We start from the raw sequence: 72089 nt of genomic DNA, 5'->3' as shown, positions 1-72089 counted from the left end.
CTCAGCTTTCAAAAGAACTTTCCTGAACCATACTTAATTATGAGACCAGTCTTAAAAACCCACTCACAAGTAAAATATTAAGGATGCCCTCCAGCTTACCTGTAGTATGAAGACAAAAGATCCATATCCACATTAATTATAGCATATATTGTACACAGATTATACATAAATAATATTAGACTCTCAGTGAGGTTAATTTTCTCACTGAGATTATAGATAAATACTGGATAATGTCAGAAGATTTGGGGACCAAACAATATCAAAATTCTGCCCCAGGGCACAGAAAGATCTTCCTGTCAGTACTATTAAAACAAAACAACAGACCCCCAAATGAGTCACTGATGATAAGCCCCAGGTCACCAAACTGAAACATAATTACAGCTTCAGCTCTCTCAGAAATGGCATCTTCAACCAGTCAATTGGGAATCACCTGATCATCACTAGAGGGATCATCTGCCTTAAAGACTCCTGCCAACCCCTAAAGGAAAGTAACTTTGCACTAACGTTTTTGCCTTGAATAATTTCCTTGTTCTTCCTTCCTTTCTCCTGTTAAAAGTTACTCATTTTGTATACCTTCTCCAGGCTCCTTTCTCTCTACTAGATTGGAAGCTGCCCAATTTGAATTTTTCTTTGCTCTAAAAAACTTTTAAAACTTTTAAAATGCCTCAGTTCATATTTTAACACTACAATGCAACATAATGTTTCTATTAAATGTATATATATATTTGCTACAAACTCCAGTGAAGAACTCTAGTAAACTGGACATTATAAGTGACTTTTTGCATCTGTCAACCAATATTTCATGGTCTCCACTACAGCGAATTCTTTCCACATAGTCTTTCGTTATGTTGCACGACAACATTGTGAATTAGGTGTTATTAGACAATGGCACCCCACTCCAGTACTTTTGCCTGGAAAATCCCATGGACAGAGGAGCCTGGTAGGCCACAGTCCATGGGGTCGCACAGAGTCAGACACGACTGGAGCGACTTAGCAGCAGCAGCAACACTTCACCAGGCTTCCCAGGTGGCTCCGTGGTAAAGAATTCACCTGTCAATGTAGGAGACGCAGGTCTGATCCCTGAGCTGGGGAGATCCCCTGGAAAAAGAAATGGCAACCCACTCTAGTATTCTTGTCTGGAAAATCCCATGGACAGGGGAGCCTGGTGGGCTACAGTCTATGGGGTCACAAAAGAATCAGAGGAGCCTTAATGACTAAACAATGACAACATTTTACCACTAATGCAACAGTATTTCAGAGAGGTAAACCAGCTTGCTTACGATCACCAGCATGTAAGCTATAGAGTTGGAATCCCAAACCCAATCCGTAGAATCCTTCTCTATTGTATTATTATTTTTGCTAGATTAGGGCACCCTGGAGATTTGAAGAGACTCATCAGAGCCTGAATGGGTGGGTCACAGATGTTCCAACTTCTTCCCCACAGTCCTTGCCACCTGGTGCCACCTGGCCCTATGGTTCATTGCCAGGTGGAAAGGCCACCTCATTCCATAACCATCAGAGCTTGGAATGAAAGCAATGAAGTAGACAGCTGTCCTTTCCTGTGTTCTGTTTTCATTGCATTTGCTGCTGAGATAATCAGATGTTCCTTCCAAGTGATAATTTTTTGTTTGTTTACCCTGGAAATTTGATGCCTAAGCTAGGTTGTTCCTGGCAAGAAGAGAATTCAGCAGGGTAGTTGGTGACATCTGAGACTGGGGAGGAAAAATTGGCACCAAGAGGTGCATTCACAGCCAGCAATGAGCAGCAGGTAAGGTGCAGATTTTTCTAATACTCAAGAGTAGAAAAGTCCCAGATCTCAGACATTTACTCTGAAAATTTCAAGTTCTATTACCAAGAGCAGAGGAACCACCAGGCATAGACTCAGAAGATCTGTGAGCACCTCTCTTACCTTCTCTTGGTCTTCTCTCCTTCACCTGTAAAAGAGAAGGCTAACATAAATAATGATTCTATAAGCATTAAATTGAAAATGCATTTGTTTAAAACATAGATATTTATTAAATGTTTCTGTGTATCAGGCATTGGACTAGTTGCATCAGAGACAGTGGAGAATAATGGTAACTCTTCACCTAGAGGTTATAGTCTTCTGAACATCACAGTAATGGACAATTAATATTTGTATTATAATGTGATAGTAGAGATACTATTAGAATTCTTCTTGAAACTCATTGCATTCTGCTTTTAGGAGGCTATAATCTCCTCATTTTCTCCTAATTCACTGATCTCATCATATTTTCCAAACACAAAATATCTTTAAAATGGCCTAAAAGTTTGTAAAAGTTCTGGTCCTATTATCTGTTATTATTCTCTTCTTCACTGAGTCCACTATGATCACATGATCAAATAATGCTAAACATGCTCTCCTGTTTAGCATTCTTGTCTTCTACTAGAAATGCTCTTACTCTCAGAATCTGCATGGGATATCTTTGCACCTCAGCTTTGTGTTCTAATTTCACTTTATCAGCATGTCCTTCCCCAACAACACTACTTTAAAAATGCAGCTCTCTTCCCACCATTATCACCCACCCCTTGCATTACTTTTCCCTGATTCAATAGGCACCGCATAAGATACTTCCCTGGTGGCACAGCTGTTAAAGAATCTGCCTGCAATGCAGGAGACTGGGGTTCGATCCCTGGGTCAGGAAGATCCTCTGGAGAAGGAAATGGCAATCCACTCCAGTATTCTTGCCAGGGAAACCCCATGGACAGACAAGCCTGGCAGATTACAGCCCAAAGGGTTGTAAAATAGAACAATTTGGAAACTAAATCACAAGACACTTTATGTAACATAATAACAATCCTATAGTCAACTAATAACTACAAATTCTTGCTCAATAAGGAGAGGGGTCTTCACCTGATTCCATTTAGAGATGTATCTCCAAATACTGGTATAGGTATTGGCATATAGTAGGTGTTTGATAAATACCAAATGCAGATGGTATAGGGATGGATGGATGAATGAAAGAATGAGTATAGGGTTTTAACAGGAGGCCCACATTTTGTCCTAGGTTATTAGGAACTATAAGGTTTTTGTTTAGCTATCAGAAAAGTTATATAGCTTTATAGTGTTTTAATAACCTCAATTATAATTTAATTATTATTACCATTATTAGAGTTAGTAGGTTGATGTGGAGTCTGCTTTAAGTAAGTAGATTGAGTCGATTTCATACAGACTGCATTTCCCACCTCCCCCGACAATCATAGTATAAATCATTCATTGTGATAAAATGAATTTCCTTCAGTGGAGAAAAATACCTTTTCCTCTCCTATGTATATTATGCACCACCAAATGGGGCTCTTAAATACATTTGATAGAACAACAGAAATATGCAGCATCTTAATACAAGCTAGCAAAAGTTTATTAACATTTGCATATATTATAGATTCTCTCTTGCGCATTTTGAAAAAGACGTGTTATGCATTTGATCAGACTCAGAAAAGCCACACAACAGAGGTTAATCCTGTTTTGCATCCTTCCCATTCACTCTAAGGACAGCTCCAAAACATATTACATGCATTTAATAAGCTGGACAATGTTCTTGTGATCTGGGCACAGACCTTAACATTACTGCACAAGGAAAGACAGTGGTTTGCTATGGAAACGAAATGGCCATGTTGGGAATGAAACTGAGGCCCATAATTGTCATGGAAGCATTGTTGTATACCTCCTGGAAATTCTGCTCTCATTTTCAAAAATGCACAAATCAGTTGGAGGGGTGATGGGTTCCTCTTTGTGAGGAAGATGGTTGTGTACACAGTTGTGTCTCACTGATGCCCTTTAAATTAGCCTGAGACACTGACTTGGTGTGACTGCCAAATAAATAGTGTGACTTGTTACTGGGGCATCAGTATCGGAGAAATGATTCATAGATTTTACTTTGTTTCTGTATTACAGCCAAAATCTTCAGAATGATCCATTGTAACCTCCTCAGTCTACATCTCTAGGCATTCAAAAGGAAAAGCAAACAAACAACAACAAAAAGCTCAGTTAAATATTACTATTGAAGAGAAACCTCACTTAGAATACACAGTCCTTCAGTCTTCAAATTTTTCTGTTGAAATCTATTAGTCTGACTCACCAGGTGATGATGGACAATTCTCGTTTTCTTTTGTTTTCTCTTTTTATTGAAGTATTGACCTATAACATCATGTTAGTTCCAGGTACACTATACAGTGATTCTATATTTCTATATCTTGCAAAATGATCACCATGCCAAGTCTAGGTACCATCTGTCACCATACAAAGTTATTACAATATTACTGACTTTATTCTCCATGATTTGCATTTCATCCACATGACTCATTTATAACTGGAAGTTTGTACCTCTTAATCCCCCTCACCTATTTTATGTTTTAGTTCCAATAGTTTTTGGGGGATGTCTTTAGAATTTTCTATATATAGTATTATGACCCATGCAAATTTACCCCTTCCTTTGCAATTTAGATTATTTTTGTTTCTTTCCCTTGCTTAATTAATTTGTCTAGAATATCCAGTCCTGCTGCTGCTGCTGCTGCTAAGTCACTTTAGTCATGTCCAACTCTGTGCAACCCCATAGATGGCAGCCCACCAGGCTCCTCAGTCCCTGGGATTCTCCGGGCAAGAACACTGGAGTGGATTGCCATTTCCTTCTCCAATGCATGAAAGTGAAAGTTGAGAGTGAAGTCGCTCAGTCGTGTCTGACTCTTCACGACCCCATGGACTGCAGCCTACCAGGCTCCTCTGTCCATGGGATTTTCCAGGCAAGAGTACTGAGTGGGTTGCCATTGCCTTCTCCGGGAATATCCAATACTGTGTTGAAATAAAGTGGCAAGAGTAGGCATCTTTGTTTCATTTCTGCTCTTAAAGGAAATGTTGTTAGTTTTTCACCACTCTCAGGTGGCCCTAATGGTAAAGAATCTGCCTGCCAATGCAGGAGATATAAGAGATGGAGTTCAATCCCTGGTCCAGGAAGAAGATCCCGTGGAGGAGGGCATGGAAACCCACTCCAGTATTCTTGCTTGGGAAATCTCATGGACAGAGGAGCTTAGGGCTACAGTCCATGGGGTCACAAAGAGTCAGACATGACTGAGTGACTTTCACTTTTACACTACTGTATCTATGGCACTTTATAGCTCACCAAAATACATCCCATATACCATCTTGCCTAACATAAGAACTAAGTGTTTCTTTTGTTCTTATTAGCAACAGAAAATTCCCATGAATACTTGTAGGAAAGAGAAAAAAAGTTGCCACAAAAATGTAAGCATATATATAATAAAATTAGTGCCCACATTTTGGTCTCTAATATAGTCCACCAACTAACAAAAGACAAGCAAAACAAACAAGACTCTTGGAAAAGAGGATGATTCTTTGGCTAAGGCAGGATGTATACAAGATGAGCCTGGAGGATCTTGTGATGGTAGAAAGTGAAAAAGTGCTCAAGTGAAAAAACACTCCAAAAACAAAAAACTCTGATGAGAGTACAGCCATACCTCAGTATCCACAGATTTTTTCCAGGAACTCCTGCGAGGACCAAAATCCATAGATGCTCAAATTCTTTATATAAAACAGCAGAACATTTACATCTACCTATGCGCCGAAGAATTGATGTTTTTGAACTGTGGTGTTGGAGAAGACTCTTGAGAGTCCCTTGGACTGCAAGGAGATCCAACCAGTCCATTCTGAAGGAGATCAGCCCTGGGATTTCTTTGGAGGGAATGATGCTGAAGCTGAAACTCCAGTACTTTGGCCACCTCATGCGAAGAGTTGACTCATTGAAAAAGACTCTGATGCTGGGATGGACTGGGGGCAGGAGGAGAAGGGGACGACAGAGGATGAGATGGCTGGATGGCATCACTGACTCGATGGACGTGAGTCTGAGTGAACTCTGGGAGTTGGTGATGGACAGGGAGGCCTGGCGTACTGCAATTCATGGGGTCACCAAGAGTTGGACATGACTGAGTGACTGAACTGAACTGAACTGATATACATTATTTGGTATACTTTAAATGAAGTTTTAGTTTTGGGAAATTTCTTGAGGTTTTTTTAAATTTTTCATATATTTTCGATCAGCAGTTGGTTGGATACAAGATACAGAGGGGTGACTATTTCAAAGGGACACAAGAGCCAACTGCAAGGACTCTCACTGTTTAAAGCTGGAAAATATTTAGCAACAAAATAAACAAAGTCATATTGGATCATAACTCAAAGTGAAAAATAAACATTCATTGGTCAATAGTGATACAAATAAAGATTGAATAAATGGATTAATGGGAGAAAAAAATAAATAAAGCAAGGCTTCCATGCAGAAGAATGTTAAATAGTTTATGTAGATGCTCCATCATCACAGCTTCTCCAGCATCAAGTGTGGGCTGCACATAGCAACTTCCTTGGAAAAGGAACAACTGGGACATGCCAGGGGAGAGACGTGGCAAACAACCTCAGCTGGTTGATCAAAATCAACATCAACAATAGTAATTCATGTTGATAGCGTGTCCCTTTAATAAGTTATAATTAAAATGTCACTTGACCTCTGTGGTCTTGTTCTCCAAACATACAACCCCATCTAATCATGAGAAGAACATTAAAGAAATCCAAACTTAGAGGCATCCTACAAAATCCCTGATGGGACCTCCTCAAGACTGCCAAGGTCACTGTCCCAGCTTTGATTGCCATAACAAAAACATGAGTGGCTTAACCAACAGATAATTGTTTTCTCACTGTTCTATAGGCTGTAATTCTGAGATCAGGGTACCAACATGGTAGAGTTCTGGGGAGATTTTCCTTTTGGCTTGCAGGCAGCTGTCTTCTCACTGTATCCTCATGAAGGCAGGGTGGGGGGTGGCGAGAAAGACAGAGTACAAACTCTCTGGCATCACTTCTTTTGAGAATACTGATTCTACTATGAGAGCCCCACATTCTTGACCCCATCTAAACCTGCTGCTGCTGCTGCTGCTAAGTCGCTTCAGTTGTATCCAACTCTGTGCAACTCCATAGACGGCAGCCCACCAGGCTCCCCCGTCCCTGGGATTCTCCAGGCAAGAACACTGGAGTGGGTTGCCATTTCCTTCTCCAATGCATGAAAGTGAGACGTGAAAGTGAAGTCGCTCAGTCGTGTCCGACTCTTAGCGACCCCAGGGACTGCAGCCTACCAGGCTCCTCTGTCCGTGGGATTCTCCAGGCAAGAGCACTGGAGTGGGGTGCCATTGCCTTCTCCGCATCTAAACCTAATACCTCCCAAAGGCCCCATCTCCAAATACCTGCACACCGGGAGCTAGGGCTTCAACATACACATTTTGAGAGGGACAAAAGCAATTCAATTTATAGCCGTTATGGTAAAGAAGAAAAACTGTCATAGCCAAGAGGAACCTAAAGAGGTAAGCTGACTAAATGTACTGTAGTACCCTGGATAGGATTCTGGAACAGAAAAACTGAAGTTTAGTAAAAACTAAGAAAATCTGAATAAAGTATGGATGGTAATTGATAATACAGAGTGAAAGTAACGGGGTGGAAAACAGATATTCCTTGCAAACGGAAATCAAAAGAAAGCTGAAGTAGCAATACTCACAACAGACAAAATATACTTTAAAATAAAGACTGTTACAAGAGACAATGACGGACACCACATAATGATCAAGGGATCAATTCAAGAAGAAGACATAATAAATATAAATATCTATGTACCCAACATATCAGCACCTCAATGCATAAGGCAAATACTAACAGACACAAAAAACTAGACAGTAATATAGTAATAGTGGAGGACTTTCAACATCCCACTTACAACAATGGACAGGTCATCCAGTCAGAAAATTAACAAGAAAGCACACACTTTAAGTGACACATTAGACCAGATAGACTCAACTGATATTTATAGGTTATTTCATCTGAAAGCAGGAGAATACACTTTCTCCTCAAGTGCACATGGAATATTCTCCAGGATGGACCACATCTTGGGTCACAAATCAAGCCTCAGTAAATTTCAGAAAATTGAAATTGCATGAAGCGTCTTTTCTGACCACAACACTGTAAGATTAGAAATCAATTACAGGAGGAAAAAGCCATGATAAAATATAAACACACGGAGGTTAAACATATGCTACTAAATACACAAAGATCACTGAAGAAATCAAAGTGCAAATTAAAAAATGTATAGAAGTAAATGACAATGATAATAATATATAAATACATTCATCAATTATTACAAGTATACCATACTAATGAAAAAGGTTAATAGGAGAAACTGTCTGTCGGGCATGTGAGTATTCTGGGAACTCACTTTGTAATTTTTCTGTAATTCTAAAACTCTTCTAAAAAATAAAGCTTATCTTTTAAGTACAAAATTAGAAGGTCATTTAAAAAGCCCAAACCAGGATATGCTAGTTAACTGCAGATCCTTTTCTCATTACAAGCCATAATCCCTTTTAAATATCCTATCTAATCTATCTGCTTTGAGACCATCGGGTGGCAGAGGTCTCTACAGGTTAATTAAGTTGTTGTCATGTGTGTTTTTTAGTATGTGCATTTGCATACAGTGCCCTCTTCCTAATTTTTAAAAATTCTTTTTGGCCATTTCAACCTTTGCCCCCGATTTTACCATTACAAAGCGTTGGTTAAGTGGGAAAAGCCCACCTGGCCCTTTCTACAGCCTTTATTATTAGGTAGACCTGGGACTGTACAATCCTTATCACTATGCAGCCATCAGCTAATTACTCTGTATAGTACTCTTCTGATGAGACTATTCTATTCACTTTTTTCACAGCATAGAAAACTAACAGCTAAGTGACTTTTCCAACCCTGGTCTATAAGTTCATTAGAATGTTAACTAAAATCTTAATCCAAAATTTCTAACATAGGCAAAAATGGATGTTGGACTTAATGCGTAGTATCTCACTTGTGTCTGACTCTTTGCGACCACATAAGTTGTAGCCCGCCAGCCTCCCCTGTCCATGAGATTTCCCAGGCAAGAATACCGGAGCGAGTTGTCATTTCCTTCTCCAGGGGAATCTGCCCAACCCAGGGATTGAACTGGCATCTCCTGCATTAGCAGTGGCTTCTTTACCTTCTGAGCCACCAGGGAAGCCCCTCTTAAAGAAATTCTAGGTCATGCCATTCAAACACTTACAATTTTTCCCTCAGAGTATCTGATAGGTCATTCCAGGCATCTTGGAATATTTCCAGTGCTGAAGAACTCACTGTCTCATAATGAAGCTCAAGACAGAGATCACGAAAAATGGTAAATAGTTACGGAAATAGAGTTTGCTGCCTCTGTCATTATTGCTGTTTTAGGCAGTACTTGGCAATGACCTGAAACATGCTTCCCTGTTTCTTCAGTTCTGTGGATCTAGGTGTGCCACTTAGAGCAATACAAACTAAGTCATTTTATTTTTTAATTAAATGTTTTATTTGTATTGGAGTATAGCAGATTAATGGGTTCCCATGGTAGTTCAGATGATAAAGAATCCACCTGCAATGCAGGAGACCTGGGTTCAATCCCTGGGTTGGGAAGATTCCCTGGAGAAGGAAATGGCAAGCCACTCTAGTATTATTGCCTGGAGAATTCCATGGACAGAGGAGCCTGGCAGGATACAGTCCATGGGCTTGCAAAGAGTCGGACATGAATGAGCAGATTCCACTTACAGCTGATTAACAATGCTGCAATAGTTTCAGATGAACAGTGACAGGACTCAGCCATATATTCACATGCATCCATTCTCCCCCAAACTCCTCTATCTTCCAGGCTGCCACATGAGCAGAACTCCCCGTGCTATACAGTAAGTCCTTGTTGGCTATCTACTTTAAATACAGCAGTGTGTGCATATCGATCCCAAACTCCCTAACTACCCCTTCCTCAAGCAATGAGAAGTTTGGGCTCTACGTCTATCAGTCTGTTTCTGTTTTGTAAATAATTTCATTTGTATCGTGTCTTTTTAGATTCGCATATAAGGGGTGTCATAATGATGTTTCTACTTCTCTGACTCAAAGTAAGTGAAAGGTTGTTGCTGAACCACGAAAGATGCTGCGATTCTTGGCCTCCAGAGGAGAATTCAATCTGGGGCCAGAAATGAGGCTTGATTGCTCAGAGCTTTTGTGTAATGGAGTTTTATTAAGGTATAAAAGAGATAGAGAAAGCTTCTGACATGGACATCAGAAGGGGGCAGAAAGAGTGTCCCCTCGCTAGTGTTAGTAATAGAGTTATATACTTTTTAATTACTTATTACAGTGAATCAAAAGAATGTCTGGAGGTTGTAAAGACCTTACTAAACCCACTCCCATAATTTACATTTTAAGATAACAGGATTAGCCAGAAGGTTTTTTCCAGAGACTGTCCTCAAGCAGGATACATTATTGTTATATAATCCTAAAGAATGTAGAGGGGAAAAAAGTCTGTCCTTTCTTCCTCCTTGAGAATTCCAGACCCCTCTCTCCTTGGGGACCCCTGGATTTCTTATTAACCTGCCTAGCAATTGACTCTCTCATGAGTCACTTTTGAGGTGGCTGGAGGTTGCAAAAGACCTCTGTCCATGGGGTTTCCTAAGCAAGGTAACTGGAGTGGGTTGCCACTTCCTTCTCCAGGGGATCTTCTCTACCCAGAGATCAAACCTGGGTCACCTGCATTGGCAGGCAGATTATTTTACCACTGAGCCACCATGGAAGCTTGCAAAAGGACAGTGGTCTATAAAGAAGACAGTGTGAGAGTCTAACTTCACTTTTAAAACAATCAGAAGATAGGGATTACTTGGTAGCTCAGTGGTAAAAAAAAAAATGTGCCTGCCAATGCAGGAGACATAGGTTCAGTCCTTGATCGGGAAGATTCCATATGCCATGGAGCACTAAGCCCATGTACGAGCACTGAGTCTGTGCTCTAGAGACTGTGCTCCACAACAAGAACTGCAAGGAGAAGCCCGTGCATCACAACCAGAGAAAATCCTGAGCAGCAATGAAGGCTCAGCACGACCCAAGTCAAAATTAATAGATACAGTTTTTAAAAAAGAAGATAAAGATGATTTACCAAAAAAAAAAAAAGAGAGAGAGAGAGAATTTAAACCACTGATTAAAGAACAAAACCAGGAACTAATAATACAAAATAATCATTAGACATATGCTTTTAAAATACTGAATTTGAAGATATTCACTGTAGTGGTGTTTGTAACACCAGTGGATCAGAGGTAATCAGGCTTTATTTCAATAGAAAAGTAGTTGAATAAATTATGCATTTCCCTAGACTTTATCAGGACTGACACACTCAAGACAGGTAACCATGACTTGATTGCCTCCTTCTAGAGAACGGAAGGAAATCATCAAGGACAGATGAAAAGAGACTTGAGTTTTGTGGTAGACCCTTTGTTCTCATTACATTTCACACTTTTCGTGCCTTAAATATTTAAAAATTTCTTAACCAATTCAAATTTTAACTGGGAATTTATACAATATAAAGACCATAGGCAAATATCTGAAAACATACACAATTATGAAGAGAAAAATACCCTTCACTGTTGCATGGCTTAAAATCTAGGCTATTGGTGCTATGTTGATAATTTCCATCTAAGTCTTCTGGATGTGTTTTAAGTAACTTATGTCTTGATATATATATTAATTTACCTAATTTATTGGCTTTGCATACATCTTACATACACACACATTTTCCATTTCATTGTAAAGCCATTATAAATATTTTAATGGTTACATATGACCTAAGTCAAATCCCTTATGATTATACAGTGGAAGTGAGAAATAGATGTAAGGGATCTGATAGACAGAGTGCCTGATGAGCTATGGAATGAGGTTCATGACATTGTACAGGAGACAGGGATTAAGACCATCCCCATGGAAAAGAAATGCAAAAAAGCAAAATGGCTGTCTGGGGAGGCCTTACAAATAGCTGTGAAAAAAAGAGAAGCAAAAAGCAAAGGAGAAAAGGAAAGATATAAGCATCTGAATGCAGAGTTCCAAAGAATAGCAAGAAGAGATAAGAAAGCCTTCCTCAGTGATCAATGGAAAGAAATAGAGGAAAATAACAGAATGGGAAAGACAAGAGATCTCTTCAAGAAAATTAGAGATACCAAGGGGACATTTCATGCAAAGATGGGCACAATAAAGGACAGAAATGTGAAGGACCTAACAGAAGCAGAAGATATTAAGAAGAGGTGGCAAGAATACACAGAAGAACTATACAAAAAGGATCTTCATGACCAAGATAATCACGATGGTGTGATCACTCACCTAGAGCCAGACATCCTGGAATATGAAGTCAAGTGGGCCTTAGAGAGCATCACTACGAACAAAGCTAGTGGAGGTGATGGAATTCCAGTTGAGCTATTCCAAATCCTGAAAGATGATGCTGTGAAAGTGCTGTACTCAAGATGCCAGCAAATTTGGAAAACTCAGTAGTGGCCACAGGACTGGAAAAGGTGAGTTTTCATTCCAATCCCAAAGAAAGGCAATGCCAAAAAAATGCTCAAACTACTGCACAATTGGACTCATCTCAAACACTAGTAAAGTGACATCTCAAAAGCTAGTAAAGGCTTCAGCAATACGTAAACTGTGAACTTCCAGAGATTCAAGGTGGTTTTAGAAAAGGCAGAGGAACCAAAGACCAAATTGCTAACATTCTCTGGATCACAAAAAAGCAAAAGAGTTCCAGAAAAACATCTATTTTTCTTTACTGAGTATGCCAAAGTCTTTGAATATGTGGATCACAGTAAACTGTGGAAAATTCTGAAAGAGATGGGAATACCAGACCACCTGACCTGCCTCTTGAGAAACCTATATGCAGGTCAGGAAGCAACAGTTAGAACTGGACATGGAACAACAGACTGGTTCCAAATAGGAAAAGGAGTATGTCAAGGCTGTATATTTTCACCCTGCTTATTTAACTTATATGCAGAGTACATCATGAGAAACACTGAGCTGGAAGAAGCACAAGCTGGAATCAAGACTGCCGGGAGAAATATCAATAACCTCAGACATGCAGATGACACCACCCTTATGGCAGAAAGTGAAGAGGAACTGAAAAGCCTCTTGATGAAAGTGAAGGAGGAGAGTGAAAAAGTTGGCTTAAAGCTCAACATTCAGAAAACTAAGATCATGGCATTCGGTCACATCACTTCATGGCAAATAGATGGGGAAACAGTAGAAACAGTGTCAGACTTTATTTTGGGGGGCTCCAAAATCACTGCATATGGTGATTGCAGCCATGAAATTAAAAGATGCTTACTCCTTGGAAGAAAAGTTATGACCAACCTAGCATATTGAAAAGCAGAGACATTACTTTGCCAACAAAGTTCCATCTAGTCAAGGCTATGGTTTTTCCAGTGGTCATGTATGGTGTGAGAGTTGGATGGTGAAGAAAGCTGAGCACCAAAGAATTAATGCTTTTGAACTGTGGTGTTGGAGAAGACTCTTGAGAGTCCCTTGGACTGCAAGAAGATCCAACCAGTCCATCCTAAAGGATATCAGTTCTGGGTGTTCATCGGAAGGACTGATGTTCAAGCTGAAACTCCAATACTTTGGCAACCTCATGCGAAGGGTTGACTCATTGGAAAAGACCCTAATGCTGGGAGGGATTAGGGGCAGGAGGAGAAGGGGATGACAGAGGATGAGATGGCTGGATGGCATCACCGACTCAATGGACATGTGTTTGGGTAGACTCCAGGAGTTGGTGATGGACAGGGAGACCTGGCGTGCTGCAATTCATGGGGTTGCAAAGAGTCAGACACTACTGAACGACTGAACTGAATATTTCAAAAGAATGTGTCACAAATAAATTAATATTTTATTGTTTATATAACTGGTTCCTTAATACTTTGTTTGTATTTGGTATTATTTCTCTAGGATAGATTTCCAGGGATGGAGTTCTGGAGTCAAAATGTTTAAGCATTTGTAAGATAACTCACACATTTTTGAAACTGATAACATTTGTTATAATAAGGGTCATAGGTGTATTTCTTTAAGAGATGCTCAGGGCTGTATGCACTTTAATAAAGCAGCAATATTTTATCTGAATTTAATGACCATCTTCCAAGTGCCTATTTCCATACTAGAATCTAAGGAGAGAGAACTGGGCAGGGATAGAGGCAAAGAGAGAGAGAGAGAATGTAAGCTTTAGTGTGCTTAGGTTTCTGGTATTTTCTGAGTATGCACAAGTATCTTTCATGTCATTCAAGACATACATATTTGATAGAAACCAAAAACTCTCTGGTAAAAAAGTTTATATGTACGTATGATGATGTGTGAAAATTTTTAAGGCTATGAAATTTTAAGAAATAGTAAACTGCTTAAGACATTTAAAAGTAAAGTTGATATAGCTTTTAAGTAGAAATATCTTTAGGAAACTTTCAAACATTGTATATTCTATTTACTGCAACTAGAAAATATATCTTTCTGTGAATATAGCACACTGATTTTATTGTGACTTAATAGTTATAGTTTAGAAGCTATATTTTTCTAAAGAAAGATGAAATTTTATTAATGTTTATAAAGGATCTTATAGACCTTCTAGCATATAAAAGGAAAAACTGACCTATGGTCTCACACACTATTTACTTACATCTCTGAATCTTTCATTTTCATCTACAAACAAGGAAAAAATAACATTTATCCTAACAGATATTCTTAGGCTGGAAAGGGATAACTCAATTAAAGCCTAGAGCATATTGCTCAACATATAATACAAGCTGAAGCATCTTCCAGACAAATCTTTCTCTTTTTCTCAAATGAAGTCCTGCAACATTTGAATGTGACCACAGGCCTTCCTCAGAGATACTGGGAATTTGGTTCCAGACCACCTATTAAAGTAAATATTTCAATAAAATGAGCCACATAAATGTTTTGGTTTCCCAGTGCATATAAAAGGGATTTTTACACTATACTGTAGTCTACTAAGGGTGCAATAGTATTAATATATATCTTTTTTTAAAGTACATAATTTAAAAGTACTTTATTACTAAAAAATGCTAGCCATCATCTCAGCCTTCAGCAAAGCATAATCGTTTTGCTGGTGGAAGTTCTTGTTGATGGCTGCTGAATGATTAGGGTGCTGGTTGTTGAAGGTTGAGGTGGTTGTGGCAATTTCTTAAAATAAGACCACAATGAAGTCTTCTGCATTGATTGACTTTTCCTTTCACAAACAACTTATCTGTAGCATTATTTGCTATTGGAGAGCTTTATACCCACAGTAGACCTTCTTTCAAAATTAAAGTCAGTTGTCTGGAACTCTGTCACTGCTTTATCAACCACGTTTATGTAATATTCCAAATACTTCACCATCATTTCAACAATCCTCACAGCATCTTGACTGGGAGCAGATTCCATCTCAAAGAACCTCTTTCTTTCCTCATCCATGAGAAGCAACTCCTCCATTTCCAAAAGTTTTATTGTGAGGTTATGACCAACCTAGATAGCATATTCAAAAGCAGAGACATTACTTTGCCAACAAAGGTCTGTCTAGTGAAGGCTATGGTTTTTCCAGTGGTCATGTATGGATGTGAGACTTGGAGTGTGGAGAAAGCTGAGCGCCAAAGAATTGATGCTTTGAACTGTGGTGTTGGAGAAGACTCTTGAGAGTCCCTTGGACTGCAAGGAGATCCAACCAGTCCATTCTGAAGGAGATCAGCTGTGGGATTTCTTTGGAAGGAATGATGCTAAAGCTGAAACTCCAGTACTTTGGCCACCTCATGCGAAGAGTTGAATCATTGGAAAGACTGATGCTGGGAGGGACTGGGGGCAGGAGGAGAAGGGGACGACAGAGGATGAGATGGCTGGATGGCATCACTGACTCGATGAATGTGAGTCTGAGTGAACTCCGGGAGTTGGCGATGGACAGGGAGGCCTGGCGTGCTGCGATTCATGGGGTCGCAAAGAGTTGGCCATGACTGAGTGACTGGACTGAACTGAACTGCAGCAATTCAGTCACATTTTCAGGCTGCTTCTTTTTTATTTTGTAAGAAAAAAGAAAACAAAACTTCTTATTTTGTATTGGAGAATAGCTGATTAACAATTGTGATAGTTTCAGGTGAACAGTGAAGGGACTCAGCCATACACCTACATGTGTCCATTCTCCACCAATTCCCTTCCCATCCAGGCTGCCATGTAACACACAATTTGTTTTTAATTCTTATTCTCTTGGTATTTCCACCACATCTGTGGTGACTTCCATCCTGGAGTCCTGAACCCCTCAAAGTCATCCATGAAGGTTGGAATCAACTCCTTCCAAACTCCTGTTAATGCTGTTATTTTGACCTCCTCCTATGAATCATGAATGTTCTTAATAGCATCCAGAATGGTGAATCCTTTCCAGAAGTTTTTCAGTTAACTTTACCCAGATTCATCAGAGAAATCACTATCTATGACAACTATAGCCTTACGGAATGTATGTCTTAAATAATAAACTTGAATGTCAAGATTACTCCTTGATCCCGCTGCTATAGAATGGATGTTGTGCTAGCAGGTATGAAAATAACAGTAATCCCACTATACATCTTCATTAGAGCTCTTGAGTGACCAGGTACATTTCCAATGAACACCAATATTTTGAAAAGAATGCTTTTCTTTTAAGCATAACTCTCAACAGTAAGCTTAAAATACTCAATAAACCATGTTGTAAACAGATATGCTCTCATCCAGACTTTGATGCTCCATTTATAAAGCACAGGCAGAGTAGGCTTAGCATAGTTCGTAAGGATCTTAGAATTTTCAGAATAGTAAATGAGCACTGCTTTCAATTTCAAGTTACCAACTCTGTTAACCCCTAACAAGAGAGTCAGCCTGTCCTTTGAAGCTTTGAAACCAGGCATTGACATCTCCTCTCTAGCTATGACAAGTCCTAACTGGCACCTTCTTCCAGTATAAGGTTCTTTTATCTACACTTAAAATCTGTTCTTTAGTGCAGCTGTCTTTCCTCATTATCTTAGCTAGGTCTTCTGGATAACTTGCAGCTTCTGCATTAGCACTTGCTGCTCCTCTTTGCATTTTTATGTTATGGAGATGACTTCTTTACTTAAGCTTCATAAGCCAACCTCTGTGAGCATGAAACTTTTGTTCTGCAGCTTCCTCACTTCTCTTAAAAGAAATATAGGGCCTTCTCTGACTCTGGTAGCTGGGCTTCCCCGGTAGCTCAGCTGGTAAAGAATCCACATGCAATGCAGGACACTCTGGTTTGATTCCTGGATTGGGAAGATCCCCTGGAGAAGGGATAGGCTACCCACTCCAGTATTCTTGGGCTTCATGGTGGCTCAGGGGCGGTGGCTGGGAGGACCAACCCCATGCCGCCCAGCTATCCCATATTGAAGGTCAGGAAGGGCGGTGGAGAGGAGATATCCCTCGTCCAAGGTAAGGAGCATTGGCTGCACTTTGCTGGAGCAGATGAAGAGATACCCCACAGCCAAGGTAAGAGAAACCCAAGTAAGACAGTAGGTGTTGCAAGAGGGCATCAGAGGGCAGACACACTGAAGCCATACTCACAGAAAACAAGTCAATCTAATCACACTAGGACAACAGCTTTGTCTAACTCAATGAAACTAAGCCATGCCCGTGGGGCAACCCAAGATGGGTGGGTCATGGTGGGGAGATCTGACAGAATGTTGTCCACTGGAGAAGGGAATGGCAAACCACTTCAGTATTCTTGACTTGAGAACCCCATGAACAGTATAAAAAGGCAAAATGATAGGACACTGAAAGAGAAACTCCCCAGGTCAGTAGGGGCCCAATATGCTACTGGAGATCAGTGGAGAAATAACTCCAGAAAGAATGAAGGGATGGAGCCAAAGCAAAAAGAATACCCAGCTGTGGATGTGACTGGTGATAGAAGCAAGGTCCAATGCTGTAAAGAGCAATATTGCATAGGAACCTGGAATGTCAGGTCCATGAATCAAGGCAAATTGGAAGTGGTCAAACAAGAGATGGCAAGAGTGAATGTCAACATTCTAGGAATCAGTGAACTGAAATGGACTGAAATGGGTGAATTTAACTCAGATGACCATTATATCTACTACTGTGGGCAGGAATCCCTCAGAAGAAATGGAGTAGCCATCATGGTCAACAAAAGAGTCCGAAATGCAGTACTTGGATACAATCTCAAAAACGACAGAATGATCTCTGTTCATTTCCAAGGCAAACCACTCAATATCACAGTAATCCAAGTCTATGCCCCAACCAGTAATGCTGAAGAAGCTGAAGTTGAATGGTTCTATGAAGACCTACAAGACCTTTTAGAACTAACACCCCAAAAAGGTGTCCTTTTCATTATAGGGGACTGGAATGCAAAAGTAGGAAGTCAAGAAACACCTGGAGTAACAGGCAAATTTGGCCTTGGAATACGGAATGAAGCAGGGCAAAGACTGACAGAGTTTTGCCAAGAAAATGCACTGGTCATAACAAACACTCTCTTCCAACAACACAAGAGAAGACTCTATACATGGACATCACCAGATGGTCAACACCGAAATCAGATTGATTATATTCTTTTCAGCCAAAGATGGAGAAGCTCTATACAGTCAGCAAAAACAAGACCAGGAGCTGACAGTGGCTCAGACCATGAATTCCTTATTGCCAAATTCAGACTGAAATTGAAGAAAGTAGGGAAAACCACTAGACCATTCAGGTATGACCTAAATCAAATCCCTTATGATTATACAGTGGAAGTGAGAAATAGATGTAAGGGCCTAGATCTGATAGATAGAGTGCCTGATGAGCTATGGAATGAGGTTTATGACATTGTACATGAGACAGGGATCAAGACCATCCCCATGGAAAAGAAATGCAAAAAAGCAAAATGGCTGTCTGGGGAGGACTTACAAATAGCTGTGAAAAGAAGAGAAGCGAAAAGCAAAGGAGAAAAGGAAAGATATAAACATCTGAATGCAGAGTTCCAAAGAATAGCAAGAAGAGATAAGAAAGCCTTCTTCAGCGATCAATGCAAAGAAATAAAGGAAAATGACAGATTGGGAAAGACTAGAAATCTCTTCAAGAAAGTCAGAGATACCAAAGGAACATTTCATGCAAAGATGGGCTCGATAAAGAACAGAAATATTATGGACCTAACAGAAGCAGAAGATATTAAGAAGAGATGGCAAGAATACACAGAAGAACTGTACAAAAAAGATCTTCATGACCCAGATAATCACGATGGTGTGATCACTGACCTAGAGACAGACATCCTGGAATGTGAAGTCAAGTGGGCCTTAGAGAGCATCACTACGAACAAAGCTAGTGGAGGTGATGGAATTCCAGTTGAGCTATTCCAAATCCTGAAAGATGATGTTGTGAAAGTGCTGCACTCAATATGCCAGCAAATTTGGAAGATTCAACAGTGGCCACAGGACTGGAAAAGGTCAGTTTTCATTCCAATCCCAAATAAAGGCAATGCAATGCCAAAGAATGCTCAAACTACCGCACAATTGCACCCATCTCACATGCTAGTAAAGTAATGCTTAAAATTCTCCAAGCCAGGCTTCAGCAATATGTGAACCGTGAACTTCCTGATGTTCAAGCTGGTTTTAGAAAAGGTAGAGGAACCAGAGATCAAATTGCCAATATCCACTGGATCATGGAAAAAGCAAGAGAGTTCCAGAAAAACATCTATTTCTGCTTTATTGACTATGCCAAAGCCTTTGACTGTGTGGGTCACAATAAACTGTGGAAAATTCTGAAAGAGATGGGAATACCAGACCACCTGATCTGCCTCTTGAGAAATTTGTATGCAAGTTTTCAGTATTATGTAGACCTGTGTCATGGTATACTAAAACAATTAAAGTGGTGACATCACAAATCACTGACTGCAGGTCACCATTGTTGTTTTCCAGTTGCTAAGTCGTGTCCCACTCTGTGATCCTATGGACTGTGGCACTCCAGGCTTCCCTGTCCTTCACTATCTCCCAAAGTTTGCTCAAACTCATGTCCATTGAGTTAATGTTGTCATCTAACCATCTTGTCCTCTGTCACCCCCTCCTCTTCCTGCCCTCAATCTTACCCTTTTCCAATAACAAATGTAACAATAATGAAAAATTTTGAAATATTGGGAGAATTACCAGAATGGAGAGACATGAAGTGAGCAAATGTTGTTGGAAAAATGATGCCAACAGACTTGCTCTATAAGGTTGCCACTCACCTTCAATTTGAAAAAACAAACAAACAAACAAAAAAGCTATTATTTGCAAAATGCAATGAAGCAAAGTGCAAAAAACCAAGGTATGCCTTTACTTGCTACCCTTATATTCTCCTTTGTTATTGAAAAATGCAGCCACAGTCTTCCTCCTTTTCTTCTTTGAAATAGCTTCCAGGCCCATCCCTGTGGATATATTTTAGTTTAACAACTCTCCCATGTCTTCATTTATTTGTCATCTGTAACAAAAGTCTTAAAACCTAAGATGTCCTTAGCACCCTGAAATCGTCACATGTGTTTTATAAAATTATTTCTATTTCTCTTCTTCAGTGCTATTAACCTGATAACGTAATCTATGAGAGTGAATTCTGTGGAAGTTAAATACAGTTCTTTCTTTTTATAAAATTCACTTTGCCAACTGCCAGGGCATATGCATGTCTGAAGTCTTTATTGTACTTCCTACCATGACTTGTCTATCCCTCTCATAAAACAGCATCCATTTTCAGGTAGAGTCATTAAGACAATCATTTCAACCAGCTAGCACAACTCCTCTGTCCAGAATCTCACTTGCTCCTGTGTTGCTGTCCCCCTCACCCCTGTTAAATATTTCCCTGGTTTTATTAGAACTAATTGCTTTCACACTAACTGGACTGGATCATCTCTTGATCTTTACCTCCCAGGATAAATAATAGCAGTAAGCTCTCTACTCCCCTGACTCTCATTTATTAATGAGTAGATAGATGCTAGAGATGATAGGAAGTCCTGGTCCTGTGATATTTTGGTGAATCCCCTAACTGGACCTGGAACACTATCATATCACATACCCCAGTACTCCCTTTCTCATCTGAAGTTAAGTTGCTCAGTCGTCTCCGACTATTTGCGACCCTGTGGACTGTAGCCCACCAGGCTCCTCTGTCCATGGGATTCTCCAGGCAAGAATACTGGAGTGGGTTGCCATTTCCTTCTCCAATGGATCTTCCCGACCCAGGGATCAAACCCCGGTCTCCCGCATTGCAGGCAGATGTTTTAACCTCTGAGCCACCAAGGAAGCCCTAGCTGCTTCTCATCTGAAGCAGGTAGCAAAAGCAAAGACTACCTCTTATCTAGGTTTTTCCCAGGCTTCATTATATGTAAATTTTCTCCAAGAAAACAGACCTAGGGAAAGGGAAAAAAAAAAAAGAAAACACCTAGGGAAGGAAAAAATGTTAAAACCTGCTGAGTCTTGGACTTAAGATTTTTTTTTTTTAATTTGAGGATAATATGTTTGCTTTTTAAACTTGACCCTAGTTTGGGATTCAGTCAGTTCAGTCACTCAGTTGTGTCTGACTCCTTGCAACCCCATGAACCACAGCACACCAGGCCTTCCTGTTCATCACCAACTCCCAGAGTTTACCCAAACTCATGTCCATTGAGTCGGTGATACCATCCAGCCATCTCATCCTCTTTCATCCCCTTCTCCTCCTGCCCTCAATCTTTCCCAGCATCAGGGTCTTTTCAGAAGAGTTTGGGATTAGCTGCTGCTGCTAAGTCTCTTCAGTTGTGTCTGACTCTGTGTGACTCCATAGATGGCAGCCCACCAGGATCCCCTATCCCTGGGATTCTCCAGGCAAGAACACTGGAGTGGGTCTCCATTTCCTTCTCCAATGCATGAAAGTGAAATATCATGTATGAAACGAGTCGCCAGTCCAGGTTCGATGCATGATACTGGATGCTTGGGGCTGGTGCACTGGGACGACCCAGAGGGATGGTATGGGGAGGGAGGAGGGAGGAGGGTTCAGGATTGGGAACATATGTATACCTGTGGCGGATTCATTTCAATATTTGGCAAAACCAATACAATATTGTAAAGTTTAAAAATAAAATAAAAAAAAAAAAAAAAAGAAAGTGAAAAGTGAAAGGGAAGTCACTCAGTGGTGTCCGACTCTTAGCAACCCTATGGACTGCAGCGCACAAGACTCCTCCGTCCATGGGATTTTCCAGCCAAGAGGACTGGAAAAGAGCACTGGGGTGCCATTGCCTTCTCCATTGGGATTAGCAGATGCAAACTATTATATATAAGATGGATAACAACAAAGTTCTACTGTATAGCACAGGGTACTAGGTTCAATATCCTGTGATAAGACATAATGGAAAAGATAATGAAAAATATAGTATATATATATATGTGTGTGTGTGTGTGTGTATAACTGAACACTCTGTTGTACAGCAGAAATTAACATGAAATTTACAACAACACTATAAATCAACTATGCTTATAGCACAGGGAACTATATTCAATCTCCTGGGATAAACCATAATGGAAAAGGACATTATAAAAGAAAGTATATATGTGTGTGTGTGTGTGTGTGTGTGCGTGTGCGTGTAACTGAGTCACTCTGATGCACAGTAGAAATTGGCATAACATTGTAAATGAACAATTATATATATACACATATATACACACACAAAAATAAATACTTAAATGAAATTAATCCTAGGCTTCCTATTGGAGCTAAGAGAGCCATGATTTGCTTACCTTTTTTTGCTGGGAGGGAGTAGCAAATGGTATCAAAACATGTCTTCCCCTTTTGAAAAGTCTGTAGAGGAAGGCAGCTCCCCTCTTTTAGCTGTTCAGTCACTCAGTTGTGTCTGACTGTTTGCGACCCTATGAACTGTAGCACACCAGGCTTCCCTGTCCTTCATCAACTCCCAGGGCTTGCTCAAACTTATATCCATTGAGTCAGTAATACAATCCAACCATCTTATCCTCTGTCATCCCCTTCCTTTCCTGCCTTTAGTCTTTCCAGCTTCAGAGTCTTTTCTAACAAGTGAGTTCTTTGCATCAGGTGGCCAAAGTATTGGAGCTTCAGCTTCAGCATCAGTCCTTCTAATGAATATTTAAGACTGATTTCCTTTAGGATTGACTGGTTTGATCTCCTTGCAGTCCAGGGACTCTCTAGAGTCTTCTCCACCACCACAGATCAAAAGAATTAATTCTTTGGTGTTCAACCTTCTTTATGGTCCAACTCTCACATCTGCACATGAGTACTGGAAAAACCATAGCTTTGACTATACGGACTTTTGTTGGCAAAATAATGTCTCTGCTTTTAATATGCTGTCTAAGTTTGTCATAGCTTTTCTTCTAAGGATCAAGCATCTTTTTATTTCATGGCTGCAGTAATCATCTGCAGTGATTTTGGAGTCCAAGAAAATAAAATCTCCCACTGTTTCCATTGTTTCTTCATCTATTTGCCATGAAGTGATGGGACTGGATGCCATGATGTTAGTTTTTTGAATGTTAGGTTTTAAGACAGCATTTTCATTCTCCTCTTTCACTTTCATCAAGAGGCTCTTTAATTCCTCTTCACTTTCTGCCATAAAGGTGGTGCCATCTGCATATCTGGAGTTACTGATATTTCTCCCAGCAATCTTGATTCCAGCTTGCACTTCATCCAGCCCAGCCTTTCACATGATGTACTCTGCATATAATTAAAATAAGCTGGGTGACAATATACAGCCTTGACATACTCCTTTCCCAGTTTTGAACCAGTCTGTTGTTCCATGTTCCCTCTGTTGTCCATTCCCAAATACCAAAGAAAAGGGGTCTACTGAAAGATCACCTAAATTCATAGAAAAAAAGACTCCTGTTTGCTTTTTTTTTAAATTAAAGCATAGTTAATGTGTTAGCTTCAGGTATACAGCAAAGCAATTCAGTTATATTCAGTGTATGCACATATATACATACATACACATACATGTACTCTTCTCCAGATTCTTTTCCATTATAGGTTATTATAAAATATTGAGTATAATTTATAATGCTAAGTATAATATAATAAGTATAATGAGTATAATGCTATATAGTTGGTCTTTGCTAGTTATCTATTTTAAATATAGTAGTGCCTGATTTTAAGTAGGTCCTGATTCTTCCCATAGCTACAGCCACTTAGCCTCACACTAAGAAGTTTTTAAGAAGCTCTGTCCCTATTTTTAACCCTCCTGCTAACTTTTCTGGGTCTTTGCTTCTTTATTTGTCTGTTAATGAGGTGGAATCTTTATATTATTTAAGGAAATACCCACCACTGTCACACACAAACCCAAAATATATGGTGGGTTGAGCATTATAGAGATTTACTTCTGACTCAAACAACCTCGAAAGTTCACTTTCCAAACTGATGGGCAGCTCAGAACTGAAGTATCTTTTCATGTTTTGCCTTCATGATTGCCAATCATGCTTCTCAAAGATGTTCTACTTATTTGAATGAAGGGGAATGGGAAACAGCATGAACGCTCATCCTTAAGAAAGTCTTATGGGCTCAGGTTGAAGTAACACTAATCAATCCTCTTCATGTTCCACTGGCAGTATTCAATGACATGGACACAAATAATTGTAGGAATGCTGGAAAACACATGCTCAAGAAGAAGAAATGTTTTAGTAAAGTGCTGGTATTCTGTTACAGAGTCTACAAAGTTCCACCTCACATGCCATATTCTGGGATATCTGTAGGATAAGTTCAGTTCAGTCACTCAGTTGTGTCTGACTCTTTGCAACCCCATGAACCGCAGCAAGCCAGGCCTCCCTGTCCATCACCAACTCCCGGAGTCCACCCAAAACCATGTCCATTGAGTCGGTGATGCCATCCAGCCATCTCATCCTGTCGTCCCCTTCTCCTCCTGCCCTCATAAAATACTGGATACACTATGGGACTTCCCTTGCTTCCCAGGTGCTGCTAGCAGTAAAGAACCTGCCTGCCAATGCAGGAGACATAAGAGACATGCGTTCCATCCCTGGGTCGGGAATATCCCCTGAAGAAGGAAATAGCAGCCCACTCCAGCATTCTTGCCTGGAAAATCCCATGGACAGAGGAAACTTCCAGGCTATAGTCCCTGGGGCCACAGAGTCAGATATGACAGCACGCACACATGCACTTATCAGGGCTTTATTCTCAATATCTACAAGAATTTGATATATTTGATATCTACAAAAAATATTTATATATTAATTAATTAATTTATTTATTATTTTTTTGATGATGCTAGGTCTTCTTTGCAGCACACAGGCTTCTCTAGTAGTAGTGGGAGGGCTTAACTGACCCGTGGCATGTGGGATCTTACATCTTGACCAGGGATGGAACCTACATCCCCTGCATTGGAAGGCAGATTCTTTACCACTGAACCACCAGTAAAGTCACTACAAGACAATATATATATACATTAAATTTTATTTAAGATTTCTCTTTTCTTATTTTTCTCTCTCTTAGATCTCTCATAGTTGGAATTATATAGACTAGTCTTATACTGTTCAAAACAGAATTCTTTGGACTGAAACAGCTTCTCTGCCTGCATCCAGCTATTCTGGCTCCATTATCGCTCTCTTAGCTCCTATTTTTTCGTTGTGCTGTGGCAGACAAAACTTTAGGGACTCTCATAATTTATTCTTAAACTGATTTCCTTTGGATTCTATGGATTTTAATTTTATAACTTTCCCTTCAGGCAGTTTCTAGCTCACTATTTTTTTTTTTCCTTAAAGTTCATCAAGCCAGCAATACCTGATATGATCTCCAGTGAAGATGTCAAACTTAATTATAGAACTATCATCCTGTCTTAGCACTGCAACCTCCTTTAATGCCACTGATGGCACCAATGTTTTACTCAAGACAGAGTCAAAAATAGCTCCTTGTCTTGAAAGCTTTAGTGTGAACTCTTTCCAAAATCAATTGTTTATGGCACTGTGGAATTAGTTCCACAAACTATGCCCCAATGTGACATTCGTCATATTCATTTTATTGCGGCCTGCTGTTTCCTCAACATTTTGAATGTGCCATCGCTTCTCGTTTGTTCATTTCCTTTGCCTTGTACACCTCGATTTAGTGGAATAATACACAACCGGGTTAGAAGTCTAGCTCTGTCACTTACAGGATGTGTGACCTTCAAGATGTCATTTAACATTTAAGAGACTCTATTTTCTCATTTGCAGAACAAAAAAGGACAATTATACCTGCTCAATGGTGCTATTTTGTCTATTACATGGGATTATATATGTTAAAAGCCCAGAAAATTTCCTGGAAATAAGAGGCATTGAATGATTTTTCTCTCTCTTTTTATTTTTTAACTTGGTTGAAAAGGCCCATAAAACCAAATTCATAGGTTCAATTCTGTACGCCCTATGGCGGTACACCAAAACTACATGTATCAGTGAAGCCAGATTGAGTGTTTCCAATCTAATATTAGGTTTGGAAAGATTCTAAAAAATAATTTAGTGTAACCTCTTACTACAACTGTATACAGGGACTTTCTCGGTGAACTGTAAGGAACATAAAGGTAGGTCTGAAGGTCTGTACTCAAAATAAGTTCATAATTTAGAAAGGAGAATTGGATGCCAGCCAATACATGTAAAAGGGAGGGCTTATTTCTGATTAGTAAGAAGCAAGTAGAGTTTCTTGGAGGAGATTGCATTTAATCTGAGCCTTGATGAATTAGTAGAATTTTGGCAGGTGGGTATGGGAAAATACTATATGTACAGGGTATTTAATTAAGGTTTAATTTAAGTGAGATTGTTTGAACCTCAAGTTGTAAACTCTCAGATGATAAGAAAAGTCCTCAACATGGCCTCTATTCTTCATCAGAAACTCCATTTTAAGACAGATACAAAGGACAGAGATTTATATTCTTATTAAAATTTAACAATCAAAGTTTCAAAATTAATACTTTCGTAACTCACTCAGATAAGCCCTTTTCTGAAGGACATATTTTACCCAGGAATGGAGGAGATCTGCTTCTTCATTGTCACAGCAGTGCTTGGTCATAATTATATTTGCTCTATTTACATATCTGTCTCCCCACTGTGTTATCAATTCACTTATTATGTATTGAGTATCTACTTTGTGCTAGATATTTCTATAGGAACAACAGAAGACAGAGATCCCTGCCCTCATGAAGGATGCATTCTACTGTGAAGAGACATTAGAATGCATTTATTTATGTGACTAAAAAACATATCTATTATGTCATAAGGTCATATAACCTATGAAATAAAAACAAAAGGAGAGAGAGATAAAGATACCCAGAGAGAGCTTCGGTGGAGGAAACAGCTTGAAATTGTAAATAAGGCAACAGGGCAGGTATCCTTGAGTAGCACAATTCATTAGACTTGAGAAAGTAAGAGAATAACCCTTGCTAATACCGGTGACAAGAAAATTCCAATCAAAGAAAACAAGTACAAAACTCCTAAGATATGACTGTTCTTGGTGGGTTGCCAAACAGCTAAATGGCCAGACAACCTAGAGGAAAAATGAGCAAGGATAAAAGTAGTAGGAAGTGATAAAACATTATCTTAGGGAATAATATGATTTTGACAGTGAGAAGACTAGAAGGACCTTGTAGATGATTAAATGGACTTTAATTTTTCAGTGAGGGAAGTGTGGAACCAATACAGTATTTTAAACAATGAAGCTACCTATTATGACTTATATTTTCAAATAATTATTCCTATCATAATGAATTTAGATTGGTTGGGTGTGGCAAGAGAGGGCAAATACAGCAGGCAAGGCAGTGATACCAGTGAGAAAAGGTGGTGATGTGGGGACACAAACCAGCATGGTAGAAAGGATTTTGGACTTATTGTGATAGCAGAGCCAATGAAATCTGTGATATATTTATTGAATGCGGTGGTGTAAAGAGAAGGAAGCCAAGGATTAATACAAGGAAGAAAACACCACCAACTTGGATGGGAAAGCCTATGTCAAAAATAGATTTGGGAAAAAAGATTAGTTCAGTTTTGGACTTCTGATTTGAAATATCAATTCTAGATTTATGGATATAATGAGTAAGCAGATGGATAGATATATGAGTAAGCGGACAAGAGAAAAGTCTAAAATAAAAAATACAAATTTGGACATCTTAACACCAAGACAGTATTTTAATCCAGGTGACTACACGGAATTGCCAAGAGAATGGTGCTGACACAGAAGAGAAGGGGGAAGGATGAGCCCTCAGACACTTGAACCTTTAAAAAATAGGAAGAAGAGGAACCACTAAAATAAATTTTGTAACAGAAACCAGTAGAAAATTATGTAGTAATAGCAGAAGGAAAATCTGCAAAGGAGTCAAGGAAGTCAGATGACAAGTGACAAGAAGGAGCGAAAGAGGAACTGGGTACATCTCTGTGAAAGAAGAGCTGTACTGAGAACTGACCATTGGCTTTGCTCCCATGCAGGAGATCCTTGGTGAACTTGGCACAAACAACTTCAGTAAAACACTGGAGACAAAGACCACACTGCAGTGAATTCAGGAGCAAACAGGAGGACAGGGAGCAAAGGCAACAAGCCTCAACACCTCTTCTGAGCACATTCTTCCCTAAGGGAAGCAAAGGAATAGGGCATAAGTTGAGTCTTCATCTTCACTTCAGAGAGTTTTCATAGCAACCAGAACAATGCAGTCACTCACAAAATGGTCTTGAATGAATAAAGAAAGAAAACAGAGACCATATCAATTAAATCCAATCCATTTGGCTCTAGTAGAAAGAATGTTGGGTTAATGCTTCCTCCTCAGCACCCACACCCATTCAGATGCCCCAAGCTACAAATTTGATCTTAAAAATATAAGGCTGTCTACTAAAAATATTAAAAAGTAAGCTATTTTTATTCTTTGACACTTATTTTTTTAGATGCACATTGAAACTTAAGTACCTTGTACAACTGTCTCCTAACTGACCTCTTAACATCCATTTTCTTATGCCTCTAGTTCAACTTGTAAAAACTGCCTGATGACTGTTTCTCAGGCCATTCTCCCCTGGGGTGTTTCTGCTGTTGCCTAAAGAGTAAACTTCACAGTTACCATCTCCATCCATGTGTCAGCCAAATGAAACTGGGCTTTTCCCTTGGTCCCAGAGGTACTCTGATTCCTCACCGTCACATTTTAACTTGTTCTGTTCCCTCTTTTCTATTGTTTTTTCTTTTTAAAATCTAATTATCTCTAAATAATTCATGGAAATGACCTCTCTCCCTTAAGTCTCTCTCCATTCTACACAATTTTCAAAATGCCCAAACTCTCACAGAATGTTTTGAGAATGTTTCTGGTGACCTTTCTTGTTACTCTATAGCATGTATTATGGTTATCTACATATGCTATTCTTCTTTCCCTATTCATCAGTCAGTTCAGTCGCTCAGTTGTGTTTGACTCTGTGACCCCATGGACTGCAACACACCAGGCCCCGCTGTCCATCACCAACTCCTGGAGTTTGCTCAAACTCATGTCCATCGAGTCGGTGATGCCATCCAACCATCTCATCCTCTGTCGTCCCCTTCTCCCGCCTTCAATCTTTCCCAGCATCAGGGTCTTTTCTAATGAGTCAGCTTTTCACATCAGGTGGCCAAAGTATTGGAGTTTCAGCTTCAGCATCAGTCCTTCCAATGAACACCCAGGACTGATCTCCTTTAGGATGGACTGGTTGCATCTCCTTGCAGTCCAAGGGACTCTCAAAAGTCTTCTCCAACACCACAGTTCAAAAGCATCAATTCTGCACTCAGCTTTCTTTGTAGTCCAACTCTCACATCCATACATGACTACTGGAAAAACCAGCCTTGACTAGACGGACCTTTGTTGGCAAAGTAATATCTCTGCTTTTTAATATGCTGTCTGTATTCATATTTGAATATGAATAAGATACTGATATTTAACTTTTTTTTCTAATTTTTAAGGGTAGATTTAAAACTTACATTGGTTATAAAGACCACAGTCAAGGAATCCAGATTCCCACTCTATTACCAATTATTTTAATCTCCTTTCTTTAACCTACAAAAATTAAACTCTAGTAACAGGCAAAAAATAAACTATGAACGTTAAAAATTATGATGCTACACTATATGAATACAGTGATGCATGCTATGTCACTTCAGTCATGTCTGACTCTTTGTGACCCTTTGGACTGTAGCCCACCAGCTCCTCTGTCCATGGGATTCTCCAGGTAAGGATACTGTAGTGGGTTGTCATGCCCTCCTCCAGGGGATCTTCCAAACCCAGGGATCAAACCCACATCTCTTAAGTCTCCTGCATTGGCAGCCTGGTTCTTTACCACTAGAGCCACCTGGGAAACCCAATATAGAGATATTAATTACTATTAATAGTAATAGCCTAAAACAAAACTTAGTAAAAGTATGATATGCTAGGTATTCTTCTAAACCCTTCAACCTCCAATGAGCCTGACCTCCTGATGCCCATGCACTTGTGTAGTCAGTTCCCTTCTGTATCAAGTAGGGCTGACTTTGTAAGCAATTGGATGTCACAGAAATCGCACTGGGTGACAGCTAACATGTAATCTCAAAAGATGTTAGGATTTTGGCTTTGATCTAATTTGGATTGCTGACTCTGGGAGAAACCAGCTGCCATAACAAGGGGACGTTCAAACAGCCTATGGAGGGGACCATGTAGGATGAAGTTGAGGCCTCCTCTAGCTATTACCAATCTGCTAGACATAGGAGGTAGCTACCTGGAAAGCAAATCCTTCAGACCCAGTTGAGGCTTCAGATGACTATAATTCCAGTAACTATCTTGACTGCAACCTTATAAAAGATTCTGTGATGGAAACACTCCTATAACTCTAAGATTTCTCATGGATGCAAACTGTAATAAATATTAAAGGTCTGCTGTTGCTTTGAACCTTTATGTTTTGGGGTAATTTGTTACATGACAATAGATAACTAATTCATCTGCTATTCCTTTGGCTCACTCTGTGACATTGGGTAGATGGCATAACCTTAAACTTCTAAATTAACAAAAGAGTTGAAACAAAGCATAATGACACATTCTTATATATTGAACATTTTGTAACCATACATGTCCTGTGTTAACATATATCAGGGAAAATGATTCAACACCCCCTGAGAACAGCCTCTGTGGATGGCCATTCATTTACTCCACAGTGGCCTTTTGCCATATCTGACTCATTGGTCCTTAATGCTATTTTTGATATATTGCCCCATCCATCCATAAACCCACCCCCAGAATGTTCTATGAGGCTGGCATAATGCTAACTCTTTAAATCACACTGGAAGAAAATGCTTCTAATTTATGCCACCTTTGATTGCTAAATAATTTTGATTGTAATGCTCCATCTTGACCATATTAATATCCTTTTGCTACTAGCAATTGAAAACAAAGGTAAATGTTTCATTTCTCCTCTTGGCCAACTAAAGAGGAATGCTCACCACTCTAGGCCTTGATATGAATGGAGAGATTCATGGTTAACTTCATAGGAGAAGGGATTGACTGTATTTGAAAGAACTGAGTTTGGAAGTCTATAGGTCCTGATGCTGTTTTATACTCTGTCTCTGCTAACCTGAAAACGAATGGCTAGTTGTATGTGTTTGTGTGTCAGACTAGAATAAGCTATTCCAACACTTTTTTTTTTTTAATTACACTAAGAGTGTTGATGGCTCAGATGGTAAAAGAATCTACCTGCAATACAGGAGACCTGGGTTCAATCCCTGGGTCTGGTTCCATCAGGAAGATCCCCTGGAGAAGGGAATGGCTACCCATTCCAGTATTTTTGCCTGGGAAATCCCATGGACAGAGGAGCTTGGCAGGCTATAGTCCACGAAGTCAAAAGGGTCAGACAAAACTCAGTGATCAACGCCTTCACTTTCAGGAGTGTTGGAATCGTTTGTTCTAGTCTGTCACACATAAAGAATATTGGGACCATGCTGAGTTCTAAGGCACTTTACAGTACAGCAGAGCACAACAGCAATGGCATCGTTGTTAACACGTAGCTTGCAGTCCATAGCTCGTGTGTGCTCAGTCGCTCAGTCTTGTCTGCCTCTTTGCGACCCCATGGACTGTTGCCCACCAGGCCTTTCTGTCCATGGGATTTTCCAGGCATGAATCCTGGAATGAGTTGCCATTTCATACTCCAGGAGATCTTCCTGACCCAGGGATCAAACCCACGTCTCTTGTGTCTCCTGCATTGGCAGACAGATTATTTACCACTGCGCCACCCGGGAAGCCCCCACAGTCCATAGTTACAGGAGAAATGTAAGGTCTACTTACATGTATATGAACACAGAATAAAGGGCCATTGAGTTGAGTTAGAACATTTGATATGAGTAGGATGAAAAGACACTAAATTGCATAACAGCACAAACATAATTATCCAAGAACAGATATTCTCAATCCAAATATCTATTCAGCAGATATCTGATTTGGCAACTTCTTGGGTTTCTGCAAGATTTCTCTGATCGTTTTAACTCAGAAAGAAGAACTGGCCTGTTGCATTAGCTGCATCTACCACGGCCATAGGGTCAGACAATGACAGGGTGTGTAACAGTGATACACTAGACCTAGACAGGAGCCAGAGACATTTGGGGATACATGGGCTCTTTGAGCTCCAATGTTTTCATTTTTCAGACGAAGTGATAGAGAGCCAGAAAAGTTATTTGAATTGCTTAAAATTCATATGACAATTTAATCTCAGAGCTATTTCTAAAATTCAGGTCAGTTGGCCCTCCTGCCCACCCCCATCGGTGTGCTTTCTGCTTTGTGCTTCTGTTTCCAATTAAGAAGGTAAAGAAGAAAATAACAGCACAGAAAGGTATAACTCATATGCTGACTCACTCCTGCAAGGTCAAATTTTTATCCTCACCCCATACTCTAACTGCAAAATAAACATATATGGGTTAAAGGGTTAAACAACATTGTAAAAGAAAGAATAGGACACATGAGTCTGATTTTAGGAAATGAAAGCACTTTCTAAGCAGAAAGTGGTGAAATAAATTACAAAGAAAAATGATAAATTTGACTACATGTGAATTTTAATGCGCCATTTATCAAAAGTAATATAAATAAATTTAAGGTAAAATCAGAAAAAAAAGCACACTAACCTTGATGGGTAAGGTCTTGATGTTCTTAATAGTAATAATAAAAAAAATGAATACTTTATTTCAAAAGACAAACTATGATAGAAACAGGGCAAGGATCCTGAATAAACCAAACTTATGGTACAAACCATGAATATATTCTGAGTCTCATAAGTATATAAATGTTTGAAGTATTATAAGATGTTATCACCTTCCCTGATCAAATGTGCAAATATTTAAAATTTAGCAACTGGCATTCTCGGTATCAGTGAGGCTGCAGGAAGGTGAGAATTATTGCAATGTTAGCAGACTGCATTGTTGGTTCTAAATGTTTGCTGCCATTCTCTACTTATTCCATCGATAGGGTTCCTGGCTATGCCGTTTTCTGGGGGAGAAGTATCTTTCTCATCTTATTTTGGTGAGCCTGACCATGTGACTTGCTGCGGCCAATGGTGTGTGGAAACTGGCCTGCTCTTTATGTGGGCAGCACCAAGAGGCACCATGCACTTGCACCATTGCTCTTTTCCCAGATGCCCCAGCATCCCCAGGCAGAGCTGCTGCTTTATCCTGGATTCCAGAAAAAAAGGAAAAAAGGACACACAAAGACAAGAGCCAAGACTGATCCACAGTACGTGAATACTGTGAGCAGGAAATCAGCCTTGGTTGTTGAATCCACGGACATCTGAAATGTTAATGTTGTTTTTACTGCAGCATAACCTAGCAAAAGCTAATAAATATAGTAGGAATATAAACAGCACAACACTTACTAAAAAAAAAACATTTTAACAATATACATCAGGAGCCTTAAAATTAGCTGACACTATTGACTTAAGGATTCTCTTACGTGACTCTATGTGTCAAGAGGCTCACAGCAATATAACCCTTGATGCTGAAAACTGGAAGCAAGCCAAATGACCAAAATTAGGAGAATATTGAATAAATCATGATAAATACATAGTCCGGAATATTACAGAGCCATTTAAATGGTACCTACAAGGAATATTTAATGGCATAAGAAAACAGTCTCTATGTAACATGAGGTGACAAAACTGTGTACAATTTGAAAATGCAGAACGATGCCAGATTTGTAATATATACAAACACGTGTGAAAAAAGCTTGAAAGGAAATATATCAAAAATCTTTTCAGTGCTTATTACTTGATGGGTGAGAAAAAGTTATTTTATTCTCTTCTTCATATAGTCTTGTATTTAAAAAAATCATGAACAGCAAGGGTGCTTGTTTTTTCTTTAATTCAGAATATATATAAAACCACCAGATTGACCTTATTTTGGCACATGAGAGAATAAGTCTCAAAGAGACTGAGTAGGTCCTGGGGGAGCCGGATTAGAACCTGGTTCTATATATGCTTTTAACTATTATACATGTACTGTTTCACAATAAAACTATCTTGACTGTAATGTTTCTCCTCAAATATCTTTATCATGCAGAAGAAAATCTTATATCCACTAACCCACTTAACACTTTGTAATAAAATTATACCAAAACCCAAATAGAAGCATAGGCCTTATTATTTTATAATTCAGATTTCTAATATTCATTCATAAATTGACTCAAAAACTATTTATTTAGAATCTCTCAAGTTCCAAAGACTATGCTAGGTATAGGAGACTAAATAGCAAATAGGAGAAAAATGGACCACGCCCTCACTAAGCTTCAGCCAAGTGCATACATACAATACAGCCTTTCTTTATCAGACCACCTTCTATTGCCATTATTTTCTTTATTTCATCTTTAAAGCATCACTCCAGTCACCAGAATGATTTTTACATGATAAATGGCTGCTGCTGCTGCAGCTGCTGCTACGTCGCTTCAGTCGTGTCCGACTCTGTGCAACCCCATAGATGGCAGCCCACCAGGCTCCCCCATCCCTGGGATTCTCCAGGCAAGAATACTGGAGTGGGGTGCCATTTCCTCCTCCAATGCATAAAAGGGAAGAGTGAAAGTGAAGTCACTCAGTCGTGTCTGACTCTTAGCAACCCCAGGGACTGCAGCCTACCAGGCTCCTCCATCCATGGGATTTTCCAGGCAAGAGTACTGGAGTGGGGTGCCATCGCCTTTTCTGTGATAAATGGCTAGTAAATGCTATTTGCCTATATTTATTTTTTTGTTTGATTTTTAATTCCTGAACTCATCTGGCAGAATGCTAGCACTTTTCTCTGTGGGCTATAGGACACCATTGACTTAACAACAGATAGCAAATGTATCTTAAGCTTTATAATGTAATTTTCTATAAATCTATTAATTCACCTTCATCTTATCCCATTGATAGACTTACGCTGGGAAAGACTGAAGGCAGAAGGAGAAGGGGACGACAGAGGATGAGATGGTTGGATGGCATCATCGACTCGATGGACGTGAGTTTGAGCAAGCTTTGGGAGTTGGTGATGGACAGGGAGTCCTGGAGCGCTGCAGTCCATGGGGTTGCAAAGAGTCAGACACGACTGACTGAATTGAACTGAACTGATCCTTCCAATACTTCCTTTATAAAAAATGCTTCAATTGTGCACTGGTGTAGAATAAGAGCAGATGGACAAACAACTGGCTTTGGCATGCTTCTAAGAATGCCCTTCGTCCCATGTTCCTAATAAACTCATCTTCCCCTTTGAGAGTATACCTGGCTCTTTCTCTATGAAGAGATTTTACACCGGTTTTCCTCGCTGAGCACACAGACCTCACTATATATATTAGCATTGTAGGGCTGTCCTAGCAAAAAAAACCACAAACCGGGTGACTTGAGCAGTGGAGATTTGTTTTCTCCAATTTCTGGACACTGAAAGTTCACGATAAGGTGTCAGCAAATTTGGTTTCTTCTAAGACCTCTGTACTTGGCTTACAGGCAGCCACCTCCTTTCTGTGTCTTCAAATGGTTGTCCCTAATCTTCCCTTTTTTATAAGTGCACCAGTCGTATTGGATTAGTGGCCACCCATATAACCTCACTGCAACTCCTAAAAGGTCTCATCTCAAATACATTAAGATTTTGAGGCACTGGAAATTAAGACTTCAACATACAAATTTAGAGGACCCACAGTTCAGCTCAAAACAGTGCCACTGGTTTGCTTATCTGCCCTTCTGTCTGATATGTGAACTCACCCAATGGCAAGGTCATCCAATGGCAAGGTCAACCATTAATGGCCAGTATCTGCTCCATTGTAAGAATTTGATAAATGTTGACTGGATCAATAAGAGTATGAAGTTGCAGAGCATAGAACCCAAAAGAATACAGAACAGAAGGAGGAGGAGATGAAATGAGAACTTCAGGGAAGGTTGCATGTCATGTGGACTAAATTTTTAGGAAAGGGTGGGTTTGTGCCCACAGAAGATAGAACCCCATCCCAAAGTAGAATAATATATCCAAAATTATGGATGTTGGCATAACTTGACAGATTAATGGAGTAGTAAGGAAAATCAACTTTCAGTACTGGTGGTCACCTCTCAGTTCAGTTCAGTGCTCAGTGGTGTCTGACTCTTTTGATCCCATGGACCACAGCACACCAGGCCTCCCTGTCCATCACCACCTCCTGAAGTTTACCCAAACTCATGTCCATTGAGTTAGTGATGCCATCCAACCATCTCATCCTCTGTCATCCCCTCTCCTCCTGCCTTCAATCTTTCCCAGCATCAGGGTCTTTCCAAATGAGTTAGCTTTTCACATCAGGTGGCCAAAGTATTGGAGTTTCAGCTTCAGCATCAGTCCTTCCAATGAACACCCAGGACTGATCTCCTTTCGAAGGGACTGGTTGGATCTCCTTGCAGTACAAGGGACTCTCAAGAGTCTTCTCCAACACCACAGTTCAAAAGCATCAATTCTTCAGTGCTTAGCTTTCTTCACAGTCCAACTTTCACATCCATACATGACTACTGTAAAAACCATAGCCTTGACTAGATGGACTTTTGTTGGCAAAGTAATGTCTCTGCTTTTCAATATGCTATCTAGGTTGGTCATAACTTTCTTTCCAAGGAGTAAGTGTCTTTTAATTTCATGGCTGCAGTCACCACCTGCACTGATTTTGAAGTCCCCCAAAATAAAGTCAACCACTGTTTCCACTGTTTCTCCATCTATTTGCTGTAAAGTGATGGGACCAGATGCCATGATCTTAGTTTTCTGAATGTTGAGCTTTAAACCAACTTTTTCACTCTCCACTTTCACTTTCATCAAGAGGCTCTTTGGTTCTTCTTCAAATTCTACCACAAAGGTGGTGTCATCTGCATATCTGAGGTTAATGATATTTCTCCTGGCAATCTTGATTCCAGCTTGTACTTCATCCAGTCCAGCATTTTGCATGATGTACTCTGCATATAATTTAAATAAGCAGTGTGACGATATATAGCCTTGACATACTCCTTTTCCTATTTGGAACCAGTCTGTTGTTCCATGTCCAGTTCTAACTGTTGCTTCCTGACCTGCATACAGGTTTCTCAAGAGGCAAGTCAGGTGGTCTGGTATTCCCATCTCTTTCAGAAGTTTCCACAGTTTATTGTGATCCACACAGTCAAAGGCTTTGGCATAGTCAAGAAAGCAGAAATAGATGCTTTTCTGCAACTCTCTTGCTTTTTCGATGACCCAGTGGATGTTGGCAGTTTGATCTCTGGTTCCTCTGCCTTTTCTAAAACCATTTTGAACATCTGGAAGTTCACAGTTCATGTATTATTTAAGCCTGTCTTCGAGAATTTTAAGCATCACTTTACTGGCGTGTGAGATGAGTGCAATTGTGCAGTAGTTTGAGCATTCTTTGGCATTGCCTTTCTTTGGGATTGGAATGAAAACTGACCTTTTCCAGTCCCGTGGCCACTGCTGAGTTTTCCAAATTTGCTGGCATATTGAGTGCAGCACTTTCACAGCAACATCTTTTACAAATTGAAATAGCTCAACTGGATTCCATCACCTCCACTAGCTTTTTTTGTAGTGATGCTTTCTAAGACCCACTTGACTTCATATTCCAGCATGTCTGGCTCTAGGTGAATGATCACACCATCGTGATTATCTTGGTCTTGAAGATCTTTTTTGTACATTCTTCTGTGTAGTCTTGCCATCTCTTCTTCATATCCTCTGCTTCTGTTAGGTCCATACCATGTCTGTCCTTTATTGTGCCCATCTTTCCGTGAAACGTTCCCGTGGTATCTCTAATTTTCTGGAAGAGACCTCTAGTCTTCCCCATTCTGTTGTTTTCCTCTATTTGCACTGATCACTGAGGAAGGCTTTCTTGTCTCTCTTTGCTATTCTTTGGAGCTCTGCATTCACATGGATATATCCTTCTTTTCCCTCTTTGTTTCACAGTGAGAAGTGGCGAGCGGTCACCTCTAAGTCCTCTAAAATAGGAATTCCTCCATCGTCTCCACCCAAGTTACTCAACCTCTCCTTCAACACCCCTAACCATGAAGACTGTGAGTTTCAGCTGGGGGCTGGAAACTTTCATGGTGTATATCAAACTTTACTCATTCAAATATGATCTGAGTGAGTTTGGCCACATTTGCATACTCCTTCTCCTTTTCTCAGTTGATACTGCTCAGTTTAAATTAACTCTCATTTTTCATACAGTGCATTTTAAATGGAACTTAATATTATTACCATTACCTGAAAATCAGTATCTCTTGGCCTCAGTAGAAGATAGAGGTTCATAGAACTCTACAAGTATGTTTTTTGTTGTTCAGTTGCTCAGTCATACGTCTGACATTTTGAGACCCCATGGACTGCAGCGTACCAGGCTTCCCTGTCCTGAACTATTTCCTGAAGTTTGCTCAGACTCATGTCCATTGAGTAAACTCTGGAAGATAGTGAAGGATATATGGAAATCCATAACTATACATGTTATTACTAAAATAACTACACACACACACTTAAAAACATGCCATTTACTACAAAAGCTAGGTAAACCATACTTTTGGGAAATTTATTAGAGTAAACCTCTTTAAGTGAAGATTGAATTAGTCCATTTGCATTTGGCTCTCTTAATAAAGGCAATGTGTTCAAATTATTACAGGGAAGAAATTCTGATTTGGTGCAGGTAGAGTATGTGCAGACAAATAGTTGGAAGAGAGTCAGTCAGTGGAGGACCTCTCCCTGGAATTATGCCTAAGAGCAGTGGCCAATAGAATATCACCATCGTGGCAACTCTAACACGTCAGTCCCTTTACTTGGAAACAGGTTCCTCCTAGTTCATGCTTTAATTCAAACTCAAAAATAATAGAACTCTATTTTAAGTGATTAAATACAGATTAAACATTTCCCCTACAATCTGATTTCCTCTGTAAATTTGCTCAACAAATCCTTTCTCCATAAAGAGTACGGAGGGAAATTTCTAACCAGCTCCAATTTGAATGAGGACTTAAACTGTTTTTGCTTAAGAGACTCCTGAATTTCTCTATGTGTGTGTGCTCAGTCACGTATTGACTCTTTGTGACCCCATGAACTGTGGCCCACCAGGCTCTTCTGTCCATGGAATTTTCCAGGAAAGAATACCGGAGTGGGTTGCAATTTCCTACTCCAGAGGATCTTCCCAACCCAGAAATCAAAACTGCGTCTCTTGCTTCTCCTGTACTGGCAGTCAGATTCCTTACCACTGTACCACCTGGGAAGCCTTCCTGAATTCCTAGCTCATTTCAATTTGCTCTGTGGCCTTGAGCAATCATTTTGTTTCATTGAGCCTCAGTTTCCAAGGCTGTGAAACAATAGGATTGCAAGTAGACCAATGGTTCTTAGACTGTGGTCCCCAGAACAACAGCGTGGGCACTGGCGTGGAAGCTGCAAGAAATGCACATTTTTGGGCCCCTCTCCAGAAACATCCCATCAGAAACTCTGGGCCAGGTAAAGCCGTCTGTGTTTTAGCTAGCCTTCCTGGTGGTTCCGATGCTGAAGTTTGAGAGTCATGGCACGGGAGGATATGCAAAGCTCCCTCTGCCCTGCCATCTGTGAAGTGCTGCGATCCTGTGATCTTTGAATGAGAGGGAGCAAAAGAGACCCTGTGTTACCAGTAGGAGGGAAAGCTGGCTGGGTTGAGCTGCTTGAAGAATGAATGTGTTCTTTCGAGGAGAATCACCTGGCCTAACTAATGACTACAAATCCCAAGGGGAGAAAATCCTGGGAAGGGTTTCTCTGGCCACCTGGAAAGGAAGCAGTAACAATATGGGAGAATTCTCTCCTGGTGCTTCGGGATGGGAAGAGAAGACAGATAATGTCTTCATTAGGAACAGCTTGGCGTGCATCAAGCATCGTGTATATAAACAGAAGTGGTGTGTTATTTGGCCCCAGGAATAGGGTTCCCAGAGATATGAGAACTCCCAAAAGCCACTGTCCTCATTTTTTCCCTTCTCCCAAACTTCGGTTAAGGGTAGAGTTGGGAGTGTATTGGGAGACTATGTGGAGGTAAATCAATGCAAGACCAAGGGAAGAGAAAGTTCCACAACAGCTGACGCCACGAGGCACTTTCTGTCCCACAGATTCCTGAGGGAGAAACGATTTTCCCAGCAAACAAATTCATCTCAACCCCAGTGGAGCCTGCGTAGATGCAAATTGTAGCATGGGTGGGAGCTGGAGAGGCGGTGATAGGGAGGAGGAAAAGGCAGAGAGGAATTCTGGCGCCATCTAGTGGCCGATGAAGCAAGGCTCTTGTCCTAACAGACATCCAAGGATGGCTGGCAGGAAAGCATCTTGTTTAAAAGAAAGCCTTTAATACAGTGTAATTGCCAATCCCCAGGGAATTAAACTCCCCGCCATACATGAGCACAGAGTGACAACCCTGATGGTAATGGCAGAGATTAGTGGGCAGAAGGCCGCAAGTGGATCAAAGAATCCTGAATATATTAACAAGTCCTTTCTGTTGAAAGGCATTCCACCCTTTACACATAAAACAGCTCATCCCATCCTGAAGTTAATGTTGAGACGCAGGCACTAAGGGAAGAGCCAATCCCCCTTTTGTAGGTGAGAAAACTGATGCCCAGAAAGATGTGACTTGAGGCTCCACAGAGCAAATGGCAAGGGTGAAATGACAACCCCAAAGAGTTCCGCCCGTTAACACCAAACCCATCATTCTCTCAGCCACAGTAAGAAGTACCCTGGCAGGCTCAGGGTATGTGAAACCCAGATGTTCGTCCCTTCTCAGAGGCATCGCTAGAGTGTCCCATAAAGTTCATGGTTTTCAAATGCCAGAATCGAAATCATTATCTCTACCATTCCTCCTCCCCCTCCATTTATGTCTTCTGCTTTCTATCTTGAAGAATATAGAGATAAAAGGTGTCCTTTCCCTTACAGGGTAAGTGAGTTGGAGAGGCAGGATTTAACACAGTGAACAAATAGGTAAGATGACAGATCATATGGAATGACCTACCAGATTGGTTGGAAGGGACTGCCAATGCTCAGATTCCTTACAGCCAAGAAAAAGGCGGGGCTCTTCACCAAATAGAAAACAAAGCTCTCAGCTGCGAAATTGAGAATGAGATACGTGGTTCCCATCAGACCCTGCTCTATCCCTACTCTGAGTCTTCCACTGCAGAATCCCTACTCCTTCTTTTGCTTTGCTTCACTTCCTCAAACAAAATGTTTGTTGTTGTTGTTGTTTTGTTCTATAAAACCATGTAAGTTAGAGTGTCATTTTGTCCATTAAAGCTCACCAGTGGCTCTCCGTGGCACCCTGATAAGAAAACAGAAACCTTTACCGTAAGGCACAGACCCTAGCTGACCCCAGGCTTGCCTGTTGCTCCTCGGCAGGCCGCTTCCTGCATCTTTCACACCTCTCTGCCACACTCACCTGCAGAGAGATCTCAGCAGAAGCCACGTCAGGTGCTGCTTCTGCTACCATACAGCTGATGTTTCTCACATCAGAATAAAAAGTCTGTCCTTGAAGTGCTGGCATGCTCCTTCAGGTCTCCGTTTGACTCTTACCTCTCAGAGATCCCTTCTCCCACCTCACCCACGATGCAGCTCTTCCTCCATTCTCTAAGACCACAGCCGCCTTTGCTATTCTCTTTCTTCTCATTTCCTACGCATCCCATGAAACACGATTCACTCGGTGGCTCCCGGTTTACTATGCATCACCCCAACTCGAATGCAGGCTAGAGTAGAAAAGATGGTTTCTGTGGTATTTGCAGTACAGGACTGAGATCAGAGTACATGCTCAATGAACATCTTCTGTCTGTTACCAGGACTTAGTACAGAACTGTATCAGTGGATATGCATTGAGTAAATGTTTTCACTTCACTTAAGGAAAAGGTGAAACAGAAATTCAGTAGGGAAAAGATGGTCATTTCAGTAAATAATACTGTATGGGTTAATGGAGATCTACCCTTAATAAAAGGGAATGTAGAGTAGCTACAACTCTTAATTACTGCTAGTAGGCTGTGGATTAACACAGGCGCCTTGGTAAACTGCCTGACAATATCTCCTGTAAGTGAACATACTTACCCTATGACCTCACGGTTCTTTTCATGGTCATATACCCAAAAGCTATATACAGGAATGTTTCCCCAGAAAGAGGTCTAAGAATGCCCACAGCATAACCATTCATAATGGCTATTAGCACTGCCACATAGGGCTCTTAATCTCCAAGTTGGAAATAAGCTGAATGCCCATAAGTAGTAGAATTAATACGTTTTGATACATGCCCAGAATGAAGCATTTACGAATGAGAAAGAACAACTTACTGTTACGTGAAACCATTTTGACAAATCCCCCAAGCTTACTACTGGGCAACATCAGCCATACGCTAAGCAGTACGCAGAGTATCGTTGCCTCTAGTTAAAGTTCCAAAACAGAAAAACAATAATACCTGGTGATATGAATCAAGACAATGCTGAGCTTCGGGGGGAGGACAGGGACGGACCTGGGGGTTGGGTCAGAGTTCAGTGTCCTGATAAGGTTCCCCTCCTTCATCTGGGGCCTGGCTCCTTGGTGGTACTGCCTTTGTGAAAAATCATCAGGATGTACGTTTGGGGTCTGTGCACTTTTCTGTGTAGGTATTACACTTCAATAATAAATCACGTTAACAAAGATTTCTTTGATAAAGGAAGAAAGATGGAAAGGAGGAGGGGTCAGAGGCAAGGAAGGAAGGATGGAAGGAAAGAGGGACAGGGAAGGAGGGAAGGGAAGGGGAGAAAGAAAGGAAACAAAGGAATGCTGATTCCCTTTTCTTTCTCATCAGAGTGTGGGTCCCCCCCTCACCTCCTGCTACTTGGGACCTCATCATCAGCCACATCCAGTTCTGCCGTCACCCATCCTCGCCTCCTCCTGGGAGTCTGGGTCAGCGCCGCCACATCGGTCTCCACTCCTGGCCCCTTCCTCTGCGTGCTGCCTCTATCTAGCAAAAGAAATGGATGCTTCAGGCCAAACCCAGATGTTTTAAACTAGTTCCCTTCTAATCTTCTGTGGAAAAGCCATGCCTGCAAAGAACATGGGCTTAGTGGTAAACAAACTAGTTCCCTTCTAATCTTCTGTGGAAAAGCCATGCCTGCAAAGAACATGGGCTTAGTGGTAAACTGTCACTTCGTGTGGGCCGAGCCCCTCAGTCGTGTCTGACTCTGAGCGACCCCATGGACTGTGGCCTGCCAGGCTCCTTGTCCGTGGGATTCTCTAGGCAAGAACACTGGAGTGGGTTGCCATGCCCTCCTCCAGGGGATCTTCTGGACCCAGGGATCAAACCTGCATCTCTTCCAAATTGTCACTCACCTGGCAAAATCGGAGAGGTGCATGATCAGGAGGAAGGGACGCTGGAATCAGGTCACCTGAGGAATGGGTTCATGCACTGGGAGAAATTCAGTCTGGGAAAAAGGATGGGCGAATGTGTGCAAGGAACTTGCTCTCCTCAGCCCCTCATTCCTGCCTCTCCTCACCTCTCGTCATTCCTGCCTTTCCTCTTGTAAGAGAAAACTCCCACAGCCCGGGTCTCAGGAACTGACAGTTTAAAAGTGCTCCAGGTTGTTTTGGCTAGATTAGGTTATAACGATAGTGCAAATAAGTGAGACACAGATCTTTTTTTTTAAATTACTTTATTTGTTTTTATTGAAGGCTAGTTACTTTACAATATTGTAGTGGTTTTTGCCATACATTGACATGAATCAGCTGTGGCTGCACATGTGTTCCCCATCCTGAAACCCCCTCCCAGCTCCCTCCCCATCCCATCCCTCAGGGTCATCCCAGTGCACCAGCCCTGAGCACCCTGTCTCATGCATCGAACCTGGACTGGCAATCTGTTTCACATATGATAATATACATGTTTCAATGCTATTCTCTCAAATCATCCCACCCTCGCCTTCTCCCAGAGTCCAAAAGACTGTTCTTTACATCTGTGTCTTTTTTGCTGTCTCACATATAGGGTCATCGTTATCAACTTTCTAAATTCCATATATATGCATTAGTATACTGTATTGGTGTTTTCTTTCTGACTTACTTCACTCTGTATAATAGGCTCCAGTTTCATCCACCTCATTAAAACAGATTCAAATGCATTCTTTTTAATGGCTAAGTAATATTGCATTGTGTATATGTACCACAGCTTTCTCATCCATTCGTCTGCCAATGGACATCTAGGTTGCTTCCATGTCCTGGTTATTGTAAACAGTGCTGCAGTGAACATTGGGGTACATGTGTCTCTTTCCCTTCCGGTTTCCTTAGTGTGTATGCCCAGCAGTGGGACTGCTGGGTCGTATGGCAGTTCTATTTCCAGTTTTTTTAGGAATCTCCACACTGTTCTCCATAGTGGCTGTACTAGTTTGCATTCCCACCAACAGTATAAGAAGGTTCCCTTTTCTCCACACCCTCTCCAGCATTTATTGTTTGTAGACTTTTTGATAGCAGCCATTCTGACCTGCGTGAGATGCAGGTCAGAAAACCTGCATCTCACAAACCTGCACAAAACTCTGTGGTTTTGATTTGCATTTCTCTGATAATGAAGAGACACAGATCTTGCTGTTATCAGACTCACCGAGGGAGCTTGTCCAAAATATATTCCTCAATCTTACTCCAAACTTATGGATTCAGAGACTCAAGGATCTATATGATTTAGCAGATTTCCTAAGTTGTTCTTCAACAGCAGAACACAGAGGTTAAGAGCATCTATTCTGAACAGTCAGATTTCTGTTGAAATTTCAGTTTTAGTACATCCTGTTTATACACATTTGGGCAATTCATTTACCTTTATCATCTCCATCTTCCTTATTAGTAACATGGAGATGATAATTGGGTTTATCTTTTAGTGCTGCTTTGAGTTTTAAATGAAATGCTGGGCACGATATTTGACAAGCAAAGTGCTGAAAATGTCCAGCACTGGGTCCATTACTGATGCAAAATCAGTACAGGTGTTTGGAAACCACTACTTTAAAAGACTTCCCACCCATCACTTACACACTGGATGCTGCTGCTGCTAAGTCGCTCAGTCGTGTCCGACTCTGTGCGACCCCGTAGACGGCAGCCCACCAGGCTCCTCCGTCCCTGGGACTCTCCAGGCAAGAACACTGGAGTGGGCTGCCATTTCCTTCTCCAATGCATGAAAGTGAAAAGTGAAAGCGAAGTTGCTCAGTTGTGTCCAACTCTGTGCGACCCCAGAGACGGCAGCCCACCCGGCTCCCCCGGCCCTGGGACTCTCCAGGCAAGAACACTGGAGTGGGCTGCCATTTCCTCCTCCCCGGATGCTAGCACAGTGCTTATTGGCTTACACTGTGTATTGACACGTTCCCATATTGGTGATATAGGTATCTGTCCCCATGTGGAGTATTTTCCTAATAGATAACAATAATTTAATTATTAGATTGTAAGTTAAATGAGGGCAAGGTTCAGATCTATTTAGTTTACCATTACACCAGATACATTTACCTTTTTACGTAGCATCGTGCCATGAGAAAATAATGTTGCATGAAGAATACATAAATTAATGCTTGAAGCATGGGCAGTCATATACTATTATCTCTCAGGGTTACTTAACCATACAGTTCAGAGCTCAAAGAAAGGGGGAAAAAAAAAAAAAAAACCTGTCTGGCCAAAATTTTCTCTGGAGAACCTAAGACTCAGGATTGCCAATTTCTGTAAATATAAATACAGGATACCTAGTTACATTTGAATCTTCGGTAAGCAAAAAAAAAAAAAAGTGATTTCTGTTATAAACGTGCTCTACACAACACTGAGGGCATATTTCCACTGGAAAAATGGTTGTTATTTTTATTAGAAATTCAAACTCAATTAGGCATCCTGTGTTCTGTGTGGCAACTCAAAAGACCAGTCTAGTCTAGGGCTGGAAATTAGGAACTATTAAATATGATGAGGGTGGTAGTTTTAAAAAAAGCAACTCAGGTCTTTACTGTATAAAGATCTGATTAACTGCTTGGGGGAGGGGTGTGCGTGCATCCGTGTGTGTGTGTGTGTGTGTGTGTGTGTGTGTAAGAGAGAGAAAGACAAACAAACTAGGGCTACTAATGCCTTTTATGGCAACAAGTCAAAGGTTAGAATTTTAGCCATTACATTTAGTTTCTTGCCAGTTTTCCTACAACAGAAGGGTTTCAGGATCTCAGCTAATCCTTTCTTATGCTGGCTTCACTAACTAAAATGGAGTCTGTGTTTTAGCTAACAAATAATTAGCCTTCATAAGAGGTGTGTAAACAAATCATTGACTCATGAACTTTCTAATTGTTCTCACCTATTATTTGATCTAAGCTCATAATGCTGCCATAAAAGAGATTCAAATGCCGCTGGAGGATTAAATAGATTATCTTTAAGGTCCTTCCTCTAGTTATGAGTTACATATTCATATATATTTGCATGCTTTCTCGTGTAATCTTTATTTTCAAACATGTTTTTGAGAGACAAGCTGTCCAGAAAAGGGTGTTAAATAAAATGTTTAAAGGGGAGTTTTGTGAGACTAGGAACTATACCTAGAGCTCCTGTGCATCCTCCCAGCACCCATGATGACCACGTGATTTAATGCTGTCTTAATTCTCCACCCCTTGCCCTTTTAATCCCTTACATGGCTCTATTTTTCCTTTCTTATAATAGCATTTATGAACTTCTAACCTACTGTAAAATTGACTAATTTATGGCATACATTGGGCTTTGCTGTTGGCTCATATGGTAAAGAATCTGTCTTTCTCTGCTTAGAAGAAAAATTTGTTCTCAATAGATGGCCGACTGAGGCACAGACTCTGTCTTAAGTGGAAAAAAGAACAGTTCATGACAAGAATATCTAAGACCCAGTTGCCCATCTAATATTATCTTTACCCCCTGCATGTCAGAAATACCTGAAAATGCCCTGGTCCTGCAGTAGTCTTACACAAAGCACTACCTCCCCGTTTCTACTCTCTGCTCCCATGAATAATTTGGTAGGAGGCAGCATAAGGTATGGAGTAAATATGATTGCAATGACCTGTGTTTCAACTCTAGCTCTACTAAACAGCTCTGCAATTTCAAACCAATCACATCAAGGTTCATTTTCTCTTCCATACAATGACAGGATTGTGCCAATTGAACCCAAAGACACCGTCTATACCTAAAGGTATTCTGACTTAAAACTCCTGGAATCTCACCTCAAAGTGACAACTACCAGAAAGGAGAGGCTGAAATAACAAAATAGTGCATGTCTCTGGAAAGAGGCAATTTAAATGAAGTAACGAATGCACAAGAAACCAGAGAAAGCAGGACCCAGTAGAAAGTTCTGCTCATTTTGCACTTTGCAGTGGGCCAGCTCTTTGTATAGCTGAATCCACAAGTAGGAGAAACAGTACGCCGCTGCCAACCGTTAGAAGCAGAAAACGTCGATTTAAAGTAATTTGCTACAATTACTTTAATGCATAATTTTGTATAGTCAATCACTCTATATTTATGATATAATAGCACCTTGTTTATAATAATGACAATAATAAATTCTAGGACTCATTGAGAACAGGGAGCGTGCCAAACACAGAACTAATCATTTTGCACACAGTATCTAATTTGAAGCTCAAAAAAGTCCCTGTAGAGGTAGTGTGTATAATCCCCGTTTCACAGACAATGAAGCTGAGGCTTGGGTGATGAACCAATGTGCCCAATAACACATGATTTGTAAACTAGAGTTTGGAGGGTGAGCTCAGGTGTCACCAGGGCACGTACACTGAACCTCCTCGAGCGCTTGCTGCCTGCTCTGGTGGTAATCATCCTGTGTCCTGGGTAAACACACTGTCTTTCTCCATCACTAGTATTGAGCACACGTCCTTGAAAACACTGAGATTCCTTACTCCTGCCTTTGCTTAGTCCAAGGGAAAGTTTGGTCCATTTATAGTGAGGACAGAATATCTGTGGTGATAACTTGAAAACACATGATATTTAGCTTTATCTCTTTACCTACATCCTGAGAGTTGTGCCTATGCCTTACCTGATTTCCCTACTTGTGCTGAACAGTGATCGGATGACACCTAAGAATTTAGTTACATGCATTAAATTACTTAACTGTGAGTTTTAAGGGCTTTTTCAAGTCCTTAAAAAAGAGGAGAGGAAGTTTGGGGATGATAAAAGTTTAAATATTGGGTTAGGATATATATATAGATTGAAATAATCCTGGAAACATTGACTTAATACAAAATTGATGTTAAAGACCATTAAGAGAAAGCCCCTCCATTAAAAAAAAGAATCATTCATGGATGTATTCATTCACTTCATAGATAGGTGTTAGATGCTGGAATTCAAAAGTGAACGAGAAAAATGAAAAATATAGTGTCTGTCCTGAGGTCTCAATCTTGTCCTATGCTGGTTCCTCTAGCCAGGAGTTTATAATGTGTTTGTGAGTGAGTGTGTGTGTGTGTGTGTGTGTGCAGATGGGGGAGGCATACAAGGAATGCTGACTTATAGAGTGGAATGAAAATGCTACTGTAAGAAAACTTCAGAGATATGTGAAATCTAAGATATAGCATTTATCTCAGACTTGTAATAGGAAAATGTTGATCAGAAATGACTTTCAGCATGAAATGATATCTGAGTTCAGACCCGAGAAGGAAAAGGAGCCAGAGAGGGGGAAATGGTAAGGCTGACATTATCTGCCAACCAAAAAGTTATTTTCCTCCCCTCCACCCCGTTTTGTTTTATTTTTGATTCAGAGAGGTTGGATGTAGGATTCAAGTCTACCATGGGGACAATGGCATTCTAGAAACAGTCTCTTGCTATCTGTTTAGGCAGAGACATGAGTTCTCAGTCATATCTGACTCTTTGTGACCCTAGAGACTGTAACCCACCAGGCTCCTCTGTCTATGGGATTTTCCAGGCAAAAATACTGAAGGGGGTTGCCATTTCTTCCTCCAGAGGATCTTCCCAACCCAGAGATTGAGCCTGCATCTCCTGTGTTTTCTGCATTGCAAGCAGATTCTTTACCCGCTGAGCCACCAGAGAAGCTATCTGTTTAGAGGGAGGCACAAAGATCCTGTCTGCTTCATGTGGAAGACTGCTTTATGTCTCTGAAAGTTGCTGTGTAAATGGCAGCTGCTGCAGCTATCCTGTGACCATGTGGTACAGGCCAACGGAATCATGAAGTCAACCTTCTTAGAGCCCTTATATCGTTGGCTTCCTGAATCAGTGCTTAGCAAGCATTCATTTTTAAACTTATCCTCAGTGATTCCTGTCACTTGTGGAAGAAAACATTTCCAATCAGATGAGGGACTGAGGGGGTATAAAGTGGTTCAGATAAAGGGCTTGAGGGTTCAAAATACATGAACATATTTCAGGATGTAAAAGAACTTTCAGAGGAGTGGGAATGATTACAGACAGTTGAGGTGGCAGATAAGAGAAGAGAGGGACCATAGCTTGTCCAGCTTTTATTCTCCTTAATTCAAAAATAAAAATAAAAATGCTTAAGGAGGAACAATTTTCTGTTGGGTTCTATTCTGAGCACTGGGGATAAAGCCCAAATAAAACAGATAGCAATCCTTCCACCCATGGAGTAGGCATTCTAGGGGGGTTAGGAAGTGCTGGGCATGGTGCAGTTTTAAATACAGTGGTCAAGGAAGATCTCGTTGAAAGGGGACCACTGCACAAAGACCTGAAGGAGACGGAAGAGCAGGTGAGGTGAATATCCAGCAGAAAAACAATCCAGGGAGAAGGATCAGCAACAGCAAAGCACTGAAGAGAGGCTGTCCCTAGCACTTTCAAGGAGGGGGGAAAAGCATGAGCTGGAGAGGAAGAAGTCCTAGGAAAAAAATTCAGAGAAGTGGTTGGGAGGGGCGTGGTGTGTGGGACCCTGTAAATCATTGAAAGGTTTCAGATTTTCTTTCAAATGGGCCACAAATACATGGGGTGGTGAGGGGGGTTTGATCAAGAAGCAGCATGAGGTCTTACATCTCACAGAATGACACCTGTTAAATTCAAAGCAGATAGAGGGGAATGAGGGCAGAAGAACAGAAACCAGTTGGGGAGGTTTCTTTAATAATGCAGGTAGGTGGTGTGAGTGGTTTGGACAAGGCTGAGCTTGGTATTACAAATGTGGTGTGAGAGTATGGGATTTCCATCTTTCCTGATTACTGAACGCCATGGTTTGATGACGGACTGAATGTGAGCTGTAAGAGAAAAAGAAGAGTCAACACTGATACCAAGGGATGTATCCCCAACAACTGCAAAGGTAGATTTGTGGTTTATAAAGTTGGGAATTATTGTGGAGAAATCAGAATTGGGTTTGAGATTTGTCCATCAAAATGTCGTTTAGGTGTTCAAGTGGAGATGCCAAACATGTGAATGGATGTATGAATCTGGAATTTAGGAAAGAGTCTTGTGCTGGATATAAAAGTGAGAGCAATCTTCCAAGTAGAGATATATTTAAAGCCACAGGACTGGAATCACCAGGAGGGTGAGAGGAGAAAATCAGGACTTCAAAGACAGACAGTTGACATATTTCAGTGATAAGAGGCACCAGAGATGAACAGAAACAAGCAAAAGGGACTGAGGAAGGGCACTCTGAAAGACAAGGCAGGAGTTATGGTTAGCCGGAAGCCAAGTGAAGAAAGTGCTGAGAGTGAGTAGTGAGCTGACATCATACCTTGAGTTAGTTAAGACCAAGTCTACATCTCCAATCACCAATTCTATCTCTAAGCACAGGGGAAATGTTGGGGTGGAGTCACCAACCTCAACTTGCTTCAGTCACAGATTTAACACATCTCTACACTCTTTTCTGTTCAGGGACAGAATGTAGAAAGGGTTACAACTGAGGTCCACATTCTGAATGTAAGAGAAAAAAGAACACTGTCAGGATTAGTGGAGGCTTAGATCCTAGTGCTTTTTCCTTTAGTTTAAGATTAAATATTTATTCTACAAAAAAGACAGAGAGAGCTTTTCCTCCCAGTTGATGAGCCAAGACTGCTCAGGAAGCATACCAGCAGGATAAGAAGGCCCTGGCGAGTCTTTATCATATAGACATGCATGTCAAGTAATGTGAGAAATTCCTAAGATAGAGAAGGAAAAAAAAAAAAGAACTAGTCTCAGCTTTGTTCATCGTTAATGAACAAGAAGGAAAAGAGAAAGCCATCTCTCTCTCCAGCATAGAGAAATGATGGAACAAGGAACTCTTATCATACCACTCTCCATGCTTCATAAAATAGGAGTAACTTTGGCAGCCAGTCAAAACGAGAGAGGGAATATGCAAAGCACACACATACGCTTCCGCACATGCAGGGTGAGATAGGAGAAACTAGAGCTTTAAGTTTGATTTGCTGAGGATGGGAAACTAAACTATTGTGTGTGCGCACACGTGTGTGTGTGTGTGTGTGTGTGTGTGTAAATAAATTCTGGATCTTGTAGCAAAACTCAAACATTCTCTATACTGATTGCCTTAGTTTGTGATTTCATGTACTCCTCTTGGCTTCTAAAAAATTAAATTATCTTTTATCAACCTCCTTTGTATCCAGTAGCTGGGGATTTTGGCACTAAGAGCATTCAGAACAGGACTATACTGAACTTTCCCTTAATTTAAGAAAGTTCTTTGATTTTCCTAGAGAGGTTAAATATGTTAATATTAAACAGATCAAGATTGCTTACTATTTTAAAATATTCCAAAGCACATTAAAAATATCTAGTTATACATAATGGTTGACAGAATCATTATGTGTGTTTACATAAATTTTTAAAATAGGTAGGTTCCCTAAGGACTTCTATCCTATCACACTTGACTAGGGCTATATAAACAGCAAGCACAAAGGGTTAGACCTGGAAGAGGCTATGGTGATAAAATTGAATTTTGTTACACCTAACAGAAATAAAATAATTTTGTTTATTAAAAGCACTCTATGTATATTGTTTCCTGTTGTTGTAATAGCTGCTGCTGCTGCTAAGTCGCTTCACTCATGCCTGACTCTGTGCAACCCCATAGATGGCAGCCCACCAGGAATAATATTTACTGTCAAAGTCTGATGGAATTTTTACAAATTCTGTGTAAGTTAAAGAGATTTGGCTCAAGTTGTGAATTTGTATTATGTGTGGAAAGAATATGTTTCTGATATGATCTGTATGTCTACTGAGGTTAAGGTCCAATCTCAAAAAAACACCAAGCTTACAGAAAAACCTTAGGGAACATATAACCCAAACCTTTCATTTGACTTAGGTGACAAACGACAGTTCAGAGAGGATAAGTGACTTGCCTAAAGTCTTACAGCAAATTAGAAAAATCTATAATTATATTTCACTTATTAATAATAAGGGCATAACTCAAATATATTCCAATTTTTTTTAAAGGGCAAACAGTCACATGAAATGATGCTCAGTATAACTGATCATTCAGTTCAGCTCAGTTCAGTCGCTCAGTCGTGTCCAACTCTTTGCAACCCCATGGACTGCAGCACGCCAGGCCTCCCTGTCCATCACCATCTCCCGGAGCTTACTCAAACTCATGTCCATTGAGTCAGTGATGCCATCCAACCATCTCATCCTCTGTTGTCCCTTCTCTTCCTGCCCTCAATCTTTCACAGCATCAGGGTCTTTTCAAATGAGTCAGCTCTTTGCATCAGGCGGCCAAAGTACTGGAGTTTCAGCTTCAACATTCAGATCAGATCAGTCACTCAGTTGTGTCCAACTCTTTGGGACCCCATGAATCGCAGCACACCAGGCCTCCCTGTCCATCACCAACTCCTGGAGTTCACTCAGACTCACATCCATTGAGTCAGCGATGCCATCCAGCCATCTCATCTTCTGTCGTCCCCTTCTCCCCCTGCCCACAATCCCTCCCAGCATCAGAGTCTTTTCCAATGAGTCAACTCTTTGCATGAGGTGGCCAAAGTACTGGAGTTTCAGCTTTAGCATCATTCCTTCCAAACAAATCCCAGGGCTGATCTCCTTCAGGATGGACTAGTTGGATCTCCTTGCAGTCCAAGGGACTCTCAAGAGTCTTCTCCAACACCACAGTTCAAAAGCATCAATTCTTCTGCACTCAGCTTTCTTCACAGTCCAACTCTCACATCCATACATGACCACAGGAAAAACCATAGCCTTGACTAGAGGAACCTTTGTTGGTAAAGTAATGTCTCTGCTTTTGAATATGCTATCTAGGTTGGTCATAACTTTCCTTTCAAGGAGTAAGTGTCTTTTAATTTCATGGCTGCAGTCACCATCTGTAGTGATTTTGGAGCCCAGAAAAATAAAGTCTGACACTGTTTCCACTGTTTCCCCATCTATTTCCCATGAAGTGGTGGGACTGGATGCCATGATCTTCGTTTTCTGAATGTTGAGCTTCAAGCCAACTTTTTCACTCTCCACTTTCACTTCATCAAGAGGCTTTTGAGTTTCTCTTCCCTTTCTGCCATAAGGGTGGTGTCATCTGCGTATCTGAGGTTATTGATATTTCTCCCAGCAATCTTGATCCCAGCTTGTGCTTCTTCCAGCCCAGCATTTCTCATGATGTACTCTGCATATAAGTTAAATAAGCAGGGTGACAATATACAGCCTTGACGAACTCCTTTTCCTATTTGGAACCAGTCTGTTGTTCCGTGTCCAGTTCTAACTGTTGCTTCCTGACCTGCATACAAATTTCTCAAGAGGCAGATCAGGTGATCTGGTATTTCCATCTCTTTCAGAATTTTCCACAGTTTATTGTGATCCACACAGTCAAAGGCTTTGGCATAGCTATGCCAAAGCTATGCCAAAGCTTCAACATTAGAGAAATGCAAATCAAAACCACAATGAGGTACCACCTCGCAACAATCTGAACGGCCATCACCAAAAAGCCAACAAATAACACGTGCTGGAGAGGGCATACAGAAAAGGGAGCCGGCCTACACTGTCTGTGGAAATGTGAATCAGTGCAGCCAGCTTGGAAGACAGTGAAAGTGAAGTCGCTCAGTCGTGTCCGACTCTTTGCGACCCCATGGACTGTGTAGCTTACCAGGCTCCTCTGTCCATGGGATTTTCCAGGAAATAGTACTGGAGTGGATTGCCATTTCCTTCTCCAGTGGATCTTCCTGACCCAGGGATGGAACCCAGGTCTCCCACATTGTAGACAGACACTTTATCATCTGAGCCACCACAGTGGAGGTTCCTTAAAAAATAAAAGTAGAGGCACCATACAATCCAGCAATTTCACTCTTGGGCATACATCTGGAAAGAACAAAAACTCTAACTGGAAAAGATACAAGGACCTCAATGTTTACTTCAACACTATTTACAATAGCCAAGGCATGGAAACAACCAACAACAGAAAACTGGCTTAAGAAGATGTGATGTGTGTGCATGGAGAGAGAGAGAGAGAGATTTTTTCTGTGAGATTGTACAGAAAAGGCCAAACAAACTTTCTGGTCAACCCTATCTCACCCGTAGAAAGAATGAAATATTGTCATTTGCAGCACCATGGTGGGACCATGTTGAGAGAATATTTTACTCAGGGAAGTAAGTCAGACAAAACCAAATATTACATATCACTTCTTCACAGAATCCAGAAAAATAATGCAAGCTGATCTGTATATGAAACAGATTTACAAACATAGAAAACAACTTGTATGTACCAAAAGGGAAAGAGAAGTGGGGAAGGGGTATATTAGAAATATGGGATTAACAGATACAAATTTTAAACAGAAAATAGATCACCAAAAGGATTTACTATATTGCTCAGTGAACTATATTTAATATCTTACAATAACTTATGGAAAGTATTTTGGTATATATCAGAATATGTATGTATGTATAAGTATGTGTCTCTGTCTCTCTGTCTCTCTCTCTGTCTCTGTCTCTCTCTATATATATATAGATAGATATATACAGAAGTGAGTGGAGTGAAATGGCACTCACACCAGTGTTCTTGCCTGAGAAATCTCACGGACAGAGGAGACTTGTGGGCTAAAGTCCACGGGGTTGCAAAGCGTCGGACACAACTGTGTACACAAACATGCTGCTGCTGCTAAGTCGCTCAGTCGTGTCCACCTCTGTGTGACCCCATGGACTGCAGCCTACCAGCTCCTCTGTCCATGGGATTTTCCAGGCAAGAGTACTGGAGTGGGTGCCATTGCCTTCTCCGGTACACAAACATATGTGTGTGTGTGTGTGTGTGTGTGTGTGTGTAATTCCTTTGCTGTATATACTTAAAACTAACAGAGTATTATAAATCAATTATATTTCAATTTAAAGAAAAAATGAGTAAGGACAATTTTCGTAGGTAAGTCCCTCTTGTCTGAATTTAAATTCAGTCTAGCTGGACATATTCCAAGACTGTTGTTCTGTTTTCTTAGAGTTTGCCAGAAAGTAAGGTGGTACCTTTTAACATTCTGTCATCTATCCATGATGATAATCACTTAGATTTGTAGACAACCTCATAGTTTCCATTTACAAAGCATTCACATCCATTTTCTAACCTGACCCACTATACAAGTATAAACAGATGGAATTAACTTGATCTCAAAGAGGAGGAGAACTAAGGCTCAAGTTCAGAGATTTATCTTTTTTGACCTAGCAAGATCATGACGAACTAAACTGAATTCAAGTAGATGGTTCTAAAAGAATCAAGTGACCTGAATCCAGTCCTTAATTCCAGGACTTAGACACAATAAACCGCTTTGTCCTGGCATGCCCTGTGGTTTGAGGTCTTCCAAATCCATTATATTCCTCCCTAATGTTACCGATCCAAAAGAAGCAGCAAATGAGAAAACACAGGTTTAGGTTTGTCTTTATAATTTATATGCATATGATGTGTGAGCTCCATCTACGTTATGCAAAAGTATCTATCTATCTATCTATCTATATTTTTCCCCAAAGCTTCCCTTCTTCCAATGAGCTACTAAATAAGATGGTTTATTTCACATGATTGATTACAGGAATCCTACTCATATATCCAAGGACTGACATTTTAAATCACATCTTCTTTTCAACTGAAGAGAATGAAATGATTTTCATATCTTGACATGATTGATTATTTGGAAGCTGAAGCAAAAATCTATAAGAGTTCAATCTATGGCTCCCACCAGCTGATAGCATATTATCAAACCTTATTAAAATCATGCATGACTTGCAACTGCAGCTTTATTTCTGACAGTAAGCAAATATAATGGCCTTCTGCCTTTGGATTGCACTTTGGTATTAGTGTGGTGGTTGATATATCTATTTATGAAAGGATTATAGGTGATGTAAATTTTACCTTTACAGATAAATGGTAATTCCTTTGTGTTTAATCTCCATAAGAGACTAGGGAAATCTAAAATAGTGATGAAGCTGAATGTTTATCGGAGCCAGATCTATAAAGTGTTTCTTATAGCAAACTGCTAGTCCCAATAGGATACTTCTTCCTTGTATTTCTGAGAATCTCTTCTTTTAATCCAAACCCTGAGAAGTATCTCAGCTATAAAGATGAGTCATCAGGGCATACAAGCTGAAATTTATATACTCTGGTGTAAGTCGACTTATTGAAAGAGAAGGTTTCATTCATCTGAAGTTACGTAGCAGTATGGGGAATGTAGGGACCAGCCAGTGTTCTGAGGGTTGGCACGTTTATGGGAAAATCAATGCTTAAGTTATCATTTCCTCCTGCTTTAATTATAATTTCAACTTTCTTTTCAGATGGTGCAGATTAAATAGAAATGTGTCGGGTCTTTTCATTGTAAACACCGCCCCATACATCTGGGCTCTGTCATTGCAAGACTCTACCAGGTACAGTCAACCCAGCTCCTTTGTACCTAGAGTTCATTTCTGTTGTGATGTTTGCAGGGTCAAGAGTAAGTTTCCCAGTAACCACATAGATAAATCCATTAAGAGGACACCCAAATAATTCTAAAGGAAGCCAAAAATTCAACTGTGACTCTGCTAAGAATTAAATAAGGAAAAATTTCCCTTTTAGAAAGCTATTCAGTAGATTACAAACATCTTGAAAAAAGGATCTATGTCTCTTTCATTTATTAACTCTGCATACCTCCTAGAGTTGAACAGTGAATTCTCATCCTATAAGCACTCTTGTAAGTACTAGAGATATGATGGTCAACAAGAATACTGTTGACCATCTGGTGATGTCCATGGGTAGAGTCTTTTCTTGTGTTGTTGGAAGAGGGTGTTTGTTATGACCAGTACATTCTCTTGGCAGAACTCTATTAGCCTTTGCCCTGCTTCATTCTGTACACCAAGGTCAAATTTGCCTGTTACTCCAGGTGTTTCTTGACTTCCTAGTTTTTCATTCCAGTCCCCTATAATGAAAAGGACATCTTTTGGGGGTGTTAATTCTAGAAAGTCTTGTAGGTCCTCATGGAACCTTTCAACTTCAGCTTCTTCAGCATTACTGGTCGGTGCATAGACTTGGATTACCATGATATTGAATGGTTTGCCTTGGAAACAGAGATCATTCTGTTGTTTTTGAGACTGCATTAAGTACTGCATTTCAGACTCTTTTGTTGACTATAATGGCTACTCCATTTCTTCTAAAGGATTCTTGCCCACAGTAGTAGATATAATGGTCATCTGAGTTAAATTCACCCATTCCAGTCCATTTTAGTTCACTGATTCCTAGAATGTCAACGTTCACTCTTGCCATCTCCTGTTTGATTACTTCCAATTTGCCTTGATTCATGGATCTAACACGCCAGGTTCCTATGCAATATTGCTCTTTACAGCATCAGACCTTGCTACCATCACCAGTCATATCCTCAGGGTACTGTTTTTCCTTTGGCTCCATCCCTTCATTCTTTATGGAGTTATTTCTCCATTGATCTCCAGTAGCATATTGGGCACCTACTGACCTGGGGAGTTCCTCTTTCAGTGCCGTGTCTTTTTGCCTTTTCCTACTGCTTATGGGGTTCTCAAGGCAAGAATGCTGAAGTGGTTTGCCATTCCCTCCTCCAGTTGACCGTATTTTGTCAGAACTCTCCACCATAACCCAAAATCAGATTGATTATGTTCTTTGCAACCAAAGATGAAGAAGCTCTATACAGTTAGCAAAAGCAAGACTGGGAGCTGATTGTGGCTCACATCATGAACTCATTACCAAATTCAGACTTAAATTGAAGAAAGTAGGGAAAACCACTAGACCATTCAGATATGACCTAAATCAGATCCCTAATGATTATACAATGGGAGTCAGAAATAGATTTAAAGGACTAGATCTGATAGAGTGCCTGATGAACTATGGTTGGAGATACATGACATTCATTGTACAGGAGACAGGGATCAAGATCATCCCCAAAAAAAAGAAATGCAAAAAAGCAAAATGGTTGTCTAAGGAGGCCTTACAAACAGCTGTGAAAAGAAGAGAAGCTAAAAACAAAGGAGAAAAGGAAAGATATACCCATTTGAATGCAGAGTTCCAAAGAATAACAAGGAGAGATAAGAAAGCCTCCCTCAGTGGTCAGTGCAAAGAAATAGAGGAAAACAATAGAATGCAAAAGACTAGAGATCTCTTCAAGATAATTAGAGATACCAAGGGAACTTTTCATGCAAAGATGGGCTCAACAAACAGCAGAAATTGTATGGACCTAACAGAAGCAGAAGATATTACGAAGATGTGGCAAGTATACACAGAAGAACTATACAAAAAGGATCTTCACGACCCAGATAATTACGATGGTGTGATCACTCACCTAGAGGCAGACATCCTAGAATGTGAAGTCAAGAGGTCCTTAGGAAGCATCACTATGAACAAAGCTAGTGGAGGTGATGGAATTCCAGTTGAGCAAATTCAAAGACTACAAGGTGATGCTGTGAAAGTGCTGCACTCAATATGCCAGCAAATTTGGAAAACTCAGCAGGGGCCACAGGACTGGAAAAGGTCAGTTTTCATTCCAATCCCAAAGAAAGGCAATGCCAAAGAATGCTCAAACTACTGCACAATTACACTCATCTCACACACTATTAAAGTAATGCTCAAAATTCTCCAAGCCAGGCTTCAACAATACGTGGATTGTGAACTTCCAGATGTTCAAGCTGGTTTTAGAAAAGGCAGAGGAAACAGAGATCAAATTGCCCACATCCACTGGATCATGGAAAAAGCAAGAGAGTTCCAGAAAAACTATCTATTTCTGCTTTATTGACTATGCCAAAGCCTTTGACTGTCTGGATCACAACAAACTGTGGAAAATTCTGAAAGAGATGGGAATACCAGACCACCTGACCTGCCTCTTGAGAAATTTGTATGCAGGTCAGGAAGCAACAGTTAGAACTGGACATGGCACAACAGACTGGTTCCAAATAGGAAAAGGAGTATGTCAAGGCTGTATATTGTCATCCTGCTTATTTAACTTCTATGCAGAGTACATCATGAGAAACGCTGGGCTGGAAGAAGCACAAGCTGGAATCAAGATTTCTGGGAGAAATACCAATAACCTCACATATGCAGATTACACCACTCTTATGGCAGAAAGCGAAGAACTAAAGAGTATCTTGATGAAAGTGAAAGAGGAGAGTGAAAAAGCTGGCTCAAAACTCAGCATTCAGAAAACTAAAATCATGGCATCTGGTCCCATCACTTCATGTCAAATAGATGAAGAAACAGTGGAAAGAGTGGCACACTTTATTTTCTTGGGCTCCAAAATCATTGCAGATGGTGATTGCCATGGTGAAATAAATAGATGCTTTCTCCTTGGAAGAAAAGTTATGACGAACCTAGATAGCATATTAAAAAGCAGAGACATTACTTTGCCAACAAAGGTCCATCTATTCAAGGCTATGGTTTTTCCAGTAGTCATGTATGGATGTGAGAGTTGGACTGTGAAGAAAGCTGAGCAGCAAAGAATTGATGCTTTTGAACTGTGCTGTTGGAGAAGACTCTTGAAAATCCCTTGGACTCCAAGGAGATTCAACCAGTCCACCCTAAAGGAGATCACTCCTGAATGTTCATTTGAAGGACTGATGTTGAAGCTGAAACTCCAATACTTTGACCACCTGATGAGAACATCTGACTCATTTGAAAAGAGCCTGATGCTGGGAAAGATTGAAGGCAGGAGGAGAGGGGGACAACAGTGGATAAGATTGTTAGATGGTATCACCGACTCAATGAAGATTAATTTGAGTAAACTCCGGGAGTTGGTGATGGACAGGGAGGCCTGATGTGCTGCAGTCCATGGGGTCGCAAAGGGTTGGACATGACTGATCGACTGAACTGAACTGAACTGAACTGAAGAACTGTGTGTAGACACCAAACTAAGCAAGAAATTGAAATAAAGAATGACATATACTCTGTCAGAGAAAACTAAACCTTAGTACAGGAACACAAGCAAAGGCCTCAGTAAAGATGTTTCATAGATGTTGGAAAGATGAAGCGGTACCCTGGCAGATAAGGTGAGGAAGCAGGGAGCAAGATTCCAGGAAGAAGGAGCAGCATGTCGAAAGTTGGCTTTATAGGCTGGTCTTAGAGAACGGCTAGTTCGATAGACATGGGCCAGGTGAGAAGTGGCCCTACAAGTCGTGATGAAGAAGTTTTACCTGATTTTGAGGTATATGGGATGTCATAAAAGTGTTTTGAGCCAGAAAGGTGCACGACCACCATTGTGTTTTATAATGTAGCAGGTATGCTATAAGCAGTTCTGGAGTAAATTAATGAAGGAATTAAAATAAACCTGCTAGTCATGATAAGAATGACTAACATTTGTGGACATTTCTGATTCTCCAACTTTTCTCTATCAAAGTAATCTTTAGATAAAATTATTTAGATAGAATTATTTCAAAAATGAGGGGGCTTCCCAGGTGGTTCAGTGGTAAAGAATCTGCCTGCCAATGCAGGAGCCATAAGAGGTGTGAGTTCAATCCCTGTGTCAGGAAGATCCTCTGGAGGAGCAAATGGCAACCCACTCCCATATTCTTGCCTGGAAAATTCCATCAACAGAGGAGCCAGGCAGGCTATAGCCCATAGCATCTCAAAGAGCGGGTTAGAACTGAGCACATCTGCACACAGGCAACATTTGTGTGGGCTTTCCCAGTGGCTCAGACAGTAAAGAATCTGCTGCAATGCAGGAGACCCAGCTTTAGTTCCTGGGTCAGGAAGATCCTTTGGAGAAGGAAATAGCAACCCACTCCAGTATTCTTGCCTGGGGCATTCTATGGACAAAGGAGCCTGGCAGTCTATGGTTCATGGATCACAAAGAGTCAGATACAACTGAGCAACTAACAGTTTCAAGCACAAGCCAGAATGACTTCCTCATACTTCAGTATGTGAGAGAAAAAAGAAAAAAAAAGATGAGGAAACTGAGACTCTTACTAATTCGATGCCTTTCCCATATGTCACAAATATAGTTAATTATGAATCACTATTTGATACAAATCATCCTGTTCCCAGTTCCCCAAAATAATAAGGCCCCCTAAAAGCCCCAAAACCTGATAAAAATATTAATTTGGAGTAAAACTGTGAATCTCAAGTGCTGAGGGAAATTAAAACTTCTGTTCACTTACTCTTTTATTAACTTAAATGATTTTATTACTCACAATAACTAAATGATTTACTTGACCATTATGGCAAGAGATGAGTTAATATTTATAAGAGGATATTGACTGTTTTGTATACAAGTTTGCTATTCGCCTTGTTGGTTTTGTTTGTTTGATTGCTCAATTTCTGTTTGATTTATGTGGTTGGTGGGATCAACAGAAGTTTGACTGTCGACCTGAGTTAACTGTCAAACAGAAACACTTCGAGTGGAAACATAGCCATATGTCAGAGGCGATCATGACAAAATATGCCCTTGAGAATTTTATGGGAACGTTGGAGAGAATTGTAGGCTTTCACAGAACACAAATTGGGGATTGAGTATGTTGAATCTAGAGATTCTTTCTAAAATATGGGATAAAAAGAGTTGTGCTGAAATTGTATTTCATATTTTCCTATTGTAATATTTGCCTCTCTTCCCCGTACAAACTTCTCTACAAACGTGGCTGCATCTACCCCCTTCATCATTATGACTCATATATTTATGTTGTCAACACTGACGTCACTGCTCAGCACTCAGTTCAGTTCTCCACACGCCTGTAGACCTTGCCACAAAGATGCCCCCCACTCTCATTTTAAGTAGTGTCAACATTTGCTCCTCATTTTACCTACACAAACTTGTCATCAAATCCTCAGACTCGAAATTTTACAACTACCTTTGTCTACATCCTATCCAAATTACCACCACTCACATCTAAGTGATTTCTGCTGCTGCTGCTAAGTCGCTTCAGTTGTGTCCATCTCTGTGCGACCCTATAGACGGCAGCCAACCAGACTCCCCCATCCCTGGGATTCTCTAGGCAAGAACACTGGCTTGCCATTTCCTCCTCCAATGCATGAAAGTGAAAAGTGAAAGTGAAGTCTCTCAGTCGTGTCCGACTCTTAGCGACCCCATGGACTGCAGCCTTCCAGGCTCCTCCGTCCATGGGATTTCCCAGGCAAGAGTACTAGACCAGTTAATTCTGCACAGTTAATGGCCCTGTCCCAAGTACTTTCTTTATATCCCTATTGCTGCTGCCATAATTCAAAGCTCCATTGTGGAAACAATTAGTATACAATGACATGGATTGTTTTTCTTATCCTTGAAGATCTGTCTCTTCAAAAGTCTAAGCGTTTTCCCCTCATTATCTTACTAAAATAAGATCAAGTTATATCCACACAAGAAACCTGTAAATGAATGTTAATGGTGGCTTTATTTGTAATAACCTAAAATGAGAAACGCTTACTCCTTGGAAGGAAAGTTATGACCAACCTAGACAGCATATTAAAAAGCAGGGACATTACTTTGCCAACAAAGGTCCATCTAGTCAAGGCTATGGTTTTTCCAGTAGTCATGTATGGATGTGAGAATTGGACTATGAAGAAAGCCGAGCTCCAAAGAATTGATGCTTTTGAACTGTGGTGTTGAAGAAGAGTCTTGAAAGTCCCTTGGACTACAAGGAGGTCCAACCAGTCCATCCTAAAGGAAATTCGTCCTGGGTGTTCATTGGAAGGACTGATGTTGAAGCTGAAACTCCAAAACTTTGGCCACCTGATGCGAAGAGCTGATTCATTGGAAAAGACCCTGATGCTGGGAAAATTTGAGGGCAGGAGGAGAAGGGGACGAAGAGGATGAGATGGTTGGATGGCATCATCAACTCAATCGACATGGGTTTAGGTGGACTCCGGGAGTTGGTGATGGACAGGGAGGCCTGGCGTGCTGTAGTCCATGGGGTCACAAAGAGTCGGACATGACTGATTGACTGAACTGAACTGAAAACGAGAAACTACCCCAGTGTCTTCCTTTCAATAGAGGAATGAATAGATAAACTACGGTACATCCACACCATAGAATATTATTCAGTCTTACAAATGAACTAATGACTCACTGAGTGACGTGGATAGATCTCAAGGGCCATATGCAGTTTCTTTGTAGTGACAGAACAGATACTTTTGTATCCCGATTTTGTTGGTGGTTATTAATAATTGTTATATGTGACAAAATTGCAAAGTAATATATACCAAAGAGAGAGAGAAGTGCACATAAAAACCAGTGGGCTCCAAATAAAGTCTGTGGTTTATTTAATAGTATTGAATCAGTCTGTTTCCTGGTTTTGATACTGTACTGTAGTTTCATAAAATGTTGGCTTCCCAGGGCTCAGATGGTAAATAATCCACCTGCCAATACGGGAGACTGGAGTTCGATCCCTGGGTCAGGAAGATGACATGGAGGAGGAAATGGTAACCCATTCTAGTATCTTTGCCTGGAGAATTCCATGGACAGAGGAACTTGGTGGGCTACAGTCCGTGGGGTCACAGAGTTCAGCACAACAGAAGGGCTGACACTGACTGACCGACGGCATAGAATGTTACCACTGGGAGAAGCTTGGTGAAGGACATGGAAACTCTGTACTCTTCTCGCAAATTCTTTTCAAGTCCTAAATTGTTTCAAATTAAACAACCTTTTAAAAATTTAATTGTATTCTTCTTTTTTTTAAATTTTATTTTATTTTTAAACCTTACAATATTGTATTAGTTTTGCCAAACATCAAAATGAATCCGCCACAGGTATACCCGTGCTCCCCATCCTGAACCCTCCTCCCTCCTCCCTCCCCATACCCTCCCTCTGGGTCGTCCCAGTGCACCAGCCCCAAGCATCCAGTATCATGCATCGAACCTGGACTGGTGACTCGTTTCATACATGATATTATACATGTTTCAATGCCATTCTCCCAAATCTCCCCACCCTCTCCCTCTCCCACAGAGTCCATAAGACTGATCTATACATCAGTGTCTCTTTTGCTGTCTCACACACAGGGTTATTGTTACCATCTTTCTAAATTCCATATATATGTGTTAGTATACTGTATTGGTGTTTTTCTTTCTGGCTTACTTCACTCTGTATAATAGGTTCTCAAACTTTTATCACTTTCCTTTGAGTTCAGAGTAAGATCAGTTTCTCTCTGTCGTTTCACTCTTCCAGTCTCCTTATAGTTACTTTATTATACTGAAAATTCACTCCCTGAATAGGCACAGTACTCCCTCTCATCTGTGTATTTTAACCTGTGTTACCCTTAATTTGAAACGATATGTTGTAGGCATTATTTCACGAAATCCTCACAATAGCTGTCTGTTAGTTCTCACTTTTCCCATCTTTATAGCTGAAATCACTGAGATTTAAACAAGTTAGATGATAGAGCTGGCAGAAAAAGAAGGTTTTAAAGCCAGCCGTTTTGACTCCTCAGTATCATACGTATTTATTGATACTGATGTTTAGATTCCTTGCTTGCATGCAAGACCAACATGGCCCATGCCTTATGTTTGTCAGTTTTTGTGTTGCTATATTGAATAAAGTGAGTATTCTCTAAATGGCTGTAGAATGAAAGTGACCTTAACCTCATGATATAGCATTTTAGATACATACAAATCATCATTTTGCAAATTGAGGTGAAGGGTTCTTATAAGTGTAAAAAAAATTTAAATAATAATTAAAAAAAACTACTTGATGGAAACAAGCTAGTAAACAGAGATCAGTGGGCGAGACCCCGTGGATTTGTAAGAGCTTCTCTGGGCCGAGCCGTCAGGAAGCTCTTCCACCCACTGAGATGGGAGCCATGATGGAAATGAAGGGCTTGGCACCAACAACATGAAACTTCTTGTCCATTGCTTCCTGTGAAGGCATCCTCAATTTTCACAGCCCAAGACAAGAGACAAGAGACAAGAGAAATGAGTCAGCAAGGAGTCCAAGTGTGAAACCCATAAGCAAGCATGTCCAGGAAGCCCCACAAAGTCCTGTGTTGAACTTCACATCAACTTTTCGAAATTAAGACAGATTCCATCTGTAGGGACCAGGTCAATCGATAGCATTTCAATCTCAAACATCCATCTACCTATTAATCGTTGACAACATGGTATGGTAGAGTGACTTTAAACCACTCAAGAATACACACACACACACACACACACACACACTCACATTCGTACACACAGTGCTGCAGTTTTATGTGCTTGGTGGGATACTTTGAACACTTACAAAGACTCCTAGTACAAAATCCTTGGTATAGAAGGAAATGACCAGTTCAAAGGCCAAAAAACTGTGTAAAGCAACCTTAAGCCAATATTTTATTTTGTGACTCTTTACTTTTTGGCTAACAAACCTGAGCAAATAATAATTGCACTACTTAAATTGAAATGCAAAAAAAAAACCCAGAAACTATGTGAAAGTGTCATACTCTAAAATTATATATCAGATACAAATATAATTATTTGGCCTGTTATCAGCAAAGGTATCAACCTTTGCAAACTATTAAGCATTGAAGGAGTTGTGGAAACCAAGTCTTTTCCAGTTTCCATGTTTTCTCCAGATTCAATCTGGCCTAACTGTATAGAAATTCAGATGACAAAGTATAGTGGTTTAGGACCATTTCAAACTATTCTCTACTCCTTTTGGGCACATGGCAGGGATATGGGCAGGGCCACATGACTTGCTTTGGACAATAAGGATATAAGAAAAATGATGTGTAAACACTCCCGGGTGGAAGCTTTAAGATCCAGAATGCAATGTGCTGTTTTCCTCTTCTGCTACATTGACACCAAAAACGCATCTAAAGGTAGAGTCTCATGAGATGAAACCCCATCCGTCCAAACGCCCGAACAGCTACACTAGACACGCTCCCCCGACCAACTTTGTCCATGCAGTGTGAACAAGAAGTAAGTGCATTGTGTTAAGTCTCTGTGGTTTGGGGCTGATTTTTCACACATAATCCAACCGATCTTGATCTACACACAGTATTTAAACCCCATGCTCTGTCCAGCTTCAACCCCCACCTCCACTAGTGGATTAGTTTCATAACTAAATGCGGTATTTTAAACACTTACATATTTTAAGAAAACCATTGAATGAGATTGTATCTTACACATAGCATATAACACATAAGACTCCAAAAACTATCATGCATTACTTTTCTCATATCAAGACTCACATATAATTCTCCTCCCCTTAAATCTGAGCTGGCCTTACTGACGTGCTCTACTCATCGCATGTGGTGAAAGTGACATTCTTGAATGCACAAGTTGCATGTGAGCATGTTCAGTCACTTCAGTTATGTTGGACTCTTTGCAACTGTATGGACTGTAGCCCATCAGGCTCCTCTGTCCATGAGATTATCCAGGCAAGAGTACTGAGTGGGTTGCCATGCCCTCCTCCAGGGGATCTTCCCAACCCAGGGATCAAATTGATATCACCTGCATTGCAGGTGGATTCTTTACCCACTGAACTACTTGGGAAGCCCATATAAAAGGTTAGGTTCTAATAAAACCTAAAGCTTCTGCGCATGCCTCTGGAATGCTCCTTCAAACAACTCATGCTTAAAAGTCCAAGTCTCATAAAGAAGTCATAGGTGTGAGATTTTCAGCTGATGACAATTGTTGGTCTCCTGTCCCCAGATAAGCATCAATTTCCAATCATGTGCATGAGCCATCTTGGATATTCAGCTAAGTCAAGCCTTTGGATGACTGCAGCCTCAGTTGAGGTCTGAGAGACACTGATCAAGAACTACCCTACAGTGGTAACTGTGAGATACAGAATGCTTAAGAGATACGGGATAAGAGATCCTTAAAAGAGGATAGTAAATTGTTTTAAGTCACTAGGTTTTAGACTTGTTTACTATACAGCAATAGATAATCTGAGTTCTGTGGAATATGCTTAATATTTATATGAAATGGAAATAATGCATATTGCACAAGATTATTATAGAGATTAAATTCTGTAACATATATAATATGCTTTGTATAGTGTCTTTAATATAAGATGCATCAATCAAGATATTCTTGGTCTTGGAAGGTTAAACAAAAAAAGGAAAATAAAGAACTTCAGGCATTAGTGGATTAAAATAACAAGTTTTATTTCTCTTTCATTCTATTTGTGTGTCAAGGTTGACTCTGGTTGCTCAGGACCCCAAGACAATAGGGTGTGATCGCTTTGACCTTTGCTGATTCCTCTGCAAGAGGAAGAAAGAAGTCCTGGGGATTTGTGTTCTGCACTTGAATGTGCTGGCCTGGAAGCAACACAGATCACTTGGCAGACAGTGTGTGAGCCTAAACTGTGAGGGGCAGCAAGTAAAATCCTACCATTTACACCAAGAATAGGTGGGAATTGAAGCCTTTGTCTAACAACACGATGACAAGCTGTGTGGTTTTTCTCCATAAAATTATTCTATCCTAACATATCATAATGTACTTCTTTATTTGGTTATTGTCTTTCTTTCCATACTAGAATGTAGGTTCCCTGTAGGCAGATATTTCTGTCTATTGAGTTCACCTCTGTTTACTAAACACCCAGAGACAGTAGAACTCGGGCACAGCAGTTACTTATTAATATATGAAGGGAATATGGGTGATCAGCATAGGAATCAGCAGCAGCAGCAGCATTTCATCTTCATAATGGTGACCACATAAATTACATTTTCAAAGATAGTAAGTACTTAAAGAGGTATAGCCTAGATAATACAATGACAAATATGAAAAATAAGTATAAATGTCTAAAAGGCTTTAACTTAAAGTATTCTGAATCACTATTGCCATTCCAAACCCATAGTACTATTAATAATAGATACATGAGTTAGGGAGGTAGAATAGAGGAAACAGTTCAAAATGGTGGTTGCGGCAGCTAAAAGGCAGACAAAGAAAGGGAAAAGCCCATGAAAAGAGGATGACAGAAAATTCTGAAGACTGGAGTGGGAACCTCTGGTGGGAAAAAACATACTTCCTTCCTCATCAACAGTAGGTACAAGCCCTGTTTTGCACAGGGCAGGTTCCAGGAGGAGGAGATAAAGAGTATAAAAAGGGGAAGACAAGTGGGGTTGAGGCCATTCCTTTGGGGTCGGCCTGCCCTCACCTCTTGAGCTAAAATAAAATCTTGAGCTGTAATACTGGTCCATTGTTTCAAATCTTTGCTGCAAAGAGACCAAACCAAGGGAAAGAAACACACTCACTTGAAAATATATCTGACTCAGCTATCGAGTACAAATGTGCTGGTATCAGGCAAACCCAAGTTTACATCTTGGCTGCCCAAATTATTAGCTCTGCGTTTTGGATTATAATGGTATTAATCCAAACCCTCTTTTTATGGGCTTCCCTGGTAGCTCAGCTGGTAACAAATCCACCTGCAATGTGGGAGACCTGGGTTCGATCCCTGAATTGGGAAGATACCCTGGAGGAGGACATGGCAACCCACCCCAGTATTCTTGCCTGGAGAATCCCTACAGAGAGATGAGCCTGGCGGGCTGCAGTCCATGCTGTCACAAAGAGTCAGACACGGCTCTGTGATTTAGGTTATAAATCAATGGTATTAAACCAAACCCTCTTTTTATACATCAAACTCATCATTTTTTCATGGTGACTCAAAAGTGTAAATTCTCATGTATTTGAAATTATTGCTCTCTCTGCCATTTCTCTGATTCTAGGTTCTCTTCCAGGCCCTCCTGCTCTCTCTTGATTTACAGAAATACTTCAGCCCAATTTTCTCAGTGGTCCAAAGCAATTCCGGTAAATAATGTTAGCTGGATGCTGGCATCTTCTCTCCGATAATTAGCACACCCTGCTTTCCTCCACTGCAGCCTCCACTTCTTGGCAATATGTGACAGGTGGATAAAGTGAAAATGAAGCCGCTCAGTCATGTCCGACTATTTGCAATCCCATGGACTGTAGGCATCTCCGTCCATGGGATTTTCCAGGCAAGAGTACTGGAGTGGGTTGCCATTTCCTTCTCCAGGGGTCTTCCTGACTCAGGGATCGAACCTGGGTCTCTCTCATTGTAGGCAGATGCTTCTATTGTCTGAGCCACCATGGACTTCATAAAGAGGTTTCATATAAAACAACAAGCTCTGAAAGGCAAAGCTGGGTAGAAGTAGGTTGTCTCAAATCAGAAAGAAGAGAGCTTCAAATCATCCACCATCCTTTCATAACCAGCTGTATGGTATGTGAAATTAAGAGAATAGAAAATGTTTTACCAGCAATACACAATGTTTTCCTCATGCACAAAGTCATCTTTGGCTTACTCAAGATCACTGAGCTGCACACTGCAGAAAGGTTTAAAACATTATACAGACAAAGTCTCTATTTATATGTTTGAAAACAATGGTAGTCAGGTTTTTTGTTTGTTTGTTTGTTTTTTGAGATGTAGGAAAGGGATGATGAGCTAAAGGTTAACTTTGCCACAGAAAAACACTTTTGTTGCTCTCCAAAGATAAGCAAAATTTGGGAACAAAGACTTTCTGATTAATCAGTTTCTAGCAATATCAACCCTTTAATTAGCCTATACAGCTAATAATTTTAAGAGGCAGATGGTACTAAATAGTAGCTAAAGAATGTGTTACCAAGGACATTTTCTTTAAGTCAAAAGCAAGGTCCTTGACTCACAAGATGTTTAATGCCCTCAATAGAATATATCTCCCCCTCACCCCTGCGGTTTCTTTCACTGGCCAAAATTAAGAAAAGCATAATTTATAAATCTGTGCTTATATGATACTTTCATTTGTTGAAAATTTATCTGTATGGTTTTCTCAACTGCAACCTACAAAAATAGGAAATTTACATGATATCTACCATAGCAGGACATAGCAGGACAGATGTAACTCCACGTATGACTAGATCAAGAGATTCATCTGATGTTTTCACCACTTTTTTGGTTTTGCATCTCTCTGGAGTTTAGTCTCTCAACTGTGGTTTCTTCCATGTAACAGATTTTTCTCATGTGGTGGCAAAGATGGCCCTTGTCCACCTTAGACTTACCGGGGCCTTAGTGCCCACTATCTCAGAAAGAAGAACTGGCTCTTTGTAGATGGTTTTAGGTTTTTGATTGATCTGGCTTCAGCTATATTTCCATCTAGAGTTTAGCCAGAGTTTTCGAGTGTTCTGATTAGCCAGGCCTGTGTTATAGCCTCATCACTAACACCAGGCATAGATTTAGACACACTTGAAACTCAGCACTGAGAATTGGAGCAGGTTTTGTATGTAGGACAAATATATTTTCAGTACATTCTTTCATGAGATTATCATAACAGCTTCATGAGGAAAACATGGACAGAATTTCTAGAAGGGGTAAGTCAGGAAGCTAGAAAGTTCTAAGTCTAAAGGCCAACAAGTATTGATCTATTTCTGACTTTTCTAAATTTAGCTCTATGCCCTCAGTTAAACTATATAACTTATAATAATCTTAGTTCCTTGTCTCTAAAACTATTAATAATGCAATGTGCATGATTGTGGTATGCATTCAATTAGATATGAAAAGAAAAAAGAGCATTGCATAGTATAATTATGCTATATAATAAACAACTCCAAATTTCAGTTCCTTACAACAAGTTTGCTTTTCAGTTCTATGGGTTGGCTATAATTCTGCTCTGATTGAGTGGACTTGGATCTTGGCTTATACATGTGTTCACATCTGCTCGACATGTATCCTCATTCTGTGACCAACAGCTACCTGGGGTATGTTCTTCCTATGGCAGATGGCACAAGCATAAGAGGATGAGGCAAACCACATAAACATACTTAATGACTTCTACTCACATTACACCTGCTGTCATCCCATTGGCCAAAAGAAGTCACATGGCCAAGCCCATCCCTGGAGTAGGCAAAACACTCTCCCTAGTCTGGTGAGAGGCACTGAAAATTACTTGGAAGAGGTTGTGCCCATATAACTCCCCTACAGAGAAGGAATGAAGGATTGGGAACATTAACCCAGTCTACCACAAAACCATAGTTGGCAATAAAAAAAATATTAGATTCATCATTGCAATTCATCCTGGGGGTTGGGGCGGGGGAGCACTGTAGGATTTAGGATAGGGAATTTAAGATTAGGAAAAGTGCATGAAATTTCTTTATAGGCCATGATTCTGTACTCTCCCCTGCAACACTAGGATTCCTAAGTAGCTTAGCTCTTGGCTTCTGACTCTACTGGTACTTCGCTTCTGGTCTTTGCATCTTGGCTTCACACCTCCAGAACCTGTTTCACGTGACCTGGATCTTCTCTCTTCTTGGCTCACAGTACGGCAGGGGATGTCTGTCACAGTCACTTCTGCAGCCACAGTACCTGCCACATAGGACGGGGTTGATAAATAGTCAGAAACTCATTTAAAAGAACAGTCAGTCACGGCAAAGATGTAACCCACCCCAAATTCACGCTTCCATTCTTCCTTACTAATAGTAAAATAATTTGGGTATAGAAAGAGAGCAGCGAAGAACTAAATTAAAACTCCATTTTCTACCTTTCCATGTAGCCAAGGAGGGGCGCGGTCAATGAAATGCAAATGGACAGTATCAGCAAGGGCTTCCAGCTTAATTTTAAAAGGAGTTCTATCCCTTTGTCATTTCCTTTCT

At 40.4% G+C, this 72089-nt stretch overlaps 1 pseudogene; it reads right to left on the bottom strand.

Moving 5' to 3' along the window:
- Positions 1-14964: 14964 nt before the first annotated feature.
- On the bottom strand, positions 14965-43774 carry LOC107132742 (tigger transposable element-derived protein 1-like; annotated as a pseudogene).
- Positions 43775-72089: the final 28315 nt, after the last annotated feature.

Source organism: Bos taurus, chromosome 8, assembly GCF_002263795.3.
Source record: "Bos taurus isolate L1 Dominette 01449 registration number 42190680 breed Hereford chromosome 8, ARS-UCD2.0, whole genome shotgun sequence".
In the NCBI taxonomy this organism is placed as follows: Eukaryota; Metazoa; Chordata; class Mammalia; order Artiodactyla; family Bovidae; genus Bos; species Bos taurus.
The sequence above is the reverse complement of the archived record's forward strand: the minus strand, read 5'-3'. Positions and strand labels throughout refer to the sequence as shown.